Here is a 72,089-nt window from a genome sequence, read left to right as displayed (position 1 = left end):
TTCATGCAGAGACTGCAAAACACATTTGTGGTCCTGTTTCAATGTTAAATAAATTTGTGAATCATCCATATACAAGTGATAGAGAAAATAAAATTGGTCCCAGAATAGAACCCTGAGGAACCCCACAGACAAAAGTAGCAGTAGAAGAAGAGTAATCACCTAAACTAAATAAAATTGTCCTATCCTTCATATAAGAAGATAACCATTTTAGATAACCATTTTAGTTCATTTAAGCACTGAACGCCAACATGATTCTTGAGATGAGCAATATCGTGATCAACTATACAAAATGCTGCAGTAGGATCTAACAAAAGTAGAACAACACAACTCCCAGAGTCAACGCCTCTTTAGATAACATTGGAGACCCTCAAAGGAGCAGACTGTACTCTGGCCGGCTCTAAAACCAAACTGGAATCTTAGATATTATTCCTCTTTTAAGAAATATTTTAACTGCTCCTGTCATGACCCAGGCCTCTGTGGCTCTCTCCGACAGCCACCGGAGGACACCTTCACCTGAGTATTAACATCTTCATGGACTACATGCCCAGTACCTCGGACTAATCACCATCAGGTGTTCCTCATTCCATGCCCTATATAGCACATTTCAGATTGTGCTTTTCATCTGCATCTGTGGATTTACTAATATCATCGCAGTTTTCATCTTGTTGCTTTGCTTGGACCTTCTGTTGTTGGCGCGGAGCCCTGCTGACCCATTACCATTGATCTGCTGGCATGGTCTTGAAGTCTAGTCTGTTGTCCCCAGCCTGGTTGCTCTGGCCATAGCAGCTCTACTTACGTTGGCCTGCCTAGACCCTCTGCTGTCGCCACGGAGTGGCGTCGCGCCATCCCGGTTGGTCTGCGGGCATGGTCGTTGGAGCTTGTCTGTTGTGCTCAGACTGCTTGGCTCGGGTCTTTGCGGCTTTGCCTTGTTGGCTTGCCTGGACCTTTCTGTTGTCGGCACGGAGCTCTGCAAACCTGTGGTGACTGATTTGCCGGCGTGCGTAGTGTTAAAGCTGATGCCTGTCAGCTAGACGCCCTGCCTTGCAATCTTCTACTGCATTGCCCATCAAACTGTTGCTTTTTTGCTGCTTATTGGACGCTAATTTCTCAGCTTCACTATTGACGCTTGCAGGTCTGTTTGTTTATATGTTATTCTATTTTATTTTTTTATTATTGTTATTATATATATATATATATATATATATATATATATATATATATATATATATATATATATATATATTTTTTTTTTTATTTTTTTATTTGCTAGGCCCTGCAAGGCCCTACTTTGTTTATCTGTTTCAACATGTCTGGTATGCTATTGTTTAGGCTATCTATCACTGTTTTTATTCAATGTAGAGTCCACAGCCCCTCTCAACAAATCTTTAATTGTGCTTTTGTTATACCCCCTACATATGTGGAGACTTCATCAAGCTTAACTTGTGTTTCCAGAGATGTAATCTCTCTTTTTATTACCCAACATTTAGGTTTACCGTCATTGAACCCACAACTCACTGTACCATTGGCAACATATTATGCCTTCAGTTTATTTTCTCATGTTCAGAATTCTGTTTCTATTATTCTATGTACTCAAAGTACTAGAAGACCAGTTTTGACAGTTTTCAGTTGGATAGTTATTTTACTTCTTCTGAGTTCCTCGGGTGATGTAGAGTCAAACTCAGTATCACACCGGCTCCCCAGGTGCTTTCTTTTGTTGATTTTTGTAACCGTAAAAATCTTGTTTCCCTGCATGTCAACATCAGAAGCCTCATGTTAGATTTATTCACTGCTTTAGTACATTCAACTAACCCTGATGTTGTAGCTGTGTCTGAATCTTGGCTTAGGAAAGCCATAAAAAATTCTGAAATTTCTATTCCGAACTATACAATTTTTCGTCAGGATAGAACTACCAAGGGAGGTGCAGTTGTAATCTATGGCAGAGATAATTTGCAGATTTCTGTTTTACTGTCCAGGGCCGGGTTTCCCGATAACGATGTATCTTAGCTCTTAAGAGCGTTTTCTACGTGCAAACTTACGAACGCTCGCAGCAATTCCACGAGCGTTTCCCAAAAATGCACTTAACATGAACGCGCGAGAACGCGCTCTACGTGCTACTTACGAGTCGCTGTCCATTCGCTAAGTGCTGAAATTTAACCTTATATGGAATCGTATTCTGAACGTTTAACCTAATAATTGTCATCTGTTTTGGATTACCAATAAAGACAATCAAGTCTTTATAAAGCACCTACATACAGGCGGAGACACTGACAAAATGGCTGAACAAAAAACAAACAAGAAAAGATACCTTTCAAAAGGATGAAATTAATGTCCTCTTAGAGGAGATAGAGAAAAACAAAGATGTGATTTTAACCAGATTTAAAGGACACCATACTAATAAAGAAAAACAAAACATCTGGGAGGACATTGCTACCGAACTAACTGCAACCAGGGGTGTTCAAAGGTCAGGGAAGGAGGTCCGCAAGAAGTGGCAGGATTTTGCAAGCCTGGCAACAAGGAAGAGGGCACTGCAGAGGACTGCAATTAAAAAAACAGGTGGTGGGACCCTAACTCAACCTGAGCCTGAGCCTGAACCTGAGTCAGGTCCTTCATGCTCAGAGGAACCATCAGTTTCATCTGCCATCTCCGAGCACCTACCATCTCCTAGTCCTCCAAAAAACCCTCCCAGGCCACAGCCTCCATCTTCAGTTCATTCAGTTCTTTTGTTCATTCATTTAATTTAGATGTGTTTTTTATCTTGTTTTCCCCTTTTTTTATTTCATTTATAAATTCATGTAAACACAAAAACGAGTACAATAAAGTGTACAATAATACAATCAAAATATTATTATATTACTCGCGTTGCAGTGTGTTAAATCTAGATAAAAGTGTAATCTGCCGGTTGTCCTGCAGGTGTCCTCATAAATCTGTCTTCTTACGATGCACTTGGGGATGTACGATTACTCCAGAGCACTCGTAGATCTACGAAGATTTTCAAGTGCTACTTAAGCTACGATGCTTTTGGGAAACAGACCGTAATATTAAGATCAATCGTACGATCGTTTTTACGATCAACTTAGGCTTACGATGCTTTTGGGAAACGCAGCCCAGATCTGTGCCCAAACAGTTTGAGCTTCTACTCTTAAAAATCCATCTTTCTAGAAATAAGTCGCTCACTGTTGCTACCTCTTACAGACCTCCCTCAGCCCCCAGCTGTGCCCTGGATGCTATTTGTGAATTGATTGCCCCGCATCTATCTTCAGAGTTTGTGTTGCTGGGTGATTTGAACTTGGAAATGCTTAATGCACCGGCTGCTCTTCAATCTAGGATAGACGCTCTCAATCTTACACAAATCATCAATGAACCCACTAGATACAATCCTAAATCAGTAAATGCGGGTACTATCATAGATATCATTCTGACTAATATGCCCTCCAATTACACCTCCTCTGTTTTTAACCAGGATCTGAGCGATCACTGCATAATTGCCTGTGTTCGTAATGGGTTTGTGGTCAAACGATCACCCCTCATAACTGTCAAACGTTCTTTAAAACACTTCTGTGAACAGGCTTTTTAATTCGATCTGTCTCGGGTACCTTGGAATGGTATCGAACTCATTTCATCAGTAGATGATGCCTGGTTTCTTTTTAAAAATACTTTTTTTAACTATATTAAATAAGCATGCTCCTTTTAAAAAACTGAGAACCAAAAACAGGTATAGTGTTTGGTTTACCCCAGACTTGACTGCTCTAAATCAACAAAAAACATATTGTGGCGCATTGCATTAGCATCAAAAAGTCCCCGAGATATGCAACTTTTTCGGGAAATCAGGAACAAATACACACAGTCAGTTAGAAAAGCTAAGGCCTGTTTCTTTAAACAGAAATTTTCATCTTGTAGTATTAACTCCAAAAAGTTCTGGGACACTGTAAAGTCTATGGAGAATAAAAACATCTCCGCCCAGTTGCCCCCAGCATTGAAGTTTGGTAACACTGTTACCACTGACAAATTATTGATAATTAAAAATTTGAATGAACACTTTGCTGCTGCTGGTCATGCTCTTAATGTAGCTTCTGATCCGCCCAGCAGATATAAATCTGCTGGGCTGGACAATATGGATCCTTTCTTTTTAAAATTATCAGCTGAAATTATTGCGACTCCTATTAGCACCATATTTAATCTCTTGTTGGTATCATGTGAGATTCCCAAAGATTGGAAAGCTGCCGTGGTCATCCTCCTCTTCAAAGGGGGAGACACTTTAGACCCAAATTGTTACTGACCGATATATATTCTGCCATGTACTGCGAAAATATTCGAAAGCCTAATTAATAAACAGATTATAAAATATTTTGAGTTCCACCATTTATTCTCAGCCGCGCAATCTGGTTTCAGAGCTGGTCATGGATGCACTTCTGCCACGCTAAAGGTACTTAATGATATCATAACCTCTATCGATAGTATACATTATTGTGCAGCCGTCTTTATTGATCTTGCCAAGGCTTTTGACTCGGTCAATCATTGTGTTCTTATTGACAAACTAAATAACCTTGGTTTCTCAAGAGAATGCATTGCTTGGTTCTCAGATTATTTTTTAGACAGAGTTCAGTGTGTAAGATCAAAGGACATGTTGTCCAGTCCTGTGTCTCAATGGGGGTGCCTCAGAGTCCAATTCTGGGGCCAACCCTTTTTTCATCAATGAGGTTGCTAGTGCTGCTGGTGATTCGTTAATCCATTTATATGCAGATGATGCCATTTTATATACATCGGGACCCTCTTTAGACTCTGTGTTAATTAACCTTCAAACTAGTTTTAATGCCATACAACATGCCTTTCTTGACCTTCAACTGCTTTTAAATGCTAATAAGACTAAATGCATGCTTTTTAATCGTACACTGCCCACAGCTTTTCATCCGATTATCCTTACTACTCTTGATGGGACCGAATTAGAAAAAGTGGACTCCTATAAATATTTAGGTGTCTGATTAGACAGTAAACTTAATTTTCAGATTCATATAAATTATTCACAATCGAACATTAAATCTAGAATAGGTTTCTTATATTGCAACAAAGCCTCTTTTACTTATGCCGCCAAATATGCCCTTGTAAAGCTTACCATCTTACCAATCCTTGATTTTGGTGATGTTATATACAAAATAGCCTCTAAAACTCTACTAAGTAAACTGGATGTAATGTATCACAGTGCTATCCGTTTTGTCACCAAAGCACCATACACTACTCAACATTGCAATCTTTATTCCCTTATTGGCTGGCCCTCACTACATACTCGTCGCCGAATTCACTGGCTCCTGGTCATCTATAAGTCTTTATTAGGCTTATCCCCTCCATATCTCAACTCACTGGTTACGGTAGCAGCTTCAATTCGTAATACGCGTGCTAGTAGGTATATTTCTTTGGTCATTCCCAAAGTCAAGTCTTCTTTTGGCCGCCTTTCTTTCCAGTTCTCTGCTTCCAAAGACTGGAATGAATTGCAAAATTCTTTAAAAATCGAAGTACCTATCTCCCTTGGTAACTTTAAGCATCAGATTTCAATTACTGATCCCTGCTCTTGTTAGCAGCCCTGTTATGGTGCACTATATAATATTTATAATTTATTTTCCGCTTTAAGCTCTTAAGGTTTACTTAGTGTATATGTGTAGGCTACATCATTATATAGTTTTTTGTATTACGTTTGTATGTTGTACAGGGATTGGTTTGTTGATTGGATACTTTATTTATCTATGTGTAACTCTGTGTTGTCACACTGTTTCTGCCTTATCTTGGCCAGGTCGCAGTTGTAAATGAGAACTTGTTCTCAACTGATTTTACCTGGTTAAATAAAGGTTAAATAAATAAAAATAAACTGAAGCCAAACACTCACTCACTTGTTTAGCCCGTCTAGCATTTTTGAGCGTTTATCCTTGCCTGATTCTCTGTGTATTACCTTTGACCTTTCTGATTCTGACGAACCTCTGCCACCTGCCCCACTGACCCTCTGCTTTGTCTCTGACGTGTCTATTGGTAACCGATCTAGATTCTGATTGTCTTTGATATCCCTGACGCTGTTGTCTGACCTCTGCCTGATACTTCTACGTTTTCTAAATAAACACTGCACATGGATCCGAATGACTCCTGACTCCTCGTTACAGACTTCGTCCACTCATCCCAGGTTTTACCCCTCCTAAGGACAGGATTTTCCCTCTCTCCCAACCCAAATCGGCAGCCATGAGGAATTATATTGAGAAGGAAATGGCCAAAGGCTTCATCGTACCATCAAAATCACCAGCTTCAGCTGGGTTTTTCTTAATCAAGAAGAAGGATGGAAGCCTTCGGCCATGCATTGACTACCGGGCACTCAACGAGATCAGTGTTAAGCAGCTACCCATTGCCCCTGGTTCCTTCGGCCTTAGAGCAGCTCCGCAATGCCAAGTACTACACAAAATTAGATCTACGCAGTGCTTTCAACTTTACATTTGCAAAGGGGACAAATGGAAGATGGCCTTTTCGACTACATCCGGGCACTATGAATATCGGGTTATGCCGTTCGGACTCACCAACAGTCCGTCTGTGTTCCAGGCCCTCATTAATGACGTCTTCCGGGATATGCTCAGACAATGTGTCATCGTCTACATAGACGACATCCTAATCTACTCCGAATCCCTAGAAACCCGTCTCAAGCAGGTCAGAGCAGTCCTTCAGCGACTCATCCAGCATCAGCTCTACGCCAAGTTACAGAATTGTGAGTTCCATTAAACACAGATCTGCTTCTTAGAGTGTGTAATCAGTGCAGAGGGGTTGACTATGGACGATAAGAAGGTACAGTCAGTATTAAATTTGCCCAAACCATCCTCGATCAGAGAACTGCAGTGTTTCCTAGGATTTGCAAACTTCTATAGTCGTTTCATAAGAAAATTCAGTGTAATCGCTGCACTTCTCACTTCACTGTTACAGGGGAAGGGCCAACGTCTCAATTGGACACCCTCCAGTGAACAGGCTTTCCTGCAGCTCAAACAGCAGTTCACGACAGCCCCTGTCTTGCACCATCACAATCCGGAACTGGAGTTCACAGTGGAGGTGGACACATCCATTACGGGCATCGGCACTATCCTCTCATAACGTCACGGTAATCCATCCAAACTGTTTCCATGTGCTTTCTTTTCTCGCAAACTCAACCCAGCCGAGAGAAACTATGACGTGGGAGATAGGGAACTATTAGCCATGAAGGTGGCTTTTGAGGAGTGGCGTCATTGGCTGGAGGAAGCCAAACTCCCATTCCTCATACTTACAGACCATTGCAACCTGGAGTACATCCGTTCCGCCAAGCCTTTCCCGACAGTTTGATCACCTTCCCAAGTCTCACTCTGCCAAAACCATTCTCCCTTCCACAGTTATCCTAGCACCCATCCAGTGGGACATAATGACAGAAATCTCAGAAGCTCAGGTAAACGACCCTGCTCCTGCCGCATGTCCACCCCACTGTACCTATGTTCCTGCTGAGCTTCGTCCACAAGTAATACAGTGGGTTCATGAATCTCCCAGTTCAGGTCATCCAGGCATCAATGCCTCCATTGAACTATTGGCCAATCACTTCTGGTGGTCCTCTCTTCAGTCCAATGTTACTAAATTTGTCCAAGGCTGTGCCACTTGCAACATCTCAGGGTCCCCCAGTATCTCATTGACTAGGAGGGGTACGGTCCGAAGGAACAAGTTTGGGTTAACTCTCAGGGCATCCTAGATCCCAACCTCACCACCGAATATCTCAGGGACCACCCTGACCGACCAGCTCCTCGACCCTGTGGAAAACCTTGGCGTACAAATCATGCTCGCTTAGGGAGCCGCTCCCAGGGAGGGGGCTCTGTCACGACCAAAGCCTCTGTGACTCTTTCCGACGGCCACCAGAGGGCACCTTCACCTGAGTACTAACATCTTCATGGACTACATTACCCATATACCCAGTACCTCAGACTAATCACCACCAGGTGTTCCTCATTCCATGCCCTATATAAGCTGAAGCCAAACACACACACACAGTGTGAAGTCTTATTTAGCCAGTCTAGCATTTCTGAGCATTTATCCTTGCCTGATTCTCTGTGTATTACCTTGGACTGTTCTGATTCTGCCGATACTCCGCCGCCTGCCCTACTGACCCTCTGGTTTGTCTCTGACCTGCCTATTTTCTGCTGCTTTCCCTGATTCAAGTCTGGTAACCAATCTCAATTATGATTGTCTTTGATATCCCTGACGCTGTTGTCTGACTTTTACCTGGTACTTTTCTAAATAAACATTGCACATGGACCGAACGTCTCTGACTCCTTGTTACAGCTCCAACACATTTTTGTTCAAATACCTTAGGTATAAAAAACAGCTTTGAAATAAAGTGAAAATTTTAGATCCCTAATTGTTCATCAGGATCAGTCTGAATCTGTTTCAGTGTTTACTTTACTAAACTGGCACAATAATAATGACCTGACCCTAGATAGCAAAACCAGATTAAACCTTTTGAATGGCCGGTTACACTTTACTTTAAGGTGTCCTTGTTACAGTGTAATTTTACATTTAAGTACTGAGTAATATTAATTAACAACATGTACTTACTATATGGTTATGGTCAGGATCAGGGTTTGGATTACAGTACTTGCATGAAATTATGCATAATTAATTATTTTAATAGTAAGTACATGTAACATGAGTAACAAGGACACCTTAAAATAATGTTCCTAAACGGCCTTGCCCTGGGCTTCTCTTGACCGTTCAGAGCAGTGATCTCTTCTTCTCTGCAGGACTGCAAGTGTCCACAAAACAAATGAAATGCTAATTTATTTCAGCCTGTTTAAGCATTTCATCTTTTTCACTGACATGTTGACCAGAAGGAATTTACTTCACTTAATCTTTGCTTGTGATTGTGACAACATACAAGTTTTTTCCCCCATTCTTTAGAAACAACACTGTCCACATCTTGGCTGTTAAATCTCTGCAAATAGTGCATATTTAATGCTTGAGGCAGCATGGATAAACTGTGATTCTGAAAACAGAGGTGAATGTACTGTCTGAGGATACAGCTGTCCTGTTGGCAGATGGTTTGAATCCTCATGTTCCTGCTCCCCCTTGTAGGAGTATTCAGTTTTCTTCAGGCTGACGGCTGTCAGATGAGCAGGAAGCAGAGAGTATTGGTTCTGCTTGATCTGCTGGAGCATGTGTGTCCAATCAGAGCAATAAAAGCCTTTCCACACACACAAACTGTCATCTGCCTAAGCCAGTGTTTTCTGATGTGCTAATGCTTCTAATTTGTTTTTATTGTGTTTTGCAGCTGGCCCTATCACTTTCTCACTTTCAAAGTGTCCGGAGTCAACAGTGTTATTCCAAACACATCCCTGTTCTGCTGCTCAGAGACAGGGAGACCTTCTCAAATGCAACTGAAGGCCCTTTGAATTCATCTTCTGAAACAAAACAAACAAAATATTGTTATCTTTCATAATGTAGTGCTGTCTGATTGTTTGGGACTGATCTCAAAATGAGTTGGATCAGTGTGTAAGAGTTACAAGGTTAGGTTGCTGAAAAAAAAATACAGAAAAAAACTGTACTGAAACTGTAATGAATGTATTCAAACTTTTAAACTAGTCAAGTTTTACAATATTTTATATCGTAGTGTAAATATTTATTTTATATTTTGCACTTTTTTAACCATTACAATGATAAAATACACACAGGACACCTTTTAAACCTTTTAGCACAGCAACCTTCCAAACACCTTTTTTATCACTGTATTTTCATTATGACACAATCATCAGAGATGAGCCAGTCAGAAGTAGGTTCTAATAACCGTATCCAATATTATGCTTGTATATTTGTGTTTATTCATGAGTCAGATGTGGGCTATGACTGCTAAAGAAGCTGATTGTTTTGTGTACATCTCCTGCATCTGCTTCACTGAAAGCTCCTTGAGCTGTGTCTGTATCACTACCATTATCTGGGCTGTCATCTTTCTCAGGTCTATAGTCCTCATCCAAGACAGTGTCATCGATTTCACTATTTGACGATAAATCAGGATCTGATTCAGCTCTGGAGGCTTTACTGGCTGTTTCCTCTTCTATCTGTTGCCCCATGTCCACGTCATTACCTTCTTTCTCAGGTCTGCTCTCATCTAAATCCTCTAACTCCACTACATGGGTATAAACTTTATTTCCTGACATTAAAACAGAAAATGGAGTGCTGTTGAGTATTTAACTCAGTAAATCATGTTAAATTCATAGGTTCACTGAAAAAATAAAATAAAAAAAATAAATCTTACCAAATACTTCTTGTCTAGTCAAAATGTCTAATTTATATATATATATATATATATATATATATATATATATATAAACTTTTTCACTTTTTTATTTTACTATTTTTACTTTTATTTGCACTTAAAATAAATAGTAAATGCTTGAAAAATTACTTGACTTGCCTAAAATTGCCTAAATGTCTTTTTATGGTGATGTTTCCTAACTGTAAAGATATGTTCTGACCAGAAATTAGGTTATATTTTGCTAGTGTTGGCTATCTACTTCATCATAACTTGTAGCAAAAAAAGTCAAGTTTAAATACACAGTTTATAGTCCCTTTGATTGACTGAAATTTACATGTAGTGTCTAGAAAATTTAAGAAACGTATCAAACAGAAGAGCTAATACATCACTTCTGGACAACTGTTTTCCCATGTTTTCTGCCATTTTGTTTGTAGCAAAACTGCCTAAGTCAAAGAGATGACTTAGGCAGATAGTGTTTTTGGATTCTAATAAGTGTTGTGATTGGCTAAGGACATAGGCAGAAAGGCAGGATGATGCAGCAGTGGTAGGACAGTAAAGTTAGGCAGATATCTCAATGGGGCCAAAAAATGACTTAGGCAATTATGCTATGAGGCTAACGATTTAGAAGGCATTGTGTTAGAACAGTAGATTGTAAATTGTCAGTAAATTATAAAGACACATGGAATCAGTAAAAATGGTTGCTGAGAAGCCCTTTCACATGAACTATGAATTGACTGTACTGAACTGAGTGTTTTGGGTGGTTTCAAGGTTCATTCCCTCTTAACTCCTCCAAATGATCAAGCATCCTTTAAAACGGCAGAGGCTTGCCCTGCTGGACTTCATCAGAGAGGTGATGTGGGCTTGGAGGAGGTGGATGCTCAGAGGATGGGTGTAATGGGGCGTGCTGTGCTTGTGACTCTTGGGTATCATAAATCATAGTCATAAAGTTTCTTTTAGTCTAGTGTCATGTCGTGATTTTTCTCATGTCCTAACTAGTAAATGAATCAGTGCTTGTTTTTTGAACTATGTTTACCATTTGCTTCAAGACACCCAATTTCTAAAGTTTCTAAAGGGCCTTTGCCTTTACATTTTATCCTAAACTCTGAATGCACCAACACACCTAAAACACACAATTGGCAAAACAGTTAATTTCATGCTAAAAAATCACGCATTAACACACTAACACGTACTCTCTTCCAACAGGAACATTTAGTCCATCATAGCACAATGTCATAAAAACAATAACATCAGATGGAATACAATAGACAGTCTATCCCAGCAAACATGTAAATGTGGGTCCCGCATTGTTTTTATTTGGGCTACTTGGGTACCAAATGGGCATGGTCCCAGTATGGGCATCTTCTGTGGTTGAGCTAAGCAGGTCCCATAAGGGGGAAAATAAGTTAGCTCCCTATATAGTTCAGTCATTCTGTCCCCTGACGCATGTGGCAGGGCATCCAGATCATCAGTGACTAAAAGTCAAGCAACTCCACACCAACGGTCACGGACGTCTCCTTCCTTAACGAGCTAAATGACTTTTATGCTCGCTTCAACAGCGACAGCAAGGGGACGGCCACCAAAATTACACACTCAGCAGACCACCAACCTCTCAAACTCACCTCCACAGATGTCCACACTGCACTGAGCCGGATCAACTCACGCAAGGCTGCTGGCCCGGATGGCATTCCTGGATGTGTGCTTAAGGCATGTGCAGAGTAGCTTGCAGGGGTCTTCACAGTCATTTTCAACCTGTCCCTCACCCAAGCAACTGTGCCAACATGTTTTAAGTCCACATCCATTGTGCCAGTACCGAAACACTCCTCCCCAACGTGCCTCAATGACTATCGCCCCCTAGCACTCACACCCATCATTATGAAGTGCTTCGAGCGACTGGCCCTAGCACATCTCAAAGACTGCCTCCCACCCACACTGGACCCACACCAATTTGCCTACCGCAGAAATAGGAGCACAGAGGATGCAGTATGCACAGTGCTGCACTCTGCACTCACACACCTGGACCATAACAACACGTATGTTAGGATGTTGTTTGTTGACTTCAGTTCAGCATTTAACACCGTCATTCCCTCCAAGCTGACCACAAAACTTGGAGACCTGGACATTAACACCTCCCTCTGCAACTGGATTATGGACTTTCTGACCAACAGACCTCAGCATGTTCGGTCAGGCCACAACCGCTCCACCACCATCACACTTAACACTGGCGTACCACAGGGCTGTGTGCTGAGCCCATTCCTCTACTCCCTTTACACCCACGACTGCAAGCCTGTGCATGGATCCAACTCCATCATTAAGTTTGCAGATGACACCACGGTGATTGGCCTCATCAGTGACAACGATGAGACTGCCTACAGGGAGGAGGTACAGCACCTGGCCACATGGTGCGCTGACAATAACCTGCTCCTTAACACCAATAAGACCAAGGAGCTCATTGTGGACTTCAGGAAGAAGAAAGGAAGCACGCATGACCCCATCCACATTAACGGGATGGTTGTTGAACGTGTCTCCAGCTTCAAGTTCCTGGGAACCACCATCTTAGAGGAACTGTCCTGGGCCACAAACACCTCCAGCCTGGGCAAGAAGGCTCACCAGCGCCTTTTCTTCCTCAGGACACTGAAGAAGAACCAGCTGTCTTCATCCATCCTGGTGAACTTTTACCGGTGTGCGATCGAGAGCATCCTGACCAGTTGCATCACAGTCTGGTATGGGAACTGCTCAGTGGTTGACTGCAAGGCACTGCAGAGGGTGTTGAAAACTTCCCAACGCATCACAGGGACACCACTTCCTGCTCTTGAGGACATCCAGAGGAAACCCTGTCTACGTCGAGCTCGCAGCATTCTCAAAGACTAATCTCTCACCCTGACCGTGGACTGTTTAATCTCTTGCCCTCTGGGAGGTGCTTCAGGAGCCTCTGGACAAGGACCACAAGATTCAGGAACAGCTTTTTCCCTAAAGCTGTCTCCTTGCTGAACTCTGCCCTCTGACACCCCTCAACACCCCCCCACACCACACATAGACTCCTCCCCCTCTTCAACACTCTGATTTATTTATTTATTCACAACAAGAAAAAAAACAGTAACTTGTTATTACTTGCACTACTGTCTGTTCATCCAGGAACACTGTATAATCCATTTGCACACTGAAATATTTTCTATGCACTTTACAGTCCATTGCAATAGTGTAATTATGTTTATATGTTCATAGTTCTGCCTAAAGTGTACATACACTTTTACATAATTCATCTGTATAGTAGTTCATAGTACACCTATCTGTATATCATGCTAATAGTATTTAAAATCTGTAAATTATGTCCATAATACTTATCTGTGTAGTTATTGTACATATTGTAGACCTTGTATATTCTGTACTTACTGCTTATTGCACTTCTGGTTAGATGCTAACTACATTTCGTTGCCTTTTACCTTACATGTGCAGTGCCAATAAAGTTGAATCTAATCTAATCTAATCTAATCTAATGAGAAATAAGTGCTTGGTCATCAACCACACAGTGAATCTTTAAGTATCTAGTACATGTGTGTGATCTAAATGATTGTTTCTATGGTATTTCATGATGATAAATGAGTTCTGTGAACAAATGGGCCATCAAAGTCAAGGTTTCTATAGAATATGAAAGCACAATGTGAACACTGTTACACGTGTGACTGGTGTGAGTTTAGTGAAACATGATATCAATGATCTGATTCAGTGCCAAAGTGACTGTGAGGAAATTAATCTGATGTGATGGAGACAGATGACAGCTAACGGTCACATCAAACACCGCTATATTACAGTAAATTAAGCCATGTGATACTGTAAACACTGGTCTTATCATGGTAGAGACTGCTAGAGAAATGACTGGAATATGTTACATAATCTGATGTGAAATGCATGTTCAGCTGTAATGAAAGCATGAGCTCAGGATTTGAAAGAATGGCAAGTGGTTATCAGTTTGGATTTTTGAAAAATGTATACTAAAACTACAGTAGCAATAGGCAAATAGAAATAGAAAAATAACTATTACCACAAGAAGGATACTTGAGGCAAAACGTGCAGTATGAAATATACACATTAATCTTTTAGTAAAAATAAATGAAAAAGAAAACTATCAAAAAATAACTGAAAATAATATTTAAAAATACAAAAATGCAAACTATCATTGCCAACATTTCTTTAAGAAATTAACAAATTAAACAAATCATGAAAATGTATGGGTGTATTAAGGGACTTGAGTTAAGTAGCAGGGTTTCTGCAAGTTTTACGAAGGTAAATGTAAGAGTTTTTAAGACCTTTTTTGAAAGACTCAATTAAAGGAACATTTTAGAAAAAAATTAAGGGAGCATGTTCTCTAAATGTAAATATCGAAGGAGTTGGAAAATGACTTCCAACTGATCTTTAAATTCCTTTTTTATATATATATATATATATATATATATATATATATATATATATATATATATATATATATATGTGTGTGTGTGTGTGTGTGTGTGTATATATATAACTAAAATGGAAATAACTTTTACTGTACCTGACCACATATAAGTTTAACTGTATTCTGATCACAATGCACAAAAGTGATGTACTTCTGCAGTATTTTTGTCTTGTTTTCCAGTGCAAATGTATAAAAAAAAAAGTAAATTTATGATTTAATAAAAAGAGACAAATATCTGACATGGGCTCAGAAAAAAGAAAAAGAAAAAACACCTTCATTCAGAGCACAAACAAGATAATGAGCAAATTAAAGGATGTATAGATATTTGTATTGGAAAATAAGACATATTAACCTAGATATTCAATTATATTTTTCTATTTTAAATGATCTAGTTACTTTTATTATATTTTTTTGAAGAGCATGAAACATTTAACACCTTGACTTTATGAATGTAAAACTTTCTGCTCCAAATTAAAACCTTTCATAGCATTAATTTGTGAAAGGTAAAATTCAGATTCTTAAGACCTGCAGAAGCCCTGAATATATGTGCACGTATTAAATATGACTTGAACCGCAGACATAATCAAGAACATTTAAGCATAAACATAACAAAAACTGCATGCTTAAACATTACAACAACGATTTACTGTCAAATCTTGACAATTCAGATCAACTTTGCTCATCTATTATGCTTTGTTTTCAGTTTGAACAGTTCAATCAATAAGATGGACTCGTATGGACAAATAATTCGTCACATTCATCTCATCACATCATTTAATGGGTGCTAAGAAAAAAAGAACCAACAAGACAAACTCAATCATCAGAAAGTGCAGGAGTTCATCAGCTCTTCTCTAGATCACATCTGCATTTTCTTAGACAGGGCTTCTGCTTCCTGTGAAGAAACACAAAGAAACCCATCGATTTAGTTCAAATCTGCAGTGCGAAGAGCTAGACTAGAGCATGTGTGTTCAACATCAGACAGGACATTAGCACCACAGTCTCAGAGTAGACAGACACGGAACACGTGCGCTGCGAATAAAAGAGCCTTTATGACACCTACCTTTGAGCCTGGAGGCGCCGTCAAGCCCAGAAACGCATACACAGCATTGTCCTCGCGGGCACAGAAGAAAGCCTCGTAGTTCTGGAGTAAAAGAAAGCACTGCTCAGATCGTACAGTCTGTTTTGAGTCGGGTTGAATCAATCAATACACAAGGCACCAGTTAAAATGATATTGGTAAAAATACCTAATAATAAAAACAGAAGGAAATAGATTCCTTTTGATTGTTTTTAAAGTATTAGTGTCATGTCTATATCACTTGTTTTTAAACCTGAAAATATGCAGGTCCTTCTCAAAAAATTATTTTAGTATATTACATTAATATTACAGTAGCATATTTCATCCGACCAATAAAAGAAAATACTTGGTGGGGAATCCTTTTGCAGAAATGACTGCTTCAATGCGGTGTGGCATGGAGGCAATCCGCCTGTGGCACTGCTGAGGTGTTATGGAGGCCCAGGATGCTTCGATAGCGGCCTTAAGCTCATCCAGAGTGTTGGGTCTTGCGTCTCTCAACTTTCTCTTCACAATATCCCACAGATTCTCTATGGGGTTCAGGTCAGGAGAGTTGGCAGGCCAATTGAGCACAGTAATACCATGGTCAGTAAACCATTTACCAGTGGTTTTGGCACTGTGAGCAGGTGCCAGGTCGTGCTGAAAAACCAAGTCTTCATCTCCATAAAGCTTTTCAGCAGATGGAAGCATGAAGTGCTCCAAACTCTCCTGATAGCTAGCTGCATTGACCCTGCCCTTGATAAAACACAGTGGACCAACACCAGCAGCTGACATGGCACCCCAGACCATCACTGACTGTGGGTACTTGACACTGGACTTCAGGCATTTTGGGATTTCCTTTTCCCCAGTCTTCCTCCAGACTCTGGCACCTTGATTTCCGAATGACATGCAAAATTTGCTTTCATCCACAAAAAAGTACTTTGGACCACTGATCAACAGTCCAGTGTTGCTTCTCTGTAGCCCATTTCCTGCACACGCCTGTGCACGGTGGCTCTGGATGTTTCTACTCCAGACTCAGTCCACTGCTTCCGCAGGTCCCCCAAGGTCTGGAATCGGTCCTTCTCCACAATCTTCCTCAGGGTCCGCTCACCTCTTCTCGATGTGCAGTGTTTTTTGCCACACATTTTCCTTCCCACAGACTTCCCATGAGGTGCCTTGATACAGCACTCTGGGAACAGCCTATTCATTCAGAAATTTATTTCTGTGCCTTACCCTCTCGCTTGAGGGTGTCAATGATGGCCTTCTGGACAGCAGTCAGGTCGGCAGTCTTACCCATGATTGCGGTTTTGAGTAATGAACCAGGGAGTTTTTAAAAGCCTCAGGAATCTTTTGCAGGTGTTTAGAGTTAATTAGTTGATTCAGATGATTAGGTTAATAGCTCGTTTAGAGAACCTTTTCGTGATATGCTAATTTTTGAGATAGGAATTTTGGGTTTTCATGAGCTGTATGGCAAAATCATCAGTATTAAAACAATAAAAGACCTGAAATATTTCAGTTGGTGTGCAATGAATCTAAAATATATGAAAGTTAATTTTTATCATTAAATTATGGAAAATAATGAACTTTTATAACAATATGCTAATATTTTGAGAAGGACCTGTGATAAGGAATATTCTGTGTTAAAGTCTTTTTTAACAGTAGTATTTAATTTCAAAATACTACAGAAATTTAATCATCTAATGTAAAAACACTAAATCACTGTATTAATTAAAGTTACCCTTACGAAAGCTACTAATTCACTCAATTCAGTGTAACTTTCTCTCTTTTGAATATTATTAGATCAAAACTTGGGAACTAAAACAGACTGTTTCAGGCAGAGAGTACAAAGTGCTGCAGCAGAGATGTACAGTATGAGAGAAAGATGGTGATTTATAAACTCATGTAAATGTATTCAACCCCCCCCCCCTCCATTTTTTAAAAAAAATAGGAAATTGTAAAAGAGCTTAATAGAGCATATACTGCAGTAGTTATATATTAGTTATATATTAGGCTGCTGCCACTTTAGGACCTACTGCACAGATACAAAGTCATTGTGTTATTTCAGAAAAACAAAATATACCAGTCTAGTAATAAAGATTGATTTTACACTACCTTTATATCCTTTTAGAGAGCTTGAAAGTTAATATGGACAAAAACTGTTTAAATTCTTTAAAATATATGATTTTCTACTTTTTTATGTTTATTACTTAATATTCAATATTGTTTGCATCATGTAGTGTGAGCTACCACCCAGCACATAATATCTGTCATGAGTACAAACCCCACAGTATCTGTCCTCGTTGAAGATCTGAGGAGGTAAAGGGTTCCCTGTCGCCGGTCGGGAATCCTCAGGGACATGTTTTCGCATCCACTTCCTGTTGTCCTCATCAGCTGCAATGTCGCGTTCCTCAAACTCAATCTTATTGACCGCCAAGAAACTCATGACATCCTGCTGCTGTTTCTTGATCTGAGGGAAACAGAAGATTAAATCACACATTAAAATCAGTAGACAACGATGAAACCCGCCAAGCCTACGAAAGCTCGCCAGTATGGGGGGGTGGGCGCTCTGGCTATATAAGCAGGCATTTGCCACATGATTCTCAGATTACTTCGACTGCAATGAAGACTGAGTCGTGCTGCTACATAGCATGGCTAGCAACGCAGTACTCGTTCCCACATTTCAGGGAACTGAGGTTACATTAAGTAACTGAGTATGTTACCTTTCTATATTACACTCGTACTGCGTCTTGTTAGACGCATAAGGGAACACAGTACAATCACGGCGTGCTGATGTAGTGGAATGACTGAGATATCAAACTTCCATAAGCAATCCATTGCCATAGAGAAGTTAACAATAATCCAAGTCTAAGACGGGTTAAGATCCTTGAGGTCACACCCGGCCTGGTTAATCACTCCAAATTACTTCTGTCACTTTAACATCCACAGGCCGAGAGTTGATGGTGAGATGGGGAGCGTCTCTTATCCAACAGCTCTTGCAAAAATATCAACAGCAATAGTCTGAGGGTCTTTGCCATGGTTTAGACACCAAGCAGAGTAAAAAGACCACCTTAAAGCATAGAGGCATCACATAGACAGGGCTCTAGCCTCCAAAATTGTGTTCAAAACTTGCTCTGGGAGGCCGTCGTGCAGCCAGAGGTGCAAGGCCCATAGGTCAGGCCGAAATTGCCATACTGTCCAGTCTGCTTGAGAAAGGAGATTCCATCTCAGCAGGACAGTCCAAGGGGCTGCTAATCTACAGCTGAGTTAGCTCTGATAGCCTCAGCTGGTTCATCTAAAGAAAGGCCACAAGGAGAACCTTGTTTTTCTGTTCCCTTACTCACCTGATAACCTATGAGATCAGACTGATCGGGGGAAAAGCGGAAGGAGGTTGGGCCAATCGTGGGCCAACACATCCTTGGTTTTTTTAGAAATAAATTGGGCAGTGAGAGTTGGCTTATGATGCGAAGAGTTCTACCTTGTCCTTACATTTATTAATTTTTTACATTTATTCATTTAGCAGATGCTTTTATCCAAAGCGACTTACAGATGAAGACAGTGGAAGCAATAAAAAACAACAAAAAGAGCAATGATATATAAGTGCTATAACAAGTCTCAGTTAGGTTAATTAACACAGTACACGTAGCATGAGATTTTAAATAGTATAATAAATAAAAAGAAAACAGAATAAAAAAAAGAATAGAGCAAGCTAGTTAGAGGTATTTACACACACACACACACACATATATAATTGCATAGTAAATGAAAAGAAGATAGAATACAAAAAGATTAGAAAGGTAGTTCGAATTTTTAAGAATACAATTAGAATAGTGAGTGTTAGAGGGTCAAATAAAGATGGAAGAGATGTGTTTTAAGCCGATTCTTGAAGATGGCTAAGGACTCAGCTGCTTGGATTGAGTTGGGGAGGTCATTCCACAAGGAGGAACATTTAATTTAAAAGTCTGTAAAAGTGACTTTGTGCTTCTTTGGGCTGGCACAATCAAGCAACGTTCACTAGCAGAACGCAAGCTTCTAGTGGGCACATAAGTCTGAAGTAACAAATTTAGGTAAATGGGTACAGAGCCAGTGGTAGTTTTGTAGGCAAACATCAATGCCTTGAATTTTATGCGAGCAGCTATTGGAAGCCAGTGCAAATTGATAAACAGAGGTGTGACGTATTCTTTTTGGCTCATTAAAAATTAATCTTGCTGCCGCGTTCTGGATTAAATGTAAAGGTCTGGAAGACCTGCCAAGAGGGCATTGCAATAGTCCAGCCTGGACAGAACAAGAGCTTGAACAAGGAGTTGTGCAGCATGTTCCAAAAGAAAGGGCTTTATCTTTTTAACGTTGAATAAAGCAAATCTGCAGGATCAGACCGTTTTAGCAATGTGGTCTGAGAAAGTCAGCTGATCATTAATCATAACTCCAAGGCTTCTAGCTGTTTTTGAAGGAGTTATGGTTGAAGTACCTAAATTGATGGTGAAATTGTGATGGAATGATGGGTTTGCTGGAATCACAAGCAGTTCTGTCTTGGCAAGGTTGAGTTGAAGGTGATGGTCCATCATCCAAGAAGAAATGTCTGTTAGACAAGCTGAGATGCGAATAGCTACCGTCGGATCATCAGGATGGAATGAGAGGTAGAGTTGAGTGTCATTAGCATAGCAGTGGTATGAAAAGCCATGTTTCTGAATGACAGAACCTAATGATGCCATGTAGACAGAGAAGAAAAGTGGTCCAAGAACTGAGCCCTGAGGCACCCCAGTAGTTAGATGTTGAGACTTGGACACCTCACCTCTCCAAGATACTTTGAAGGACCTATCTGATAGGTAAGACTCAAACCATTGAAGTGTGGTTCCTGAGATGCCATATGCCAGTAGGGTTGATAGGAGGATCGGGTGATTAACCGTGTCAAAAGCAGCGGACAGATCAAGCAGGATAAGTACTGAAGATTTGGATTCCGCTCTTGTCAGTCTTAGAGCTTCAACAACTGAGAGCAGGGCCGTCTCAGTTGAATGTCCACTTCTGAAGCCAGATTGGTTGCTGTCAGGGAGATTTTTGTGTGTGAGAAATGTAGAGACTTGTTTGAACACAGCTCGTTCAAGTGTTTTGGCCTTGATGAAGATCTCCCAGATCTTCTAAAGCATTTGTGGATGGAGCGTCCACTCCCGAGGGCACATTGATAACATGATAACATTTCCGGTTCTTGGTTCAATTTGCCCGGTACATGTGCTGCCCTCAGCAAGCTCTGAAGAGACACTTTGAGAAGAAGCCTCCCTTGCGATTTATGTAGGACACCACGGACATGTTGTCCAATTCGTATTAGCAATAAAACTGTCCTTCTGCAAGCCATCCCCATGACCACGCCCTGTTCCATCCAACAGGAATTCGTCCCGGGGCCAGGGCTGTTATACAAGCCTGACTCACCCTGATGTACAGGCGTCCATGACGCCACATGTTGTATAGAACTTGTAGATATTAATTCTGCCTCTGACTGGGCCAGAAGAAGCCAACTGTCAAGGTAGTTGAGAATGCGGTTTCCCAGTTGTCTCTGAGGTAAGAGAGCCATGTCCATGTAATTTATAAAAGTGCAAGGGGCTTTTCATGAGGGTGTGATTCAGGTGTCTGAGATAAATTTTAGGGACAAGATAGTAGCGCCTGACTCGCTCTGAGCTGGGTGAACCATTTTTACGGCTCATAACACCAGCAAATTCATAATCTTTGTGAATCGCAAGTATTCAAGCAAATGCCAGTGGATAACATTGTTTTATGTCTCCAACACCCAGTTTGGTACTAGTGTGGACTCAGTGTGGGTGTGGCCTAGACGCATCCAATTTGAAGCTGTCAGTGATAATAATCATAGTTACAGCATTCTCTTTTAATCCGCCTATAAAGGAACAAGCCACATGTGTAACAGGAGTTTTGATGTTCTTTATGAGTAAATATTCTGGCAGATCAAAAATGCTGTGCACATTCACTGTATCAGATGAAGGGAGGGGCGGGGCCATCATTATTCAAGAAGGCAAGTCGCAAGCAAAGCAGAGCGAGACATATACTTTCGTAGTAAGAGCGCTCTGTCTCAGCAGCGCAGCATCACCGTGGACATGACCCAGGTGAGAGGTATGGTCAAATACAAAGCTGTCAGCAATGCAAATTTTTGACAACAGTCTGCTCCAAACCTCCCAGGAGGATTGAGCCGCTCGACAATAAGCGGTGGTGATCCTCACAGTGGCAGATCGAAGAGTTGCGTGGAGAGCGATGCAAAAGGGGGCCATGTCGACATTAAATCACTGCAGCCTGATTGATCATACCCTCTAGTTTTGTCATTTCTATCTCCGAGTAACTGGGAAGTGAGAAACACAAGAGTGGGGGAGGAAGGGCTCAGCAACCCACACACAAATGTGAAGCTGCCCGCACTTTGCTTTGATCTGTATGGGAGGATTAAGTTGTTCATATAACGAGGTGCACTGTTCCTCCTGTATTAAACACACTAGCAGATAAAGTATGCACTATATGCGTTGAGGATTTCTCAAGTCTGATTGTTCAATCTGCAAACTCGTTGTTGCTTCCTCAGATGGTAACTGGGAGGAAAGAATCCACAGGGCCACCTTCTGTAAACGAACAGGGGTAAACTGCTTTCATGATAAAAGCAGCCCACCTGTGAGCACAGCCATAGTGACACACACACAAACTTGAAGCTGCCAGTGGCAGCATCCGCTCCGATCTACTTAGGAGGATAGAGCCGCTCGAAGTAAGATGGGCATTGATCCTACATTTGAGACACGTATTGAAGTGCAGTGGGGAGCGCGAGTACATGGGCTTAGTTCCCAGGCTTTGCTGTTTTTCTCTCAAAGGCTCGCTGAGAGAGGAGAAATGTGAGAGCAGGGCTGTTAAGTGAAAAGCGGACCGTGAGTGGAGGGGAGCGAGACTCATGCTCGAGTAAGCATTCTGTCTCAGTAACCACATAGCTCACTTCCCACTTGCAATGGAGAGAGAGCACACAGGCACAATGCCCTCATGAGATCAGTCAGACCGATTGTTTATTCCCTGACTCTGCTCAGGTGGAGAAGAGCAAGAGTCTTGCTCGAGTGAGCATTTCATCTCAGTAAGCGCTTAGCTCCCTGCCCTTCTGGGGTGGATCCGAGTGCAACAGGGAAAGCGAGCACATGGGTACAATGCCGCCATCCGATTGCTCAGACTCGGTTGCTTAGCTCCCTGACTCCACTGTTTCTCTTTCCAAGGCTCACTGAGAGAGGAGAAACGGGAGAGCGGGGCTGCCTCCAGTGGAGAGATCAAAGAGTTTTAATGTTTTATGTGTTTAATGTTTAATGTGCATCTCAGAAAATGCTTTATTTAAAACCCCAACTGAATGGCACTTAAAAGCACTTAATTCATCTGTCAATTTTATTGTCATTGTTCAGAGTACGTGTACAGTCAGAGAAACAATGGGTAATAATTAAATTCTTATTTTTTGATGTATGCATTGAATTCTATGCATTTAAAAAGTACAAATATTTTTTTCTAAAAAAGGAAACTTAGTTGTTCATTTTAAGAGACCCAGGAGTCTTATTTTCTCTTACATAATTAATATTGCACTTTAATTAAGCAAAAACACATTTTATCCGATTACTCGATTAATCGATGGAATTTTTGGTATAATACTCGATTACTAAAATATTAAATAGATACAGCCCTATCTCAGAGATATCGTTGCTTGTCGTGACCCGTGTCTGAAGCATACATTGAAAAAACACCAACTTGTTGGCCGGCGGCAGCCTCCGACGTCACTACCGGTGCGACTATAAATAAGCACTGGGAGAGCATGTCATTATCTTCTTTGTCTGAAGCTTGCGTCCGAAGCATGGCAGGGAGCTAGAGGACGCAGTGTCTCATTCCCTACTCAGGGAACTATGGTTACATACGTAACCTGAGACAGTTCCCTTTCAAGGGAACTTCGAACTGCGTCCTCAAGGGGGCGCTTTGGGGAACAGTATACCCACGCCGCCACGCTGAGGGGAGTGCAGGCCGGAATCATGGCAAGCACTAAGTACCAACTGGGAATTGCGACGTTTAGACGGCTGTTTGTAACAGTACCCCTTACGGCCAAAAGGCCTAAGCTACATACCCAACTTAATTGTTAGGGCCTCGGCCCAGGGTAGAGCTAAGGGCTTGGAATCAGGAAAAATTCCTTTAAAGGGATACGGCTAAGAACCTAGCATTTCTACCAAGTCTTGCCTGTCACACAGGGGCAGAGCTGGGTAGATTACTTATGAATTGTAATAAGTTACTGATTACAGATTACATTAAAAAAATTGTAATCAGTAATATAATCTCTTAGATTACACATTTTTGGTAATGTAATCTGATTACATTTGTGCTAACCCTTATTTGATATCACATATATTCAGTTAGCCTAATCGTGTACTTATATATATATATATATATATATATATATATATATATTAAAATATATAAAAAATCAACAAAAAAAGCAACAATAGCTTATTTGTCAAGTGCAATATATGGACAGTTAATACTTAGAAAATACTAACACTAATTTACCTTGCTGTTAGAGTTTGCTAGTAGCACTGAAAAAAATAATTCACATCTTATGATTTTAAAGCATATTTACTTATAATTAAGTACATTTTGAAAACCAACATTGAAAAACATGAAATTCACAGCAATATCACTACTAGGTAAAATATTTAAATCTAAAAAAAGAAAAAAAAAAAAACTAAAAGTGAATAAGACTGTATCAATGAAAAAACATCAAACAATAGCTACACTGCGAACGTGAATTTTGAAAAAGACTAAACTCACTCAGCGATGACATTTCTATCAATCTAAAACCATTATAAGTGCAAAGTAAGAACTGGGAAAAGACAAATAATAACAACAATACAAAAATGAATATTAAAGAGGATGAAACTCACAGCAATAACATTGCTAATACAGGGCTCTACATTGAGCTTTTAAATCAATCAATCACTTGTCCGAGTAAAAAAGTATACTTGTACAGGAAAAAAAACATTTTTTTTTTTTTTTTTGGCACAAATGTAATTTATTCTGAAACGGTCTCATGAGTGCTCTATCAGGTATTACTTTAATAAGTATATTTTTGATATTTGCCTTAAATTGATTGCTGTTACACTTTAACTTTATAAAGGAAAATATTTTCCTAAACTGATTAAATGTAGATGTCTACATATACGATGAATTCTCACATGTGATCAATGCATTACGTTAGAATAAGATATTAGTTGTTATTATTATTAAAATGAAATCAGTATCAACAAACTCCATCTGTCCAAATGAATAAATTATGTTATTAGATTAATGTTTTACTTTTTTTTTGACATACAAAATATGAAATGTTGGAAAAATGCAATGATACTTTTAAATATGATATTAAACCACCAGTAGGGGTGAATGAGTCTTAATGAGGGAATCATTGATTCAACCGTTCATTCAAACAGCTGATTCATTCAATAAATGAAGGAGGTAACCGTTTTATAAATAATAATAAATAATATATAATTATTTATTGTTTTATAAATGGCTCACTGGATCATTGACCCATTTAAAAATGAATCATTTATTAACAAAAGACTGTTGCTCGGAGATGCGCGACTGTTCTGCTTTGGCTTTGCTTAGAATTATTTTTGTTTGAAATGAAGTTCTTATGTTCTTATAGTTTTGATTTCTCCGCGAGTCAGACAGACTGCACCAGCCTCAACCGAAGCGACCTTGATACTGTCAATAAATTATCTGTTATTAGTCACCATTTACACTGAAAGTAATAAAATCAGAATCATTCTCTTCAAAGTTTTGGTAATGCCCTGGTTATTTTTTTTTTGTTAAAATTTTGATCGGGTTACTTGTCCGGTCGGGAAAGTAAAATTCTCTTTCACTTGCCCCTTTACAAAATCCTCTTGTCCCGGACAAGCGTTAATGTCGAGCCCTGGTCAAATATTTCATCTCAAAACACTTGAAGTGCATAAGGTAGTAATAATGAAGAAATATCAACATTACAAAAATATATTAAAGGACATGAAATTCCCAGCAATAACTTTGGTAGGTCAAAGATTTCCATTGACAGCAAAGTAATCCATGGTAGGCAGAGTTTACACTGAATAGTGACATTTTGCCATGTCTTTTAAAAAAAAAATTAAATGATGTCTGAACATCCAGTGATTAAAGGCTGCGTTCCCCTCCATATTCCAATATTTTGCTAATTTCTTCTGAGCGTGATTCTGACACCCCTCCCCCTCTCCGCCGGAAAAACTCGAAAAATCATGAACGTATATAAGCGGCAGGTTTATTAGGAAAAATATAAACGTAAAAAAAAAAAAAAAAGAAACTTCAATGATTCATCAATGATTTGTGAACGACTTATTACCATAGTGTAAATAATATGTACTGTAATTATGTAATCCATAAAAAAGTAACTGTAGTCTGATTACGAGTATTTTAAAAAGTAGTTTACTCTAATTACAAGTACTTGAGTTTTGGAATCTGATTACGTAATCCAGATTACATGTAATCCATAACTACCCAGCTCTGCACAGGGGCTACCGCTAGCTTACACATAAGCTTGCTGAAAGAGCTGTCTCGACAGTTCTCTAGTAGCAACACCCTGTTCAGATAGGTATCCAAGGATACATAGGTGGAGTGGCGCCCAAGATGAACAGGGCTTTTACCAACTCAAGAAAGGGCATGAAGCAACCGCGCGAAGCCCTCACCATATAGGATTTTAGAAAGAACGCAGAATACTAGCGTGCGACTTACCACAGTGTTGTTTTCAGAAAGAGTGCAAAGACTTCACGTGCACACTTACCATAGCATGGATTTTCAAATACTGTTCTAAGGAGGGGCTCTCGTGGCACTCTGATAGAGCAGCTCATAGATGGAATGGTGCATCTCAAAACAGTATGATTGAGAGTCATCAACTTGATCAATGGAAACAATACTGGAGCGCTCTGGGGAAAAAACAGAGAACTCAGTCTCATATGAGAAGAGAACTCCGGGCTCAAAGTAGCGCGCTCATAGGTCCCCTTTTTTGGAAAAAGGGTAGCGCTGCTAAATTATCACGAGAATCACCCATATAGCCCCTCATGTTGAGGGAAGCGATGCCTGAGGTGTATAAACAAATACACACTGGCTGAATGGAGCCCAAGGAACCAAGGTCTAATCATCTCAAGAAAGGGAACGAAGCGGAGCGCGTAACCCTTATCGTAAAATATTTCAGAAAGTTTGCAGAATCTTGAATGCAAACTTACCACTTGTGGATTTTTAGAAAGTGCGCAAAGTGTTCACGTGCACACTGACCACCAAGTGGTTTTGAGAAAGTACACAAAGTTTAGCGCTGAATCTCACGGGAGAGACAAGCTCAGTTTTACAAACCTTGGGCGAGAGGAGCATCACCTGAGGCGCATATACAAGAAGACTTCTGTAACTGCCACCTCCACTTCCCGCTAAATGCGACAGCACCTCAAGCGGCCAGGAGACCTCTCGGGGTAACCTGGCTGGACATCCATTAAATTCCCTGCAGTGCTGTGCCAGGCCTGATGATCAAGGAGGCTCCCTCAGAAACCTGTGATCTCAGCCGCCTAATACCGGAACATGAAGCCAGATGACTGGTGCTGGCGAGTGTTTAGTAAACACTGTAACTGAGCACTGCAAAGGAAACTCACAGAGTTTATTAGTAGACATGTAACCACCAGCAATTAAATACACATATGTATATACAGAGAGGGTTACATTTACTGACCCACCCTCCTGTGCTGGAGCCCGGCTCAAGGGACGCCTCCTTTTAGTCCAGACCATCAGTCAGGTGGTGGCTATTAGGGATGAGCGTTTTCCGCAAATATCAAATTCGAATATTCGTTTATTTAAATTAAGTTTAATGAGACAGACGTTATTTTTCAGCAACATTTATTGTTTCCGTCATTTTTAACAAGCTTACACACAGTAAGCTTGAACATTACACATCGTGTTTTGTAGCTGAAAACCTTTAACAATGCGTGCAAACAAACAGAAGTACAGATTAAAAGCAAAAAAAAAGCGTAAAGCAGCCTGCAGCAATTAGGTTACTGTAGAACGTAGCATACACTTAACTTTTTTTAACTTTTAAACTGTCAGCAAATCTTTTTTGCTTTTTATTTTCTATTGTTTTACATGTTCATGTTAAGAAACACAGGCATGTAAACATGATCTGGGGAAAGTCGGCTCCTTAGTCTGTTAACAGTAAGGCCGGCCACGGAGAAAACGCGCTCTGACGGTACAGATGTGATCGGGACTCACAAATAACGGTGTGCTAAGCGAATTAGCTTTGTGAAGCGCTTCGTATTTTCATTTCACCACTGAATGGGATCCTCATCTGGTGGAATACATGACTCCTGTAAGAACTGTTCCCACTCGTCTCTGCTGGACTCTCTGTAATCATCACTGAAGAACTGTCTCAGCCTTTTCCGACGAGTGGGCATTGCATCCTCTTTATCGTTGGTGACGACGGCTGCATCCGCACTACTTGCATCAAGGAAAATGTTCTGATAATGTTCAAAAAAGGTTTTTTTTCTTACTTCTCTCATGTTTTCATCGAGAAACCTGAGATGTTTGTGCCAAGGGTCTAGGGCAGACGCAAGAAGAGGAGTTTTCACTGCATTCTCCAAGTTAGCTGTGTTTATTTGTTGCTTGAGAGATGGCGCAACAATGTTCTTAAATTCTGTCACTTTCTGTGATTCTCCACGGCATATTTGAAGTATTGTAGAAGGCCGCAGTTCTTAGGGGCTGTGCACATATAGCATGTTTTGCGCGCTCAAGTTCGCTATTTCCAATGTAGGCACGCGGTAGGCACACTCATAATGGAAGCGACGCGGTCGTGATGCGCACGCGGTGCAACGTGCCCATTTTTTTCCAGCCGCGACCGCACCGCATCGAGTTAAAAACATCTCAACTTTTCAGAATGCCGCAAGCGCACAGCAGGTTATGTGACAAGAACTAACCAATCAGCTTCCTCCTTTCCCGTAACAATGTTGAAAGCTCAGCTAAAATGAAGGAACAGCTGATCATAGCTGTATATGGATTGCCATTTTGAAATAAATTTAGTAGTAGAGCTACTGAAAGCGATTTTTTGTGCTGCAAATCCATTTATCCTTTGCTGAAATTTCTGCGTCTTCATGGAGAGAGTCATTGGCAGACGCCTCAGGAGAGCTTCTGCCCGAGCACTTTGGAGAAGGAGAAAGCGGCGTGCCTAGCGTCTTCCACACGTTTTTAGGCGCAATATGTGAACGGCCCCTTATTCATTGATTAATTATTTTTTGCTTGTATATCTCTTCAAGTATGCTGTGGAGAATCACAGAAAGTGACCAAATTAGGTTTTATTGTGAACTTTTTTTTTTTTTTTTTTTTTTTTTGCGAAATTCGAATATAATTTTTATTTATCGAATAATTAGAGCAGAATGAATATTTGAATGTTCGACTATCCGTGCACACCCCTAGTGGCTATGAACATTGAACCATAAAAACATTATAGGTCCAGCATAGGAGACTGTTATGTGAGAGGTTTCCACCTAATCTCTATCAGGTGGAGAGCTGGTGGTTACAGGGGAATTAGGAAGGGGAGAATAAAAGCAGAAGTTAACCGTCTGAAGTCGATTAACACATATACACGTTATGAGGCTATTTTCTCCTGATAACCTCTTAGACTCCAGAGGGTTAAAAATCTCCAAAGGGAATGAGTGGATACCTCGGTATCGCTCTGATTCGGATGAGAATGCTGCCTCGTCTAGATCATACCCCTTAGGTTCTGCTTACCTCCTCGTGACCCACGATTCCTCTAACCCCTGCCCGCAGGTGGGGGAGGAGTGCGATTTGCGTCACTAGCCTTCTGTGCCCATCTTTGATCCTCAGATCGAGACAGGCCAGGACACCTATGTTGGACACCTGGCCCTTCGTGGAACGAAGGATCTGAAAGTAGCAGAGTGCGCCTTCATCTCCCTGAACTTCTCAAATTGCCGTCACAACGGAAATACCGAAAAGTTCAGAAGGCGAAACCTGAGCATCGAGCAGAAAGCATTTTCTTTCCTCCCGATGTCTGCCAGGTTCATCCACAGATGTCTCTCCGCTGCCACCATGGCCGGAGACGGCCTGCTTGGTAGCATGGAGAGAGAGCCGTGGTGCGGCGCAGCTCAGCTACCTGATCAGAAAAAGGCCACTGCCTCTAACCAGGTCTCTTAGCAGATCAGTCTGATATGCTTGAAGCTCCAGCATTGTGTGTAATATAGCCACAGCCTGACCTGCTATTGCGTATGCCTTGCCATTTAAGCGAGATGATTTTCTGGCTTAGATGGCAAGGAGGGAGATTAAGAGAGGATGTTTCCCCTGCAGAAAGAAAAAAAAATTCCACAGATAAAAATTATTTATTAATTATTTATAAAACATTTTGCTCTTTTTACAGGGGGCATTCCCTCATAGCCGCTTTCGTGCATCACCTCGATGTTGGCAGATTACTTTCATGCCGAAACCGATGGATGCGAAAAGAAAACAGCATCTTTCATTTCTTTTTAATCTCTGTATGGAGATCATGCACAAATGAAAGGCTCACCTGAGCTGGAGGGTTCTGGTCAAAAGGTAATTTTCACTCAATAACCTCCAACAGCTATACATACGCAGGGCAGGAGAATTGAGAAGGCTCAGCTTCAGTTTCTCCATAATCCTCAAATGTCTCCTGCTTTTCCTGGGTAAAAACCCCACAGAGCACTAACCTCAGTATCCGAAAGTTCTAAAGATATCATCCTTCCGAGGCTCTCTCGTCCGCCGCCCTTTTTTTTTTTGTTTGTTACGACCGCAAAAGGTAAAGTCCCTCTTTAAACCATTCAGACAGATCCACCTGTATTCTCATGAGCTCATTCTCTTCCATGCCTCAGTACTGACAGATCTTGAACCATGGGAAGCAGATGGCTGCCCTTTTTTTCTCCCTTTTCTTTCAGAAGAGAGATGAACGAGAGCGGAGCTTTTTCTATTGAAAAAACGCTCACAATGCAAGCAGACTGACTCCTTAAAGACATCGCGTGCGTGCTCTTCACCCAAACAATGATGCAAAGATCGCATGTGTCATCGGGTGTCAAATAACGCAGTCTAAACGCTTGATAGTTGTCGCCATGATAAGCCGAGAAAGATCGCCCTTAACGGTTCATTCAGATGCATGCTTCAAACAAAACAGTCAGTGAAGATGAAGAAGATAATGACATGCTCTCCTGGTGCTTATTTATAGTCACGCCGGTAGTGACGTCGGAGGCTGTCGCCGGCCAACAAGTTGGTGTTTTTTCAATATATCCTTCAGACACAGGTCACGACGAGGTGTTCCCCAAAGTGCCCCCTAGAGGACGCAGTTCGAAGTTCCCTCGAAAGGGAACTGTGTCAACATAGACAGAAATCAGAAGATTTATTTGCAATGCCATCCATCCATCCATCATCTTCCACTTATCCGGGGCCGGGTCGCGGGGGCAACAGTCTAAGCAGAGACGCCCAGACTTCCCTCTCCCTTGCCACTTCTTCCAACTCTTCCGGGGGGACCCTGAGGTGTTCCCAGGCCAGCCGGGAGACATAGTCCCTCCAGTGTGTCCTAGGTCTTCCCCGGGGCCTCCTCCCGGTGAGACGTGCCTGGAACACCTCCCTGGGAAGGCGTCCAGGAGGCATCCGAAATAGATGCCCGAGCCACCTCTCGATGTGGAGGAGCAACGGATCTACTCTGATCTCCTCCCGAGTGACCGAGCTTCTCACCCTATCTCTAAGGGAGCGTCCAGCCACCCGACGGAGAAAGCTCATTTCGGCCGCCTGTATCTGGGATCTTGTACTTTCGGTCATGACCCACAGCACATGACCATAGGTGAGAGTAGGAACATAGATTGACTTCTTCACCACGACAGACCGGTACAGTGACCGCATTACTGCAGAAGCTGCACCGATCCGTCTGTCAATCTCACGTTCCATCCATCCCTCACTCGTGAACAAGACGCCAAGATGCCTGAACTCCTCCACTTGAGGCAGGAACTCTCCACAAACCTGAAGTGGGCAATCCACCCTTTTCCGACTGAGAACCATGGCCTTGGACTTGGAGGTGCTGATTCTCATCCGAATTCACACTCGGCTGCAAACCATCCCGGTGCACGCTGAAGGTCCTGGTCTGAGGAGGCCAACACGACAACATCATCCGCAAAAAGCAGCAACGAAATCGTATGGTCCCCAAACCGGACACTCTCCGGCCCTTGGCTGCGCCTAGAAATTCTGTCCATAAAAATTATGAACAGAACCGGTGACAAAGGGCAGCCCTGCCGGAGTCCAACATGCACCGGGAACAGGTCTGACTTACTGCCGGCAATGTGAACCAAGCTCTTGCTCCGGTCGTACAGGGAACGAACAGCCCTAAGTAGGGGGCCGCCGACCCCATACTCCCAGAGCACCCTCCACAGGATGTCACGAGGAACACGGTCGAATGCATTCTCTAAATCCACAAAACACATGTGGACTGGTTGGGCAAACTCCCATGAACCCTCCAGCACCCTGGAAAGGGTATAGAGCTGGTCCAGTGTTCTGGGACGAAGACCACACTGTTCCTCCTGAATCCGAGGTTCCACTATCGGCCGAATTCTCCTCTCCAGTACCCTGGCATAGACTTTCCCGGGGAGGCTGAGAACCACTTTATTTGCAATGGATTAAAAAAAGAGAGCAAGGACAATGTCTTCTCATTTCAGAAGAAAGCGACTTGAGCCCTGGTGGCTGAAGTATGGACAAATCAGGAGCGTCATTCAAATGTTACATAACTAACAGTATGTGGAGCACAACAGTATTCTCAAAGTCAATCCCTGGAGGGTCTGCGTAGTTTAGATCAGGGGTGGCATAAGGGGTGGGCTAAGGGGGCTGGAGCCCCGAATGTTTTCAGTATGTTTTTATTACCACCATGCCATCAATGAATTTTCATGCCCAATAAAGTAATTTATATTAGAACTTAAATAAATAAATAAATATCTCTCGACTCTCAGGTCAACAGTGTTTGTCAATTTACGCGTTGTCATTCACACCCGACGAAAACCGCCCACTGAGTCTAGTGCTTCTGACTGACATGGAAACTGAACAACCATCGATGAGCGTCTGTACGATCCAGCCAATGAAATGAGATCTTTTGGAGACAAGCGGTTTGTTGGTGTGTAGTATTTTACTAGATTAATTAATTTTGAAAATTAAAATGGACATTTCAAAATTCTTCAAAAAGAGGAAGTAAAACACCCCCAGGCAACACTTGAACGTAGTATCATAGTATTATATTTCTTTTTCGGTTTTAAATTGTGTCTGATTTAACGTTACATTTTGAACATCTAACAGTTAACGGTTGCGCAGCACAGTCTCTAGGACACACACACACACAGAGAGAGAGAGAGCGGTTATAATGTTTGGTTAGCACGGTATATGGCAGACTTTTCGTGTCAGGGCAACAATGCAATAAACAAGATAATAAAAAAAGACATATTTCGCTAAGGAAATGGTTCCAAACAAAGCATGTTGTTGTGCTCTGCAGCAACACACAGCGGTATTTACTGAATAAATTTGCTTGAGTAAATTATTCACTGACCCATTCATAAAAACAGTTGCTTTCTTTTTGTCTGAATGAATCATCCATTTCTAATGAATCCATTTATTAAATGACTGACCGACTCACTCATTAAGGCAGTGGCATACCGCCACCTAGTGGCAAAGTACCATTCAATTTTTTTTTTTCATAATTTCATATTTCTGTATTCCAAATTTTATATTTGATGGATTTTTCTGGGCTAAGCCCCGGATCTCCACTCACCCTAGAACCGGCCCTGATTAAGATTCAACCCTTCTTACACACACCTGATCCAACTAATCAAGTCTTTCGGGCTTATTTGAAAGCTACGTGGTATGTGTGTTGAAGCAGGGTTCGAACAGAACTCTGCTCCAGGAACTGAGTTTGACACCCCTGATCTAACTCACCAAATTAGGAAGAGTTTGAGCCAAATGAGCTGTTGGAGGAAGAGCTGTCTCTGCCGTTGCCATCAAAACCCTGCAAATACTGCGATTTAACTTTTCAACAGTTATGATGCAAATAAAAGGTATTCAGCTAAACTGAGTCTGTTCTTAAGCATTTCCCTGTCCAGGTGAATGCACCTGTTTGTTGTTTTTGGAGAAGTTTTGAGCAGAAGTGGTTATTTCCAGCAAACTGATGTCAGAGGAAGCGGTTACATTAACTGTCAACTTCAACACCATATTTAGAGTTCGCAGGGACTCACTGTTTATGTGAACAAAAGACTACTGTCGTCTCTAGCAGTAGTGCTGACACTGCATTTGTTAAAAAATGTTTGCAAACTACCTATAATAAAAACACAGCTAGCCTCTCCGCGATTATCATATTTTCTGCCAAAATCTCACAGTATTTAGTGTCACAGTTATTGTTGTTGCTACACTAAAGCTCTGGTAATTTGATATGCGTCAGCAAAGACGTCATAAAAATAATTAAAACAATTAAAACAAAGTCAATAATCTTGGACTCTTCTTGCACTGTCTGATTCTATAATGAGTTTGCTGCTGTAACAGTTTGTTGTTGTATTAAGTCGTTTTCCTAAGGATGTCTGGTCAAATCAGATCTGAATCTCTTACCGATGTCGATCCGGAGGAGGTCGCGATGTAAACTTTAATCACCATGATGCAGATTATCCTGGGGTCTCACGTTGACTCGGTGAGGATCTGAGCTGTGCCCCGTGTCTCAGTGTCTCAGTCTGTGAGTCTGTCCTCATTCTCCGCCTCTGAACTCTTCAACTCCTCCTGCTTCATCTCAAACACCGCGGAGAATCAAAGGCGTGCTTTTAATGACACGCAGCTCTCTCAAACAACTTCTAGCAATAAGTTACAGAGTGTGACTGTATGCACTCTAGAAATCGAGTTTCATTTATCGACATTACATGCAAGCGTTATCATAATGGACACTTTTCCTTCAGTTCACACTGGAGTATTGGTTAAAGCAGTTTCGAGAAACAACTGTGGCACTTGTGTATCTGTGTATTAATGGTTTCCAGAGATAATGCAGCTAGTTGAAATTGTTTTTACTTCGCCCCAGGTTGTGTGTGTGTGTGTGTGTGTTAATAATGTCATCTGCAGGCTTGCGAAAACAAACCCTAAAACCCGACTCGACTGCAGGGCGCCACCTTGAGTACAGAACTCGCAGAAACAAATCATCCCGTGACTAAACAACACAAAAAAAAACTGTCGACATTTCTAATAAATACCGGCTCTTCGTTCTCAGCGCTGATTGGTCTAACTAGCCATCAGTCAGGCTTAAGCCACTCCCATCGCTGTGATGCTCCTCCGTGTTTAATAATACTGAGTTAAGTGTGAGCCAAGCAACTATATTCCGAGATCTCTTCTAAAGCAGCTATTTTTCTCATCGTGTTTCGCAGAATCTTTTAGGAGCCCAACATGCCTAAAAGCAAGGTACCCGCGCGCACACGCACTCCTGCATCAGGGAGGCGTTGTTCTGAACTGAGTCATATTCGTGTGGTTTATTTATTCACTGCATATGCAATGTCTAGATCTGCACACATTGAAAATATTTAACACTGCAATCCACGCCGCATGTTTATCATCTCGTACAGTTAAGCGCAGTGTGTGTGATTGCGCGCTTAAGTTTGTTTTGTGCTTTCATCGCTAGATTAGTCAGCCATGCTGTGCACGAAGAAACGCTCACAAAACCAACCACGAAACACCCACTCCTACGAAATATGACCTGTGCAGTGTTAAAGACTTAACTGATTGAGAACACGGTCACATGGACAATAAGAGTGTTAATATGTTTTAGTCTTTGTTCTCGTGAGCAGATATGTGTAGTGGTGCTCATGTGCCGACAGATGGCGCTGTTAGATCCTCCTCTCACATATCACACAGGGGTTGGTTGTGCTATTAATAAAGGATGGTTGAGTTGAACTGAACTCAACTGAGTTTACTTGAACATACCACTGGGCTCCTATATATATGTATAAACACACACAAATGAAATCAGTTTTTGTTTTCTTCTTTATTCACAGAAAACAGACAGGGATGCAAAGGATGAGGTAAAATATTTTCATATGTAAACTGCTAAAATGACACTTGATAACTTTGTGTTTTTTATTGAAATAGTTCCCCTTTGGTTACAGTTGTGGTCATTTTTTATACTTTTATGTGTCACTTTTTCAGCCTCAGAGGAGATCTGCTCGTTTATCGACAGTACGTATAATGACATTTTTAGATTGTGTGCGCGTGTGTGTGTGTGTGAGAGAGAGAGAGAATGAGTGAGTAAGTGTTTGTGTGTTTATAAAAAGGTTGCTAAATAGACTGGTTACAGAAATTATCTGAAATTCACCATCTAAAAGTCTATATATATATATATATATATATATATATATATATACACACCTCACAATGTATAATGTTCATGATTATTATATATTTTTTTTATGATTCCCATTTTGTCTCTTCTGGCTTTGTTTCAAATCAGTGGAACAATGTCTTAATATATACATAGATCAAGTATATTTTTATCTCAGTTGTTTTTCATTCATAGAGACCAGCTCCTGTGAAGGCCGGACCCAAACCAAAAAAGACAGCTAAGGTAAAATCTGATATCTAACAAACCATAAATAAAACTTTTACATCAGAACAGTGTTAGTTAGTTAATTTTTCTAGGTGAGTCCATTTTTTTTCTTTGTTACAGCATTCAAAGTACTGTTATCAAGAGTTTACACATGCAAATATTCTTACACACTGCTGCCAATGATTCACTTCCTCTGCAGAAAGACAAAGCAGCCACTGTCAAAAAGGAGGATAAAAAGAGCAAGGTGAAGGCCAAGGAGAGCTCCGAGTCTACAGCCAATGAGGAGAACCACTCTGAGAACTGAGGCCAAGAACAATGCAGTGTGTTATTATCAGACTTTATACAGAAACACTAGAGTCACGCAAATTCTTTAATAAGCTCATTTTACTTTTCACTTTTTGTTGACCATAAGGAATAAAATAATTGAATCACTGTTACATTGGGATATTCTTCATATCTTTTGACATGGGAAAAATCATAAAAATTCTTAATGATTTCTTTCTCTCAACCCATCCTCAGGTAACAGACTCAAAAAGAAACGAAGGAAGCCGAGTCGGAGTCAACACTGCCGTCGCAGCTCATCACTCCTAGTGTTGTGTCATTGTCAACCTCCAATGCAGAGAACAGAAATATTTTTATCAGTGGTTTTAAAAGTATCAGCATTGATTTTTAGCACAAACTGAAGCTAAATGCTGAGCACCTTGTAGATTTGCAGTGATTGTTTCTGTGAGAATGCCACACTTAAGGTATTTTTAAATGCCATTTATTGTTACTGATAACTTATTTGGTCTAGCTAGAAAAATCATGCATCATCAAGTTTTCATAAAACATGGCTGAGGGAAATTGACTTTTTGTTTAGTAATGTGTCCTAGATTTTAGTGTATTATTCATAAGAGTTTGGGGGGGGGGGGGGTCACAACCTGTAAGCAGAAATTTGAGAGAACTAATATATTTCAGAGTACCTTGCAAAAATTTCAATCTAAAAGTTAAAAATGGCAGCTTATTAAATATGTTTTCATGCAAATTGTAATTTTTTTACCATGTGATTCTGACATGTTGATGTCTGCAGGTTATGATGTACACTCTCTGATGTTGCGGTGTCTGCTAATAAAGAAAATAGTGGAATTTTCCACACTTTTGCCTCTTCCTATTTTAGATTCTTTTTAAAAAGGAACACTTTAGCTTATTCACAGTATCCTCCAGAGTTAGATAAGTCCATACATACCTTTTACATTTCTGTGCGTTCTATAAGTGTTATTTGACCCACCCACCGCTAGCCTAGCTTAGCGCAAAGACTGAATGTAAATGGATACTGGTAGCATAGTAATCCCAATAAGTGACAAAATAATGCAAACATTTTCCTATTAACATGTTGTGATCTGTATAGTCACAGTGTGTACAAATAACAAGGCTATATGAGACAGAGACCATTTTTAATCATATAAATACTGGGAACTATATTCTCACTAGGTGTAGGAGCACAGCTAACATTACTTGGGCGGAGTGGCTACTTGGGCGGAGTGATTAGTGCAGCACACGAGACGCGCTGTTGATGGTTCCATAAACAAAACAAGTGACTAGCTAGACGTGACTCGTGATCATGGCTGACTTTGAGGAATTGTCAGACTGTGTACTGTGTATCAAACCAAGACCCAGAAGCATAGCTGAGCTTGAGGAACATTCACCAAACTTCACAAAGAAGATTCTGTCTTTAAAATAAGATTAAAAGTGTTTCATCTCATACCAACACTTCTGTAACTTGAGCAATATGAATGTTATGGTTCACTGTGTCAAAAGCAGAACTAAGAGCTAAAAGAACAAGAACTATGGGGTAACCAGTGTCAGTAGTCACAAACACATCATTAAAAAAGATTACCAACTCAGTCTTTGTAGAATGAATTATATTTTCAAAATCTAGAATGTAATACTTCAAATATGTTATCCAGTAAACTTTAACAAAGCCTGGAGCTGGAGACTGACACAGACCAAACTAGACACACCTGAACAGAATGACACAGACACAAACAGGCCGTTTCTCAATACCAAGAACACAATGTTCGGACTTGGGTCCTTGGTAGTTCGAACTTTGCAAGTCCAACTCGGCAGTGTGAACTACTGAGGTCACAAGTCCGGAAATCCTGCAAATGGAACAGCAGTGTACTTGGTAACTTCAGTCAGCTCGCCTTGGCCACTCTGGTTATCTTCACTGTATGCATTTATAATACAACGAAATATGATATCAAAAACACTGCCTCTTTTCGTTTTCATTTAAACATATTAATAGCCACAAAAAAATGTAGTTCAGGCAAGGAAATAATAATAATAATAATAATAATATGTGTGTGTGTATATATATATACATATATATATATACATATATATATATATATATATATATATATATATATATATATATATATATATATATATATATACACACACACACACACACACACACATATATATATATATATAATTTTTTTATTATTATTATTTCTTTTTTTTTTCGTTCAGGAGACTGTAAAAACCCAACCCTTTGAAATTAATATTATCTTGTTTGAATGAATATTATCTAGTTGTGCAAGTGTTTTTGTTTGTTCCCTGCATTTCGAAGATGCTTGTTCACAAGGCCCAGTTTGACGACGGATTTGCGTATCGTTTATTTCTTAAGGATGATACAATCCCAAGGAAAAAGGGTCACGATTGTGTGTTGGAACCGCAGGCGGTGAGTAAAACTGCTTCAAATATCTCTGCCTCCTTGTTAGTGCGTCCCCTCCCATGCCGGAGACCCGGGTTCGAGCCCCGCTCGGAGCGAGTCGTTGCTGCTGCTGCTCTCGTTCAGTTTCAGCCTCTGGATCTGATTCTGGATCATAAATATACGGCTGAATCTGACTGTTAGCCATGGTTTGTTTTGGATGATGGTTTTCCCTCACGGTAATGTCCCAGTTTCCACATGCACTCAACGCAAAAGCCTACTGGCGCTCGTGATTCTTTAGCTCCGCCCACACGTCACGCCTCCAGCCACTCGTGTTTTTCTGGGAAAAATCGGTACAGACTATCTTTCTCTTATGAATATAATAAAACTAAAGACTTTTTGGATTTATGAAGGATGCAGTACTACTCTATATGTACTCAAGATTAACAGGATATTGTGTGAAAACGAGCATTTCACCCCCACTGAGGCAGTTCATCATTGAATTCAGTGATGTCATCTCTGTTTAGTTTAAATAGTGTCTGTGCATTTATTTGTCAACGATACCGCTGTAGATGAAGTGACCCCAACTAAGTAAGCCAGAGGTGACAGCGGCAAGGAACCGAAACTCCATCGGTGACAGAATGGAGAAAAAAACCTTGGGAGAAACCAGGCTCAGTTGGGGTCAGTTCTCCTCTGACCAGACGAAACCAGGCTGCAGCAAAGTCAGATTGTGCAGAAGAATCATCTGTTTCCTGTGGTCTTGTCCTGGTGCTCCTCTGAGACAAGGTCTTTACAGGGGGTCTGTATCTGGGGCTCTAGTTGTCCTGGTCTCCGCTGTCTTTCAGGGCTGTGAGGTCCTTTCTAGGTGCTGATCCACCATCTGGTCTGGATACGTACTGGATCCGGGTGACTGCAGTGACCCTCTGATCTGGACACAGACTGGATCTGGTGGCTACGGTGACCTCGGAACAAGAGAGAAACAGACTAATATTAGCGTAGATGCCATTCTTCTAATGATGTAGCAAGTACATTGGGTGTTATGGGAAGTGTTCCCAGTTTACCTAATTAATGCAGCCTAAAAATTCTCCAACGGATTTGAATATTAGAAATGATTTAGTGTGTTATGTATAAGCCAAGTTATAGAAATGGGTCTTTAATCTAGATTTAAACTGCAAAAGTGTGTCCACCTCCCGAACAATGTTAGGTAAGTTATTCCAAAGTTTGGGAGCTAAGTAGGAAAAGGATCTGCCACCTGCAGTTGATTTTGATATTCACGGTATTATCAAATTGCCAGAGTTTTGAGAACGTAGCGGACGTAGAGGACTATTGTGCAATAATAGCTTGTTCAAATACTGAGGGGCAAAATACTGAGGGCTTTATAAGTAATAAGAAAGATTTTAAAATCTATACGATTTCAACACCGTGCACAGTTGACAGTACCGGGCTAATATGGCCATACTTCCTGGTTCTAGTAAGAATTCTAGCTGCTGCATTTTGGACTAGCTGTAGTTTGTTTACTAAGTGTGCAGAACAACCACCAAATAAAGCATTACAATAGTCTAACCTTGAGGTCATGAACGCATGAGTTAACTTTTCTGCATTTGACATTGAGAGCATAGGTCATAATTTAGATATATTTTTGAGATGGAAAAATGCAGTTCTACAAATGCTAGAAATGTGTCTTTCAAATGTAAGATTGTTATCAAATAGCACACCTAGGTTCCTAACTGATGACGAAGAATTGACAGAGCAGCCATCAAGTCTTAGACAGAGTGTGCTCATTACACCACAGTGTCAGACTGTTTTCCTTAATCCTCCTTAAGTGTAAAAGAGCAATCACATATAAAATGCTAGAAAAGAGAGAGTCCATAGTTTCTGTTACATCATTAAGTTGTTCTGAGTTTTTGGATGTGCTAAGGATTTGAGATAAATCAGGACGATTAGTTACAAAGCAGTCTTTTGTGGTAGAAGTGATGGTTCTTCCATACTTGTAACAAGAAGTAGAATTTGCAGTTTTAGCAATATGAAGTTTACACAAGACTAGATAATGATCTGAGATATCATCGCTTGGCTGCATAATTTCAACACCATCAACATCAATTCCATGTGACAGTATTAAATCTAGAGTATGATTTCGACAATGAGTAGGTCCTGAAACATGTTGTCTAACACCAATAGAGTTCAGAATGTCTATAAATGCTGATCCCAATGCATCTTTTTTATTAGCAACATGGATATTAAAATCACTAACAATTTAATCTTGATCTGCAGCCAGAAATAACTGCAAACAGCAAACTCTTTAATAAAGTCTGTATGGTGTCCTGCTGGCCTGTATACAGTAGCCAGTACAAACATCACAGGGATTTATCATTAACATTTATTTCTATGGATAATGCTATATGTTATGTTATATGCTCATGTTTATAACAGTACTCGTGGGGGGTGGACTCATTTAAAATTATGTAATCATCAGGTTTTGCCAGGTTTCTGTCAAACAGAGCACATCTAGATTTTTATCAGTGATCATATTAGACAGTCTCTATGATATGATATCTAGGTGAAAGAGTCTCTATGTGCTGAGCTAGCAAACGGTTGGTTTAGCCAGTCTGTCTGCTTCCTGACCTGGCCCCCAGTTAGTCAAGTATAAACATTAAGACTATGTGACATATTTCTAGAAAGAAGAGCAGCGCCACCCCAGGAGGGATGAAGACCATCTCTTTTCAACAGGTCAGGTCTGCCCCAAAAACTCATCCAGTTGTCTATGAAACTTATGTTATTCTGCGGGCACCACTTAGACATCCAGCCATTGAGTGATGACAGTTTGCTATATCTGCTATGGATTCAGCTTCTGGGCTGCTAGTGCTTCCAAATTCAGATCCTTTGGCGTGCTCGAGGAACACTTCTTCCCCGAAAACACCAGCCATGGATTGCCCTGATAAAAAAGGGAACTGTACATACTCACAGAAGATACAAGCTGGTCAGCAAGAAGAAGCCTCGGACGTGGTTATTTACAACACAGATAAGACGAGCAATCTCACTAACATAATGGCCTATTCATGTACGAGAGTTTCTCTAGCTGGTAATCCAAGACAAGTCGATTTGTTTCAAGGTAGCTTTACAGAAAATTGTGCTGGAGTGTCTTACAGCATGATTAAACAGCTATGTAAGATGTTTAGATGGTGGAGGAAAAAAAAACAAAAAACAAAACTTTTGATGAAACCAATAACAGTACTAAACATACTGAATTGCCCCCCCCCCATGCTTATCATATAACTGACATCGTCCTTGAGTACATTCTATTTTCTAAAGTATCAAATACATCCTTAGGCTTTTTGTAAAATCATGCCATTTTCACAACAACTTTCAAAACTGTTTTATGAAAGTTTTTTTTTTTCTTTTCTTTTTTCTTTTGATGTTTTTTAAAAGAACAGTCGCTATGTTGTTAACTACGGTACATTCCATGGAATGTTCTGTACTTCTGTCCCTCACAGCCTCATTTTCATTTCTGTCAAAAATTAAACAATGCCTTACCCTGACTAAAGCCTATTGCTTGCCTTGTGTGTCTCTTATCTTTATAACTGGCTAATAAATATATGGCTAAAATAAGATTTATATCTTTTTACTTTCATAAACATGTTTAAACACTAACTTAAACCTAACCATTTCTCAACAGCATAAAACAAACAGATAAAAGTGCAGTCACAGTAATGCATTAATGTTTCATGATCCCTGCCTGTGTTTTCTGTGTCACTGTCATGGTCTCTTATTTTGTAGTTCTGTGTTTCCTTTGTTGCTCGTTCACCTCCTGTTTTTTCCATGGTTACTCATTAGTTCATTGGTTTGCTCTGATTATGCAGCCCTTGTGATTCTCTTGTGTTTCGTCGGTTCTTTGACATTATGGTTCACGTTAAGCTCCTTTATTAAATTAACTTTATGTGACTCTCATGTCTCTCGGTTTTCTCATTTCATTCAAGTGATGGTTGACAGGTGCCCGAACTGGTTTAATGTTCCCCTTCTCAATCCCTAGATTGTTAAGAGCTAAAGAAGGGTTGTAACATAATGGGGGCTCATCCGGGATCCAACTGAATTAATAAGGAACCAGTTCATGACATCGTCTCTTGTATCACTGGGTGTATTGAGAATTTGTATGTGTGGCTGTACAGCGTCATAAAGATGGTTATGTTTAGTTTGGAAAGGTTTCTTGAAAGTCCCTCGCTAGAAGAATTAGTTGTAGGAAGGATGACTTGGTGATGATAGCAAGTAATTTTCAGATTTCAGTAAATAAAAATGCACTTAAGAAAGAGATTAAGTCTGTGGTATATAATCGATTAGTGGAGTTGAATGTGCTTGTGTTGCCGGAGAATGCTACAGTTGGGGACAGTGGGGAGGTGGATACTTTTGGTAGGAGTGAGAATGTGAGTGAAGAGGAGCTAACGCCTATGGCAGAGGCTGAGGCTAGAGAGGGGATGCCTCCATTTGAACCATTCTCCCCTATGTCTGTTTGCTCAAAAGAGGAAATGAAACTTAAGGTCCGTGTGGCCCGTTTGCAACTTGACTCAAAGGAGAAGGTGCAGCTCGTCAGGTGGAGATGAATTTGCGGTTACAAATTCGTAAATTTAAAATCGAGGCGGAGACGCAGGTAAAAATTTGACAGCTGGAGCTTGATGTAATGCGAATTGTGGGAGGGTCCGTTGTGCTACCAGATCTCCCTCGAGTTAGTCCTGCTGCCACTGTTGACCGTTCTCGCATTGTAGTGCCTACTTCTACTGTTGCCCCGATATCTGCTTCATCCGTAACAACAGAGTCATTCGATGTTGGTAAAAATATTACCCTAGTGCCACATTTTCATGAGACTGAGGTAGATTCATACTTTAGTGCCTTTAAGCGCATTGCTATGTCTTTTCAGTGGCCAAAAGAATGTTGGGCTTTGTTATTGCAATGTCGCTTATGTGGTAAAGCATTGGAAGTTTTCTGTACCCTTTCCTTAGAAGAAAGTTTGAACTATGATGCTGTTAAAATACCAATTATACGTGCCTACGAGTTCCAGAAGTATATCGGCAGAAGTTTAGAGGCCATAAGAAGAATTATTCTCAAACCTTTGTTGAATTCTCCAGAGAGAAGGCACTTCTGTTTGATAAATGGTGTAGTGCAACTAAAACTGATCTTAATTCCTTAAGAGAATTAGTTCTGCTTGAGAAATTTAAAGGATTTTTATCCGAACTTGTGGTTGTATATTTGAATGAACAGAAGGTTAGTCCATTGTCGCAAGCTGCTGTTTTAGCAGATGAGTTCATGCTCACTCATAAGGGTGTCTTTTTTTTGTGAAGTGCACTGAAAAGAGCGTGACTGGTAGCCTGTCTCAAACTCAGGGTGTTCGGGAGAAGTCTGGTATGCTGAAATCAAAAGAGCTAAGGGATTGCTTTTATTGCCATAAACCCGGACATTTGATTGCTGATTGCCCGGTGCTTATACGTAAGCATCAGTCTAAGAACCCGAAGAGTGTTGCATTAGTGAAGACTTTACTACTGTCTGAATACTGATGTTTGTGACACAAATTACAAACCTCTTGTTATGCCAGGATTTGTTTCGTTATCTGGAAAGGAAGAGGATTGGAGAGAAATCTGCATTCTCTGAGATACAGGGATTATGCAGTCAATTATGCTGTCTGATGTTTTACAATTCTCGGATTAATCATATTGTGGCTCAAACAATTTGATTTGTGGGATAGAAATGCAGGTAGTATCTGTACCTTTGCATAGTGTTCATTTACAGTGTACACTAGTTTCAGGTGTCGTGCGAGTTGGAATTCGTTCTTCACTCCCTGTAAAAGGAATTACACTCATCTTAGGAAACAATTTGAACGGAGGCAAAGTTTTGCCAGCTCCAGAGGTGACTGATGTTCGGCAGGTTTGTCCAATTGTTGATGTGGTTAATTTGCACCCTGAAGTGTTTTCTGCTTGTACAGTAACTTTTGCTCAGTCAGGTAAAACAGTGGACGATGTTGATTTGGCTGACTCACTGATGGGATGTGCATTAGCGGATGATGGGAAACCCTGTGGAACTAAGATAAGTGGTGAAAAATTCAGATAATTTACTTAAAAGTTTTAGTTTGTTAGATCTGCCTATTACTCGTTCTCAGATCGTTATTGCACAGAACGATGATCCCTCTTTGAGTAAATGTTGATCAGCTGTGATTAGCTCCGAGGCTGCGAAGAAAAAAAAATACTGCATACTTCATAGACAATGGTTTACTTATGCAGAAGTGGTGTTCTAAGGTTGAGGAGGATTTGGACTGGAACGTGGTAGTTCCAAATAAATATTGTTCTCATGTATTGTGTGTGGTGCATGAACATTTGCTCTCTGGACATTTGGGGGTAACGAAAACTTACCAGCATATTCTTCAGCATTTTTTTTGGCCTGGGTTGAAGTGGGATGTTGCAAAATTTTGTCGTATGTGTCGTACTTTTCAAATTGCAGGAAAGCCGAATCAGGTTATCCCACCCGCTCCACTGTCTCCTATCCTGGTTATAGGAGAAGCATTTGAAGAGGTACTTGTTGACTGTGTCAGACCATGATCGAAAATGAAAGCAGGTAATCAATATCTATGTACGATAATGTGTAGAGCGACCAGATTTCCTGAAGCTATTGCATTGCGGAAGATTACGGCTTCTGTTATTCTGAAAGTTTTGACTAAGTCCTTTTGCTTCCTTTGGACTTCCCAAAGTTGTCCAAACAGAACAAGGTACAATTTTTTGTTGCGAGTTTTTACCCAAACACTAAAGTCTTTGTCTATTGAACATCGGGTTTCTAGTACGTACCACCCAGAGAGCCAAAGTGCAATCGAAAGGTTTCTTCAGACCTTAAAATCCATGCTTCAAAAATTCTGTATGGACAAAAGTAGAGATTGGGATGAAGGAATTCCCTTAGTATTGTTTGCTGTATGGGAGAGCATGCAGGAATCGCTCGGTTTTAGTCGAGATGGTTTTTGGACATACTCTTCAGGGACCATTAAAGGTTTTAAAAGAACAGATGATTGAGAGTAAAACAGAGAAACGAACGAACGTCCTCGATTACGTTAGTCAATTTCGAGAGAAACTGCATAGTGCATGTGATCTTGCATGTAAGTTCCTGAAAAATGCACTGTCAGAGATGAAGGATTGCTTTGACAGACACACTGTTGCACGGTCTTTTCAGCCTGATGACAAGGTGGTGGTATTATTACTAATACCAGGGTCTGCATTGTCTGCTAGATTTACCGGTCCGTATAACATAGTTAGGAAACTAAGTGATACGGATTATGTTATATGCACTCCCGCAAGGCGTGTTTGTCACATTAATATGCTTAAAGCACACCATTATCCTGATGTATGTGAATCTGTTAAGCAGGTCACTGACAATGCGGGTGTATTGATAACGTCAAAAGCTTTGTCTGTTGTAGAAGATGACATGAATGCTGATGAGGATGGATTGGTGGTGAGAAATACTCCTCAACAGTGTAGTAAGCTGGATAACTCCGTTATTCTATCCAATCTGACTTCTCAGTTATCCTCTCTACCTGATGAGCAAAGACATGATGTGGTAGCTCTCATCACATCATTTCCCATTCTATTTTCTGATGTCCCCTCCCAGACTAGGGTGTTACAGCATGATATTGATGTTCGAGGTGAGAAACTGATAAAACAACATCCTTATAGAGTTAACGGAATTAAGAGCACTGCTATGAAGACAGAAACTGACTATTTGTTAGAGAATGATTTAGCTCGCCATAGTTATAGTCCATGGAACTCCCCATGTCTTCTCTTTAAGAAACCTGATGGTTATTTTCGTTTTTGTATGGATTACCGAAAGGTCAATGCGGTCACCATGCCTGATTGTTATCCGGTCCCTAGAATGGAGGATTGTGTCGACAGTATTGGTTCTGTCAGGTTTGTTAGCAAACTTGACTTACTTAAAGGCTATTGGCAGGTTCCATTAACCCCACAGGCATCCGACATATCTGCATTTGTAACTCCGGATTGCTTTTTACAATATCAGATTATGGCATTCGGGTTATGAAATGCCCCTGCTACATTCCAGCGATTTATTCAAATCGTCGTCACTGGGGTACCAAACTGTAAAGCATATTTGGATGACCTGGGCCCGGTTTTTCAAAAGTAATCCAGTAGGATTTTGGATAATGGATTGGATCAAATCTTGAAAATGTGTTTTTCAAAAGAAAAAATTGATTACATAATCGGATTAGATCACGTAATCCAATCTCGGTTTTGATCCGGATCAAACCTTTAGTTTGGGTTTTTTTAGAACTTTTTTGTAGGATTTGGATCACTTTGATCCAAAAAATCTGGATTAAACTGATCCCATCAGAAGGGTGGATTCAGCGTGGATTTCATGGCAGAAATGTAATGAACTTTAAAAATGTATCAAATAATACTATATTTGGATCATGCAGTATCTTACAAGATATCCTATTTATTCATAAGGTTTAAATTTTATTTGTTCATCCGTCAGGCTACAGTGATTAGGTATGCTTTAACGTATTCAGCCTTTCACTATAGGCCTACATCAAAGTAGAAAGAGATTGGCCTCATAAAATAATCCCCCAAACAGCTGTCAAAATTGACCAAAAACAATACATTTTATTCTGTCACTAATTGATATATATATTCATCACAATCGAAAATATTTTTTTACATGAAGTCTTTTTTTTTATTTTTTTTTTAAACATTTGTACTTGATACTTGTTATAAATATCCTCAATGTACAGTGTTTGTGTTGTAGGTCTCAGATGAGCGCACTGCTGAAAGAGGATGGGGTGGGGTTTTGCTTGTTTTTAGTTTTTTTTTTAATTTGAGGGATTTCATTTCAAATAAAAAATAATTTATATTGACCCCACACTGGCTTGTTGCTCTTTACATATCTATAGTTCGACATTGTGATTTCCTATCCTGTTTGAGCACTGGTTATCCAGATTTGGTGATCCTGAAAAGTTCCTATCTGGATCAGATTGATCCAATCCGATGTTGCTTTAAAAAACTGGCTCCAAAAGTAAGATGGATTACGTGATCAAGGATCGCAAAAAAAGGATTACTAAATCCGGATCAATTTTATCCGGATTAAACCTTTTGAAAAACCGGGCCCTGGTGATCTTTTCTAATGACTGGGAAGAGCATTTGTCATTGTGTCGTATGGTGTTTGAACGTTTAAAACATGCATCTTTAACACTTAACCTCGCTAAGTGTGTATTTGGTCAAGCCACTGTGACCTATTTAGGAAAGCAGGTAGGAAATGGGCAAGTAAAGCCGGTAGAAGAAAAAGTGGTGGCTATTACTATGTTTCCTGTACCTGTTACACGGCGAGAGTTAAGACGATGTTTGGGTATGATTGGTTACTACCGATGTTTTTGTAAGAATTTTGCCATGGTAGTGACTCCTCTTAGTAATCTCCTCAGCCCCAAGCAGACTTTTGTGTGTTCTGAAGAGTGTCAGGTGGCCTTTGAAAATGCTAAGGCTTTGTGTACCAGTCCACTTCTGGTTATTTTACATTTATTAAATTAACTTTATGTGACTCTCATGTCTCTCGGTTTTTTTCATTTTCATTTCATTCAAGTGATACAGGTGCCCGAACTGGTTTAATATCCCCCTTCTCAATCCCTAGATTGTTAAGAGCTAAAGTAGGGTCGTAACAGTAAGTTTTAGACAGACAGAGTTCAGACTCAGTTTATGATATGTATGTTCTGAATTGGATCATTCCAGCACTACTTGCCATAAGTAAATGAATTGAGTTGTATATGTATATATATTTCAAATTATTGCAATAGTTATTATAGAAACATTTAAGCATTGTTACAGCTGTTGTTCAGATTGTGCTGTATGCTCTGTGCATTAAGTGCTGGAATGTTCCTGTGACTGACGTTGGTTGTTCATTTGTTCAGTACAAGATATGGCACTGTAAACTTTCATGTTAGCTGAATTTTACTCGAGATGGCCAGAATATATTTTTGTGACCCACTCAGATCATTTTCTCAAGGAGTTCATGAATTCCAGTTCCCTGAAATTCCCTTTGGTGTAGGAAATATCAGTTTACATTTCCAAACTTCCCTTTAGCCATTAACTATCAAAATCCCAGGGATTAAAGCAAAAGAGCAGTACCAGGACTATTTACTGTAAGTGAAGATGTTTTAGAATATATTTTCTATTGCCAGTTTGTGTAGTTTCAAAGATGTTACACGTACTTGCTACAGTAGTATCAAAAAATGATGCATGGGCATATGAACTGTCCTTCACCTTCATTGGTATAAAAACCATCACTAGGTTTGTCTTTGATTTCCTGTTCATCAAATGAATGTGCCGAAACCAACAACTCTGTATGCAAGAGGTACAATGTTCAGCCACTCAGAGGTCAGTCAAGATCATAGTCAAATATAATTCAGAGATCTCTCTTGCTTGTTCTGTTGTGCCATTAATTTCTGTCCAGAGGGAGATGGAGAGCAACAGAAATGTAAGAAGTGCAGACAGGCGACCTGGTACTGTGCCTGATTCCTGAATCAGATATAAATGACATTGTTCAGTAATTGTGTATTTGTGTTTATGTCTGTGTGTTTGTAGACACGTGTGTGTATATATATATATATATATATATATATATATATATATAGACACACACACACACACCCAGAGCATGGGGGTTCAGTGCCTTGCTCAAGGGCACCTCAGCCATGGGTATTGAGGGTGGAAGAGTGCTATTCATTCATTCCTGATGTATGACCTATGTATGACTGTGTGTCCTGATGTCAAGTGAATATTCGGAATCAGCTCAGAGTAATGTGAGTGTTCATTTGTGGGAAGGAAAAAATATGACTCTACCCACAATAGCACTGTTGTGCAACTTGTAATTTATTATTAGCACTGAAAATATATCCCAATGTCATTGAGTGATGGTGTGAAATTCAGAATCAGAATCAGAAGGAGCTTTATTATAAAGTACTTTTCCACACACAAGGAATTTGTTTTGGTTACTTTTCCAAATTATGTACAATGTAAGAAAAAACACAGTAACAAAGAAACAAGAAACTAGAAAAAAGTAAAGATGGAAAACAAATATACACACTATAACCACACAGGGTATCCTCAATCTGCACACTATTGAAGGGTTTGCTCATGGCACTGCAGTTGCAAGCTTGAAGCGACTTGGTACGTACCAAATGTTATTATTATTTTATTATCTTAATATATTCTAAAGATGCACCATTCAGTCAATCACTTTTACACTCTTAAAACATATACACAAATCTCCACAGCAATATACAAACATATAAAGATTAAATACTGTATACACAACAACGCAACTAATGGTGACAATATATTTAGCCACTTAATGAATCAGTTTCTGCACTGACACCTGTGAGTCGACACCCAACTATACTACAACACAGTCTAACTTTATTATGTATTTTGTATGTCTATAAAAGTTCTTACTGAGAACCAACAGCAGTTTAGCTCTAGTCAATGTTGATGTTTTATTAAAAATGTAAAAATAGAAAATTAAGAGTTACCATGATAGGGATCAGTGTTTTGGTACATACTCGATCATTGATATTATTCTCTTTTTTTTTTCTTCTTCAAAACAGTACCGAGGTACATTCTGTGAGCCTTGGATGAGCTCTGATGGATGTTTCTGATATGCATAAGAACACCTTTTCCAGCCAAGACTTTCTGGGAAATCTTTTGGCATTCCACCAATCTAGTGGACTAGTCAAACAAAAGAGGCTGTTCACTAAGCAGGTTGTGCACCTCAACGTCCAAGTTGTTGATGCACTGTTTAATCTAATTATAGCTGATAAGCATTCAAAGGGCACTTTTCCTATCATCAGCTTCAGCCAGCTGCACGTTTTCCATAACCGCACTATTTGCATTTTATATTGTAGTTTTGCATTGGAAGCCAGCCTCACTGATGACATTAGAAAGCCCAGGTGTTTGTGTCTTTTGTTCTTTTGTTTGTGTGTGTTTGTGCACCTATTATTATCTCTATCATTGATGGTTTTGATGGTAGTGCACCACATTGAATCTACAGCAATCATACTAAATAGTAAGGAGATGTGTACAATGTTTAGGAATTTCCCGATCAGTTTTTTTTTTTTTTTGCCCCCTATCTGACAAGTCTTTGAATATTGAGTATCTGTCGATAAAGAGTCCCGATCTGATAAATGTATTTTCCTAGTGCTTGGTGCACAGTTCAAGTACATTAAAGTTATTAAAATCAAGCCGGGGTATGCAGGGATATTCAGAGACTTTCTCAAGGGCAGGGGATAAAATAAAAAAAGGAGCATCTATCATCGCTAACATCCAAAATAACAATTACAATTAAAATAAACTATTAAATATATACAGGCTTGATGAGCAGAAGAAATTTATTTTCTGTTCAAAAACGTTTGACTGGTTGTGTTTACAAAAGGTATGCTCCATATATTATAAAGACTGAGCAGCTAAATTATCAGATAAACAATTCTTGACATGCAGTACACACACATACATACATACATAGACTACACAGAGAGATTCCTTGCTTTATTATATCCTCCCTCCAGGTTGTCTTTGATGGCATTCTGTTGATTTTTACTGTCCATCTGGAGAAAGACAGGCCCAGTCACCTCCCCACACAATAACCCACAATGACTCTGTACCACACTGGACCAATGTCCCTTACAAACGTTCCTGGTTAAAAATAGAGAATACATAATTATTGGGGTTATGTGTCCACAAAAAATTATTTACTTCATCATTCTACATAAACATATTTATGATTTTAAACCACAAAAATCAATCAGTATCTAGAAATGCTCTCCCCATACCTCCATGCACCACTGCATGGCTTATGTGGTCCTTCACATGAATTGTAAAAAGTAATTTTCTTTACTGGTGAAACTGCAGCAAGGACCTCTTAACCTGGGAGAACTGCCCTGCATCAGGCTTTGACTGAAAATGTGGAGAATGCTGTAAAGCATGACAAACAAACATTATGTGATCTTTCCGTAAATATAGAAGAATACAAAGGTAATTTGTGATATACACACGGTTATCCAGCAAGACATGATGAAAAAAGTGAAATGATGCAGTTGCCCAACCAAGTTACTGTGCATGGGTACTGTGATCAGGGTATATTATTAAAGATGTCATATGTATGAGAGTGTTTTGTGTGTGTGTGTGTGCATGCGTGCGTGGTGGTGGTGGGGGGGGGTGGGCAGGTAAGTACATATGTGTAAGAGGGATGAAGTGTGTGTGTCTGAGTGTGTGAGATGAGTGTTATGTGTGGGAGGGCAAGGTATAAAAAATATTGCACATTGATTCATAATTGATTTTATGTTGTAAGACTTGTGCCCTCTATCTGTCTGTCTGTCTCTCTATTTATCTATCTATCCACAAATGTATGTATATATGTATGTATTTGTGTGTGTGTGTGTGTGTGTACGCGAATGTATGCATGCATGCCACAGATACATACATACATACATACATATATACATACATAAATGTTGTTAAACAAAATGTTGTCATGTTGTTCAGTGCTTTGGCGCAATGTATTTTGTTTAAAGCACTATATAAATAAAGGTGATTGATTGATAAATGTGTGGATCGATAGACCCCCCCCCCCCTTGACAACCCCCCCCTCCACACACACACATATAAGTATATTTGATGCTAGCTAAGCAATAATGTGCCTGTATAAAGTTTACATAAAAATACTTACTGTTGTTTATGCACACATTCTTAAAGTTGTCAACATTTTAAGTCTTAGTAAAGACCAAAGATTTTTCCTTTTCAGAAACTCGAGCTGCGACGAACGCTATGGGGAACGTCCCTAACGAGACCGACTCTGAATATCGTCTGCAATCTGTCCAATGGAAGGGCGTGACGTCATGGGAGGGGTTACGTAGCAACCAGGAAGCTATAAAAGAATGTGCCTGTCTGTCAGCAAGCGCTCTGTGTGTGCATGTCAAAAGTCTATATGTCTAAAGTTAAGGCTAAGATCAAGCATGTGAGGGGCGATTCCAAGCCATTTTATAGATTGTGTGTTCCTCCCTGCCCTCGTTACATCACGGGTGGGGATACACACAGTCTGTGCGTTGCTTGCCTGGGATCGAAGCACGCTGAGTCAGCTCTCGAGGGGGCCGACTGTCCGCATTGTGAAAGACTGCCAATGCAGACGCTTCAATCCCGGAGGGTTCTCTTCGAGGAGGGAGTCTTCACCAGCGTTCCCCGCAGTGCTGGCCCCGCTTTTGCCAAGGCAGAATGGCTGCTGCACTCATGGGGTTCGCAGGTGGATTCCCTGGGTTCGGAAGCACGTTCGTCGGTTCATTCCCCACAGGGTGAAGGAGACTGTTAGTGGGGATTTGCCACCCCTATCGCCCCTATATGAGAAGCTTTTGGAGGTGGTTACTCACGTAGTTGGGACATTCTGAGCTGCAGAAAAGCAAGCTAGATGAACGCTTTCTGCAGCCGAGGCAACCACCTCCACATCGGAGCCTTCCGTTTTTTCCTGATCTCCATGATGAAATCGCGAAATCCTGGAACCATCCATACTCGACCCGCCTCTTCAGCCCCTATTCACTATACTATTTCAACGTGATGGGGCTGGGAAATCGGGTTTATAGAGCGCCCCTGCAGGCTATCTGTCGCCCGGTTCTGCATTATCTCTAAAGGCTCTGACGTTGCCCACCAAGTCAAGTCAAGTTACCTTTATTTATATAGCGCTTTAAACAAAATGCATTGCGTCAAAGCAACTGAACAACATTCATTAGGAAAACAGTGTGTCAATAATGCAAAATGATAGTTAAAGGCAGTACATCATTGAATTCAGTGATGTAATCTCTGCTCAGTTAAATAGTGTCTGTGCATTTATTTGCAATCAAGTCAACGATATCGCTGTAGATGAAGTGACCCCAACTAAGCGAGCCAGAGGCGACAGTGGCAAGGAAACGAAACTCCATTGCTGACAGAATGGAGAAAAAAAGCTTGGGAGAAAACAGGCTCAGTTTTGGGGCCAGTTCTCCTCTGACCAGACGAAACCAGTAGTTTAATTTCGGGCTGCAGCTAAGTCAGATTGTGCAGAAGAATCATCTGTTTCCTGTGGTCTTGTCCTGGTGGTCCTCTGAGACAAGGTCTTTACAGGGGATCTGTATCTGGGGCTCTAGTTGTCCTGGTCTCCGCTGTCTTTCGGGGCAGTAGAGGTCCTTTCTAGGTGCTGATCCACCATCATGTCTGGATACGTACTGGATCCGGGCGACTGCAGTGACCCTCTGATCTGGTTACAGACTGGATCTGGTGGCTATGGTGACCTCAGAATAAGAGAGAAATGGACAAATATAAGCGTAGATGCCATTCTTCTTATGATGTAGCAAGTACATAGGGTGTTATGGGAAGTGTTTCCGGTTCCAGTTTACCTAATTATCATCTCTTTAAGCCAGGTTAAAGAGATGGGTCTTTAATCTAGATTTAAACTGCAAGAGTGTCTGCCTCCCGAACAATGTTAGGTAGGTTATTCCAGAGTTTAGGCGCCAAATAGGAAAAGTATCTGCCACCCGCAGTTTATTTCGATATTCTAGGTATTATCAAATTGCCTGAGTTTTGAGAACGTAGCGGACGTAGACGATTATAATGTTAAAGGAGCTCATTCAAATACTGAAAATCTATTGTTATGTGGAGGGTAGGGATGAACTCAGTCGCAGACAGGAAGTACAACACAATGGTTTATTAAATACAAAAAGGGGAAAACAAAACCCACGAGGGGGAAAACAACGACTAGGGCAGAGGCTATATAACTTAACAAGACTGGGTAGACATGATAAACAAAGACTCTAAACCCTAGAACACTAAATACAAATAAACACTCACGGGTAATACAATGACTTCTTCAAGGGGTGACAATGATACAATATCTCACAAGCTAACATGAAGGAACACATATGTAGAAACAATGAACTGACAAAAGACAGAGCACACTAGGGGATATAAATAGGAAAACTAATCAAGACACAACAGGTGGCACAGGTAAGGCAATCACGACAACTAGGATAACAAGGGGGGCGGGGCAAGGGAACGAGACAACACAAGCACATGGCCCAAAGACAAGGCCATGTGCTTGTACACAAAACACGGGTCTGTCATGATCCTGCCTCAAGACTAGGGAAAAATCAAGGACACGAGGGCAGAATCATGACAGAACCCCAGACGCTCCTCAAGGGAACATCAAACACGGGACATGACTGACATGACAGACTGGGACACAGACACCAACCAACAAAACATGACAAATTACAATAAAGGTAAACATGAAAACACTATGACAGGGTTAGGGTGACAAATAAAAAAAAAAAAACAAGGAAGGGGAGGAGGCGGGACAAGAAAGTTCAAGCCGCTCACTGCGGCTGGCTCGGGATCAGCACTCACTGCAGCTGGCTCGGGATCTCTGGGGACAGGGTCTGGGGACAAGACAGGACTGGCAGGGACTTCTAAGATCTGAACAAGACGTGACAAATAATCAGACAGTGTCTTGGCAGCAAGGACAACAGGCATCTCTTTACGAGCCGAGACAGATTGCAACAGCGCTTCTGCTGCAGAGTCGGCCACGGCTCTCTCCTCAGCCCTCACGACTGCGGACTTGGATACAGTTCTCACAGTCGCCGGTTCGGGGTCAAGGTTCACTGCTGCTGGCTCGGGGACGCCAGCGCTCACTGCTGCTGGCTCGGGGACGTCAGCGCCCACTGCTGCTGGCTCGGGCACATCAGCGCTCACTGCTGCTGGCTCAGGATCAGCGATCACCGCGGCTGGTTCGGGAGGCATCGCCGACTCAGGAGGAGACAGAGACGCAGGACCAGAAGACCCCTTCTTCCTCCTCTTTCTCCTTGGCCGCGGTGCAGAGGTCACAGCTGGGTCTGAGACTGGTTGAGGAAGTTCGGTCTCAGGCAGGGCTGACTCCATCGCTGAGGACTCCAAAGCAGACTCCCACGAGAACCGTCTCCCTCGCTTCTTGGGGAGACTGATGGGTGTGGGAGGCGTCTCAGGAATCGGGGAGGGATTTGCCTGATCCCCCAGTGTTGTAACGGCCAGGAGACAACCTTCTGGGATCACTGGCAGCTGGGCAGATGGTGGGGACCTTGAGGGGGAAACCTGCGGCCCTCCTGGGAGAAACTCTGCTATAGCCGGGCATAGTTCTTCAGAATCCACTCACCCTGGGAAGACACTGGGAGGGTGACACTCCTCTTTACAGTGGGGGACGACAACCAGCATTGCTGGCGGAACTCCAATTGACGTTGAAGCTCGGAGGCCCTCCTGTCTGCTGAGTTCCTTGTTGGTCGGTTCATTCTGTTATGTGGAGGGTAGGGATGAGCTCAATCGCAGACAGGAAGTACTTAGGTTTATTAAATACAAAAAGGGGAAAACAAAACCCACGAGGGGGAAAACAACGACTAGGGCAGAGACTATATAACTTAACAAGACTGGGTAGACATGATAAACAAAGACTCTAAACACTAGAACACTAACAACAAATAAACACTCACGGGTAATACAACGACTTCTTCAAGGGGTAACAATGATACAATATCTCACAAGCTAACAAGGAACACATATGTAGAAACAATGAACCGACAAAAGACAGAGAACACTAGGGGATATAAATAGAAAAACTAATCAAGACACAACAGGTGGCACAGGTAAGGCAATCACGACAACTAGGATAACAAGGGGGGGCAAGGGAACGAGACAACACAAGCACATGGCCCAAAGACAAGGCCATGTGCTTGTACACAAAACATGGGTCTATCATGATCCTGCCTCAAGACTAGGGAAAAATCAAGGACACGAGGGCAGAATCATGACATCTATACGATGTTTAGCAAGCAACTTAGAGTTACATCTACGCTGGTGGGTAAAGGTTATGTGGCAGCAGGTCAGGCTGCAGCATGCCTTCATACTATGGCAGTCCTCCAAGCATATCAAGCTGACCTGCTGGGAGATATCAACGAGGGGGGGGGGATCAAGTCCAATGATATCGAAGAGCTTAGAAGGACCGCTGATCTCTTCCTCTGTGCCACTAAAGAGAATACTCGCGCTATTGGGCATTCCAGAATTTCCTCCTTCTGGACGGGAGATGCCCACGCCACATGCCAACTCCTCATATCGTGAGGCTCAAATACAAAGTGTCACCGCTAATGCTCCCCCACGTCAAGACCGAGGGCCTCAGAGACGCTCTGAGTGGCGGGCTTCCAGGCCCAAGTCAGACCTGCAAACAGTCATCGAGGCCAGGAAGTCCTCGACAATGAAATCCTGACGCCAGTGGCTTAGGGATTCAGAGGGCAGCCCCTACTTGGGTAGAGCAAGGTCCACCTCAATATATGGTACCCGTTTCACCTCAGTGCCCTCAGGAGGTTGGTCTGCCAACCCTGCCAGAATTTTAGGGCGATGCGGCCTCCAGCGAGCGCTGCTCCAACTTATTTCTGCCCGCGAGCGAGAGACTGATTCCCTTAGTAGATTATTTAGCAGCGTTGAAAGTAGGGCTGTGCACACGTGCTGGAGATATACTTCTAATTACAGGAGCCTCTTTACTGATGAGATGTGCATGAAAATTGCTTTCGATATTTTGCATAGCCCTAGTAGAAACTACTGCCAAATGTATCTCATTGGGTCCTACGTACAATATTCAACGGGGTTACACCGACAATAGTTGGCCCCTGGCAGGCTCTGGTTATGGAACAAGAAGTGAATACCCTATTAAGGAAGGAGGCCATAGAGGTGGTCCCTCCTCTAGACATGGAGTCTGGGTTTTACAGCTGCCATTTCATAGTTCTAAAGAAGGATGGAGGGCTGCGTCCGATCTTAGACTTACGTCATCTGAACTGCTCAGTTATGTCACTGAAGTTCAAAATGCTCACTGTCAAACAGGTTGTAGGTGAATTATATCGACGATTGGTTGATTTTAGCTAAATCAGAGCAGATGGCGGTTCGACATCGGGATGTCGTTCTCGCACATATGGAGGAGCTGGGTTTGAGACTAAACGCCAAGAAGAGTGTGCTTTCTCCAGTTCAGAGAACCACCTATCTAGGCATAGTGTGGGATTCGACCACGATGCAGGCACGTCTGTCTCCTGCTCGGATCGAATCGATCCTCACATCAGTCGAGAGAGTCAAAGAAGGCCTGGGAGCTCTTTGTCGCCATGTAACGCTAGTGACAGACGCGTCCCTCACCGGTTGGGGTGCGGTCATGAGTGGCCACCCTGCCCGCGGTCTGTGGAGTGGTCACCATCTGACATGCCACATCAATTGCCTAGAGATGTTAGCAGTCTATCGAGCATTGAAACATTTCCTCTCAGACCTGAGGGATCACCATGTGTTGGTGCGCACCGACAACATATCGGTGGTCTCTTATATCAATCACCAGAGGGGTCTGCGTTCACGCCCCTTGTACAAGCTGGCACACCAGATCCTCCTGTGGTCCCAGGGCAAACTCCTCTTGCTCAGAGCAGTGTATATTCCTGGGAGATTGAATGTGGGAGCAGACATATTGTCGGACGGGCCGAGGCCCGGGAAATGGAAACTTCACCCCGAGGTGGTATATGGAGAGTGTGTGGCACAGCCCAAGTGGACCTCTTTACAACTCAGGAGACATCGCAATGTCCCCTCTGGTTTTCTCTAGTTCATCCAGCTCCCCTGGGACTGGACGCAATGGTACAGACCTGGCTAAGCTCTACTCCCGGGAGTTCTGGCGAGAGTACACCTGGATGGGGTCCGTCTGTCATTAGTAGCCCCGTTCTGATGGTTTGCAGATTTAGTCTTGCTCCTCAACGGCTCTCCGTGGGAGATACCGATCAGGACAGACCTACTCTAACAGGCGCAGGGCACGATAATTCACCCTCGCCTGGAGTTGTTGAAACGGTGGGTGTGGCCCCTGAGGGGGCACAGCTCATAGAATCCAGTCTCTCAACCAAGGTTGTTGAGACCCTCCTCCAATCCAGAGCTCCCTCTACAAGGAAACTGTATGCCCTGAGGTGGAAACTCTTCACCTCATGGTGCAGAGACCGCCAGCTTGACCCTGTTAACTGCCCAGTTGGTACAGTTCTGGAGTTTCTACAAGCTAGGCTCTCTGCGGGGTTAACACACTCCGCCTAAAAGGTGTACGTGGCGGCCATAGCTGCTTACCATGTCCTTTTCAATGATCAGTCAGTGGGCAGACACCCCCTAGTTACACGTTTCCTCCGCGGTCCGCTGAGGCCGAGGCCTCCAGTACAGTCCCCTGTTCCCCCCTGGGATTTGGTTGTGGTTTTAGAGGCTCTTTGTAAAGCTCCATTCGAGGTGATACATGCTATCTCAGATAGACATCTGACACTTAAGGCTGCCCTGTTACTGGCTATCACCTCGCTGAAGAGAGTTGGAGATCTTCAGGCTCTTTCGGTGGCCCCTACTTACCTAGACTTTGCCCCTGGTATGGCCAAAGCATTTTTATACCCTTGAGCGGGTTATGTTCCTAAGGTTCCCTCTGTTACACCACAACACATAGTACTGCAGGCCTTCTGCCCTCCTCCCTTTTGGGAGCTAACTAGGAAAAGCTAATTAGTATGTGTCCAGTGTGAGCAATGGACACATACGTCCACAGAGCTGCCCTGTGGAGAAAATCAGACCAATTGCTTGTTTGCTATGGTCCTCCTAAAAAGGGTTCTCCTGCCTCTAAGCAGACCCTAAGTTGTTGGATAGTCGAGGCTATCAACGTATCATATGAGTCCTCTGGTCTTCCCCTTCCTTTGGGAGCCAAGGCTTACTCCATTCAGGGTATGACGGCCTCTAGCATAGCCATACTCCTGGCACCCCTGCCGGCGCTTGCTTCCCTACTTGAAGCTGAAGCTAGCTGCACGGCATGTCCTTTTATAGCTTCCTGGTCCCTACGTCACCCCGCCCGTGACGTCACGCCCTTCCATTGGACAGATTGCACATGATATTCAGAGTTGGTCTTGTCAGGGACATTCCCCAAAGCATTCGACGCAGCATCTCGTTCCCTCAAGGAACCAGGGTTACATTCATAACCTTGAGACGTTCTTTTACCCCTTACGAAAATTAACCATGGTTTTACTACAAATAAAACCAAAAAACCATGGTTACTGTAGTTAAACCATGGTAACCACAAATTAACCATGGTTTTGCTATATTAACCATAGTTTAACCATGGTATTTGTAGTAAATCTGTGGTTTTACAAATGGCATTCAATACGCCAAAAAACCATGGGTTACTACAGTTTTACTATAATAAAACCATGGTTATTTTTCATAAGGGACTAACTGACAAACAACAGCTTCTTTTTTAGCGGTTGGCAAACAATAAAAATTATCTTATGGATGCTTCTTCCTGCTTCAAAATGAATGAGAATGTGACATATTTGACATGGGCATAGTCTGTGACGTCACACTTGGATTTGGGCCGGGTTTGATGTCCACTGCAGGCTGCATCAAGACACTTCTCATATTGTTAGGTTATATGATAATCTGATTAGTAAACCATTTAAAAATGATTTGATGTAAAATATACTTTCTCCATTATAGTTACACTGCAAAATCAAACAAACAGTTGACCTAACATAAATAAATAAGGCAACCTATCGCACTCACTCAACTTAAGTTAATTTGCAAAGAAAACTGAAAAACCTACAAACTGAATAAAAGTCAGTCCACTGAGCTTTTAAAAATGTGTTAGATAACCACAAACACTCTATAATAATCATATTTCTTTCAGATTTAAATATATGTTCAAAGCCTTCTAATAACTGAAAACAAACAGCTATACTTAAAGACAAACGCATTGATTAAATTGCAGCGGGATGCACATACCTCAGCACACGGTTCTCAACCATGGTGAGGATCAATACAGTTTAAATCAGTACAAATATGAACTCTGATACACATAACAGCTAACTGACAGTGACAACAGCAGAAACAGCATAAATTAAGATAAAAAAAATTAGTAAAATTTAAAACAATACAATATTTTCATAATGAACACAAAATGTTTTCAGGCTGCAATGCATGCTGGGAACTTGTGCAATATTGTTCCATGTACAATAGTTTGTTCAGATGTCTCAGTTTGAAAACCCAGAGATTGTTGTGAACAAATACTTGAAAGTAAGGATCAAAGTAAGGTAAACAAAATAGCTTATGTAGTGACATGTTTGAGTATGTTTTTTTCTTTTTATTTCACACAAAACATTAAACTGACCTCAAGGTTGTGTGTGTGTTGTGGCTTCACAAATGCTTTGCTGCATTGGTTGTAACAAGTGGTTATTTCAGTCAAGTTCATTAAACTGCACTTAATTATAATTGTATTAAATTGTATTTTAGTATTCTTGGTACAAATAATCTTAGAATCCTTACATGAAAAGAAAGAGAGATAGAGTATTTAACCGTTATCATGTAATATTTATTTTGTTTACTATAGGACACACACTGATCTATAATAGAGAGTGGGGGCACATCATTTTTTATTAGTATGCTGTCATGCATAAGCATTTAATAAAATGATCATGAAAGTATTTTATTTTTATTTAAATCCTCTGTATCCATGTGATGCTTGGTGTGAGGAACAGATCCAAATTCAAATCGCATTCATCAGCAATATGTATCTCCTTCCTCTGAAGCTATAGTAACTATTTAAAAATGTGTGGTTAAGAAGTTTTACAATAAGTTTTATGCAGCGATATCAAACTGTTACGGCTTGTGCCTTGTGAGTTTCTTATCTACAATGTCCTGATTTTTCTTTTTCTGCATCTTGAGTTTGATTGCTAGGTCTGCCCCGTGCACCTGCGCGTCGTTGTACACCTGCGACTCATCGTACTCGTTGGTGAACGACGCTATTAAGGACGCTGAAGCAGAGCATGACGGTGTGAGGGAGGAGACTCACCTGCCAACAGCTTGCTTTTCTTTTCTTGTCTTTCTTAATTGGAATTTATGGTTGTTTTTTGTTGTTTTCATATCTTGAAGTGTCTTGTTGTTAGTTTCTGTTTATCATAGTTTGGTAATCTTTTGTAGAAGTATTTTGGTGTTTATTCCGTTATGATACGTGTTTTCTTAGTTTTGTTTATTTAAATAAATGTTCTGGCCTTTCATTTAGGTCTCACGTATCCTTCTTTTATGTTATGCAACCCTTTTCTCTGAGTTCTAAAGAGGGGTTCGTAACATAAATTGGGGGCTCGTCCGAGATTAATTTGTTTAATTGATTTGTGTAAGCAGAAGATTATGTTGGTGGTGGGGCTGAGCGATCTCCGGGTAGGTAGAGTAAACCAGGGGGACCATGTTTAGCGCCGGTTCTCGCTACGGTTTACTGATTTATTATTTTCTTTATGTTAGTTTGTTATTTTTGGAGGTATTCCGGGGAGAGGCTCGCCTCTCAACTGGTACCCTCTGAAGATTAGAGAGGCCTTAGTTAGGTCTTGGTTAGGTAGGTGTAGGTCCGGAGACGTTTAAAGCCTTTAGCTACCATTTTTTCTCATGTAAATTTTCTGCTCATCAATTTACCATGGCGACGTTTGATGTAAACGAGTTTATAAATCAACCTAATATTGTGGTGTTAGAAACGTGTAGAAAGGACGATTTGATCATTATTGCTCAACATTTTGAAATACCTGTTTCTAGAACATTGCTTAAGAAAGACTTAAAAGCTTGTTTGGTAGCTGGTTTAATTAGTAAAAGGGTGTTGCCTTTGGTGGAGGATGTTCCTACATCAGCAGAATTTGTTGCAGCTGTAATGGATAAAGAGGAACAAGCTCCACCATGTCCTACCTCGCGGTGTTCTCTTGTTGGCGATCCAGTTACTCCGGGTACCAGTGGTGGTGCAAAGGTAGGACCACCTCTTTCTTTGCCTAAATTCGAACCTTTTTCTCTCTCTACTGAAGCATCCCCCGCAGATCGTGGAGATTTGCGTTTAAAATTACGGTTGGCTCGATTACAGTTTGAGACGCAAGACAAAGCTCAAGCATGGAAGGATGAATTACCGCATCAGCTCGAGTTGAACCGTATTGAAGCGGAGATGAAAGTTAAAATACGACAGTTAGAGTTGCAGGCTGTTCGAATAGCTTTAGCTTTGAAGTGGCCAACTGAGGTCTGGTCATTAATGTTACAATGCAAGTTTACAGGGAAAGCTCAAGAAGTTTGTGCTTCTCTTTCTTTAGAAGAAAGCGTTCAATATGAGACGGTGAAAAATGCGATTCTCCGTGCCTATGAGCTAGTGCCTGAACATTATAGACAACAGTTTCGTACCACGAAAAATCTGCTTCCCAGACATATGTTGAGTTTGCCCGCGAGAAGGGTATACTTTTTGATCAATGGATAAAAGCGTGTAAAGTCAAGGACTATCAATCTTTGTGTGAACTTTTGCTCATTGAGGAGTTCAAGAATTGTGTTCCTGAGCGTACTGTTTTGTACCTAAATGAACAGAAGGTTAGTACTGTGCAACAAGTGGCTGTTCTGGCAGACGAGTGTGCATTAATTCATAAACCTGTGTTTGTAAAGCGTCCGAGGGATTTCATGGGACATTTCACAAAGGGAGAATGAAGTTAATTCTTTTGACTTTAAAGTCAGCCATAATTCATTGAGCCCTAAAACTCGGAAGGAATGTGGCTATTGTCACAAAATGGGACATATTCTCGCTGAGTGTCGAATTTTAAAACGAAACCAAGAGCATCAAGATGGTTCAATTCAACCTCGCGGGTCAGTTTTAGTAAAAGTTGTGTCTCAGCAGCCCACGTCTTTTGTAGCGCCTGATGAGTGTTTTCAACCTTTTGTGTTTGAGGGTTATGTATCGTTGACTGGTCGTGCGGAGGATTAGAAGGCTGTGAGGATCTTGCGGGATACGGGGGGATCCCAGTCCTTTATACTGTCCGACATTTTGCCTTTTTCCGCGGAGTCCGCATGTGATACTAGTACTATTGTACAGGGTATAGAAATGGGTTTTGTAACTGTACCTCTTTATCGTGTCTGGTCGTCGTCTGATTTAGTCTCTGGATGTTTTAATGTAGCGGCTTGTTCTTCCCTACCTGTGAGAGGTATTGATTTTATTATGGGAAATGATCTCGCTGGAGGCAAAGTAATGCCAGTTGTGCATGTTGTTAATACTCCCATGTATTGATCAACAACCTGATGCGCTTGCACAACATTTTCCAAATGTTTTTGCTTCTAGTGTAGTTACGACGCGCTCAGGGAAAAAGTTTTGCGAAGGAGAATGAAGTGAATTTGGGTGAGTCTGTTTTTTCAGAGATGTTTAAGAGAAATAAACTTTCTGAAGATTTGGATGTTAACCCAATCAAAAAGTCTGTTTGTCCAGATCCTGACGTATTTTTGCCTATTTCGTGTGATGTTCTTATTGAGGCTCAGAAAAGTGATCCTACATTAGAGAAGTGTCGTCTCAGTGCGGACAGTGAAAAATCACCGTCGCATAACCATCAGTTTTATTGGAACAACACTGTGTTAATGCGTAAATGGAATGCTCGATTATCTAGTGATGAAAATTTAGACGATTGGAATGTGGTCCATCAGATTGTGGTACCCTCGAAATTTCGACAGCATATTGAGTCTGGCACATGATCATCCTTGGTCTGGGCACCTCGGTATAACGAAGACGTATAATCGGGTGCTCCAACACTTCTTCTGGCCTGGGTTGAAGACTGATGTGTCTCAATATTGTAAAACTTGCCATACATGTCAAGTAGTAGGAAAGCCCAATCAGATTGTGCCACCTGCTCCACTCCGTCCTATTCCGGCTGTGGGTGAACCTTTTGAACGCGTCCTTGTAGATTGTGTTGGTCCACTTCCGCGAACTAAATCTGGTTCTCAGTATATTTTAACAATTATGTGCACTGTCACACGATTTCCGGAAGCAATACCGTTACGGAATATAACTGCCAAATCCGTCACCAAAGCTCTTACCAAATTTTTCACAACTTTCAGATTGCCGAAAATTGTTCAAACCAATCAAGGTACTAATTTTTTGTCTAAAATATTCCGAAATGTGTTGAAAGCCTTGAACGTGTCACATGTCACCTCCAGTGCCTATCATCCAGAATCGCAGGGGGCTCTGGAGCGGTGGCATCAGACACTGAAATCCAATCTGCGAAAATATTGCCTGGAGGCGGGGAATGAGTGGGATGATGGAGTCCCTTAGGTTTTATTTGCTTTGCGTGAAGCGCGACAAGAGTCACTTGGTTTTAGTCCGTCTGAATTGGTCTTTGGGCATAATGTACGGGGTCCTTTAAAAGTACTGAAAGACGAATTTTTTGTTACTGGTTCAACTGAGAAACGTAATGTGCTCGATTTTGTTTCTCGTACTCGTGAACGGTTACAAAAGGCAAAGCAAAGCTTACAAAGCTCTTTCTCGCTCTCAAAAGAAAATGAAACGTTGTTTCAACAAGCAGGCGGTGATGCTGAAGTTTGAGCCTGGAGAAAGAGTATTGGTGTTGCTCCCTTCACCTGGTTCTGCACTAGCTGCACGTTTTGCAGGTCCTTATTTGATTAGGAGTAAGCTGAGTGACACTGATTATATAGTTCATACCCCAGAACGACGACGGAAGACACGTTTGTGTCATGTGAATATGTTGAAATCATATAAGGCCCGAACTGAGAAAATTGAGGGGAGTAACGTGTCTGAATGTGAGAAACCGGTGTCAAACGTGGAGCGAGTGTCATTGCTGTCCCATACAATGGATTCTGAGGATGTAGATGATGGGTTGAAAATGTCCACGGAAATTTTAAATGGTGGCCACTTAAAGAATTCTGAGGTTTTAAGAGTTTTACCATCTCATTTATCTTATTTATCTAGCGACCAGCGTCAGGATGTGATTGACTTAGTAGAGAGTAATCCTAACCTGTTTAATGATGTTCCGTCTGGAACTTCTGTCATCCAGCATGATATTGAAGTGGGTAACGCAGTTCCAATAAAACAGCATGCGTATCGCTGTCCCGTAGGTAAGAGGGAAATCATGAAACGTGAAGTGAACTATCTGGTCCAGAATGGTTTTGCCAAAAAGAGTAGTAGCCCTTGGAGTTCACCATGCATTTTGGTACCTAAAGCTGACGGTTCATTCCGTTTTTGTACTGATTTTCGCAAGGTGAATTCTGTTACTGTACCTGATGCATTTCCGTTGCCTCGTATAGAGGACTGTATTGATAATCTTGGCACAGCTCGGTACATTACGAAACTAGACCTTTTAAAAGGCTATTGGCAGGTACCATTGCCTCAATGTGCTTCTGACATTTCTGCCTTTGTGACTCCCGATTTCTTCTTTCAGTATACGCGGATGGCATTCGGGCTACGAAACGCACCAGCAACCTGTCAAAGATTAATGTCTATGGTTTTGGGTGATGTGCCAAACTGTAACATTTATCTTGATGACGTAGTTATTTATTCTTCTACGTGGATTGAGCACATTTCTACCTTGCACAATGTTTTTAGTCGATTGACAGCCGCCTCCCTAACGTTAAATCTGATGAAATGCGATTTTGCAAAAGCCTCTGTTATCTAGGAAAACAGGTTGGAAATGGTCAGGTACGTCCAGTAGGAGAGTCTCTCCTTTGCAGTGCCCCAGTGTTGTCTGCTCCTGACCTAGCTCGTCCGTTCAAGCTTGAGGTAGACGCCAGCGCGACCGAAGTTGGAGCTGTCCTGCTTCAGAGTTGTGCTGATGGCATATCCCATCCAGTGTCTTATTTTTCTTCTAAATTCAATCATCATCAGTTGAATTATTCTACTATCGAGAAGGAGACTCTGGCTATGTTGCTTGCTTTGCAGCACTTCGACGTGTATGTTGGATATAGCTCTACTCCCGTCATCGTCTACACTGATCATAATCCAAAAGCTCATTGGCTCTTGACGGTTTTTTCAGAGATTTCGACATGCCGTGTTTCCGGTGATGCGTGTTTTGAATGAGAATTAAAAAAACATTTTGCACAGTTACATAATGTGTGGGTTTTAAGTCTGATTTTCTATTCCGTTCAATGTACTTTATTGGCATAGATTGTGTGTACATTAAAGCATGTCACAATTAATAATTGTGATCATAGGAATATACAAGGTAATAATATAAAATATTTGGTTCTGGGCTATATAAGGCTCAGGTGTGGCTCAGATTTGGGGATTCTGATTTACTTAAGGCTGAGGATTGGCACCAATAATAAAACCTGGTTTGGCCCAGATCAGGGTCAGCTAAGGCTGATTAACTGGCTGAGATTCGGGCCAGTTATGGCCCATGTGTAGCCCGAGTCTGGGATCTGGGCCAGAAAACATTTGCTATGTGGGTATATGTTTGGCCCAGAGAGGGTATCTGTTCCAGACCAGAGTCCAGTTTAGGCACCAGCCCACAAGCTCGGTCTAGTGCCTGCTCTGCCAGAATCCTGCTTTAGTCAATATCACCTTTATTTATATAGCGCTTTAAACAAAATACATTGCGTCAAAGCAACTGAACAACATTCATTAGGAAAACAGTGTGTCAATAATGCAAAATGATAGTTACAGTAGGATGTTCTTCATTGAATTCAGTGATGTCATCTCTGTTCAGTTAAATAGTGTCTGTGCATTTATTTGCAATCAAGTCAACGATATTGCTGTAGATGAAGTGACCACAACTAAGCAAGCCAGAGGTGACAGCGGCAAGGAACCGAAACTCCATCGGTGACCGAATGGAGAAAAAAACCTTGGGAGAAACCAGACTCAGTTGGGGTCAGTTCTCCTCTGACCAGACGAAACCAGTAGTTCAATTCCATGCTGCAGCAAAGTCAGATTGTGCAGAAGAATCATCCGTTTCCTGTGATCTTGTCCTGGTGCTCCTCTGAGACAAGGTCTTTACAGGGGATCTGTATCTGGGGCTCTAGTTGTCCTGGTCTCCGCTGTCTTTCAGGGCTGTGAGGTCCTTTCTAGGTGCTGATCCACCATCTGGTCTGGATACGTACTGGATCCGGGTGACTGCAGTGACCCTCTGATCTGGATACAGACTGGATCTGGTGGCTACGGTGACCTCGGAACAAGAGAGAAACAGACAAATATTAGAGTATATGCCATTCTTCTAATGATGTAGCAAGTACATAGGGTGTTATGGGAAGTGTTCCCGGTTCCGGTTTATCTAATTAATGCAGCCTAAAAATCCTTTAACGGATTTGGATATTAAAGCTGCAGTAGGTAACTTTTGTAAAAATATATAAGAAAACAACCAATCAGAGCTGCGGTCCGTAATATTGTTTGTGTTCAAAATGTAGAAAAATGTATATAATAAGCGAGTACACCATGAATCCATTTTCCAAACTGTGTTTTCGGCTTGTCCTGAATCACTAGGGTGCACCTGTAATAAGTGTTTATATTCTGACTATTTTAGATTGCTTCGGGGGTACCGCGGCAGAGTAACCCAGTACCTTTGTGATTCTTCATAGACATAAACAGAGAGAAGTAGTTCCGGCTACGATGTTCTTCCGCAAGACGCAAGCAGTTCTGTTTATTAACCACTAGAGCGTCAAAAGTTACCTACCGCAGCTTTTAAAGCATATTAGTATGTTATGCGTATGCCAGGTTAAAGAGATGGGTCTTTAATCTAGATTTAAACTGCAAGAGTGTGTCTGCCTCCCAAACAGTGTTAGGTAGGTTATTCCAGAGTTTAGGAGCCAAATAGGACAAGGATCTGCCGCCCGCAGTTGATTTTGATATTCTAGGTATTATCAAATTGCCTGAGTTTTGAGAACGTAGCGGATGTAGAGGAGTATAATGTATAATGATAATAATTATAATGTAGTCCATGGATTCGCTTCACAGTTTGCTCCTATTACAGAGTCACGCTCACTTCACAGAGCTCAATCCAGAGCCTTGCACTCCTTTGTGTCCGTTGGCCCCATCCAGCTCTCCTGTGTATCTTTATTCCCTGAAAGGTCTGGGCAGTCCTCCTTCATCAGTTCCAGTGCCTGCTCCTCCAGATTGCCCCTCAGTGTCCACGCTTCCTGTTACTTACCTGCTCTTGATGTCTTGATCTGCTGCCGTTCTGCAAATTAAACCCATTGTTGTTGCCACTTACCTAAGTGTTTCTCTTGTGTGTGTGTTGCTGACACATGTTATTGTATGTTTTAAGGAGCTTTTCATCCATTTGTTTACAATAATTTTTCTTTCTTTTTTTAAGCTTAACCACAGGCTTTGTAAAATGTTGCCCATCAAAAGAAGCGTGACAGCACCTTATAATCCTCAAACTAACGGCCTGGATGAAAAGACCAATTACAACATTAAATGGTGTGCCCATGCCCATGTGACTTTAAAACACTGTTAACCACCTTTTTATAAAAGGTCATACATGTTTTTTTTTAGAAAGTTTGTAAATCTGGTGTGTGTTTCATTTTAGAGCCCTCAAGAAATTGGTTAACGACCAACAGAATGATGGATGCCACCTTTGTTTTCTTTTTCTTTTTTTTTAATCGTACTAGCCTATTTCAGAAGGATTTTGCTTAAAGTAAATTTTTAGACAATGGTTAATAACGGTCACTAATATTCCAAAAAATCTGTTGAAATGTAAATGGTAACCAACTGTGTTTTTAAACTGGCAAAGGACCTCTTTTCATGCTACCATGGGCTTTCCATTACATGCATGAACATGTACAATTTTAAATATTTAAAAATTTATTTAATAACTTTTTTTTTAGCTTTCCACCATCAGTCTTCCTGTGGAATCTAGTTTTATCCCTTATGAAACAAAAATATATTGCAGTTTATTGGAAAATATCATGTAATATATTAGCATATATTCTTATATATATATATTTTTTCCAATATATTGTAATATATTGAAAGCGGCAATCATTGGTATATTTTGCAATATATTATATAATAGATGTATTATCAATATATTATTAAATGTATTCAAAAATATAAAATATTAGAAAATAAAAAGGGAAAATAATATATTACAATATATCACAATATATTTTAAGAAATACATTGGTAAATATATTTTCCTTTCGTAAGGGTAGTGATTATATAGTTTCTGATAAAAAAAAAAAAACAGAAATGAGGGCAAAAAAAAAGGCAGAAGAAAACATCAGAAAATCACAGGTGAAACAGAAGGAATCATACGATAAAAGGGTCCAGAAGAAGTACAGAGATTTGATTTACAATGTTGGTGATGAGGTTCTTCTGATGAATATGAGGAAGCATGGAAGAAAAGTAGGAAGGATTGAACCTGACTTCTCAGGACCCTACATCATTGAGAGACTCAGTGGCAAACTTGTGACATTAAACAAGCCTGGAGGGATTACTTTAAAAATAAAACATAGCATTGGTCACATTAAACCATACAGAAGAAGCCAAACCGGAAAAGAGCTTAAAGACTGTTCTGGTATCTCAGTCTCCAATGGGCCAGAGAGCAACAGTTCCTTCAAGATGCCTCCTTGCACTGTTGCACCTGCAGTCAGCCCTCAGCATTCTGTGACCAAGGTAAATGATCCTACAAAGCTTTAAGAAGATTCACCATTACAAAGACCTTCGGTTATTCACATTGCCCATAAAAAGCTTTACCAAACATGTGACCACGGCAAGGAGGTGAAATTAACCCCAAGATGAAGAGCCAGCAGTAGAGTTCCCACCAGATATAAAGCGCATCTCAGAAGAAGGTTTTACATGTATCTCTACAGAGATCTCTGTTCGTCGTTAGTTGCCAGTTTGACCTACCTGACCAGTTTGGCGTTATGGTTGCTTGCCTGCAATGTTTAAATCATGGTGACCATTTTGACCTGTTGGTCACAGGTCACATTTATTTATAGGAAGTTGACATAATAACAAATAAATCACAGCCTCACAGACTAACAGTATCAGTTTGTCAAAGCTCAATAGTAATCAAAGCTCACTAAAAAGCCCACACAACCTTCGCAACCGTATTATACAATTTTTCATCTTTAATATGGATACCATAAATAGTTTTTGAGTTATATCCACTTCCTCCTGCAGTCCTGAATATGTTCAATATGATGACAGTTTGCAAGGGCATAGGTTTGCATGTGGATGGTAAGGACATTACCAAACCTATGGCCTTGACTGTTTGGCACATTAATTTTGCACAGTTTATTTTATGTTGGCTCATTGGCTCTGGTTGGTCAGGTTGATTAATTAGAAAAAGTACTGACAACACTAACTTTTTCTTTCTTTTTCAGTAATAGAGGTCTGGGCTGCCAATATCAGTGGTGAGGTAAAAGCAGTCGTAGGGCCATATGAGCTCTATGACTCCTCTTTTTACTCACTGCAAGGGACTGAGTGGCTTTCTGATGAAGTAATTTCTTATTTTTATTTTTTATTTTTTTATGCTATGGGTTGTTAAAATCACTTGTAAACCCAGAACCCAATTCTAAGAGTCAAACAACTAAATTTGTTGTTTTGTTTTGTTTAGTTTTTTTGCCAAATCAAAAAAAAAAAAAAACACAGTTTTTCTGTTCATATATGTCTTTCTTAATATACGTAGGTCACTGATGCACACCTGCACCTGGTCATTGAAAAACAACAGGTATGTATAGAATGTATACTTGATTAGGAATACTAATTTCTTTATACATGCTTCTATATATTTAGTTGTTGTTTCTTTCAGAACCATGTACACCAGCTTTGTGCAGTTGTTGCATCCTCGTTGTTTGCTGGACAGTTCAGATGCCAAAAGAAGGTAATTTAGCTTTCCAAAAAGTAATTAAAGTAGATATTATTTGTTTAGGAACCATCAAAGACCTGTTATTAAACACTTTTCACAGATGAAATTCCCCTTTGAGGATATTTGGCTGTTCCCTGTGAATGATGGAGCACACTGGATTCTTGTGGTGCATGTGTATATTTTAAGCACATTGCAGGTGAAGTTATATTATAAAATAATTTGGTAAAACTTTCTATGAAGCCCTTATTTATAATACATTGTAAAGTTATTATTAAGGTATTATAATGAATGCA

General features: G+C 40.9%; 2 protein-coding genes and 1 long non-coding RNA gene across 3 annotated transcripts; 2 read left to right on the top strand and 1 right to left on the bottom strand.

Annotated features, from left to right (window-relative positions):
• Positions 1 to 15,488: 15,488 nt before the first annotated feature.
• Positions 15,489 to 34,620, bottom strand: LOC128026899 (adapter SH3BGRL). Its single transcript, XM_052614171.1, has 4 exons — positions 34,459 to 34,620; positions 18,065 to 18,250; positions 15,793 to 15,873; positions 15,489 to 15,624 (listed from the first exon to the last, which is right to left on the bottom strand). The coding sequence occupies exons 1-4, from the start codon at positions 34,501 to 34,503 to the stop codon at positions 15,589 to 15,591; spliced, it is 348 nt and encodes a 115-aa protein (XP_052470131.1). The 5' UTR covers positions 34,504 to 34,620; the 3' UTR covers positions 15,489 to 15,588.
• Positions 34,621 to 35,114: 494 nt separating this feature from the next.
• LOC128026901 (non-histone chromosomal protein HMG-14A) lies at positions 35,115 to 37,561 on the top strand. Its single transcript, XM_052614173.1, has 6 exons — positions 35,115 to 35,289; positions 35,880 to 35,906; positions 36,031 to 36,060; positions 36,398 to 36,445; positions 36,627 to 36,747; positions 36,947 to 37,561. The coding sequence occupies exons 1-5, from the start codon at positions 35,275 to 35,277 to the stop codon at positions 36,729 to 36,731; spliced, it is 225 nt and encodes a 74-aa protein (XP_052470133.1). The 5' UTR covers positions 35,115 to 35,274; the 3' UTR covers positions 36,732 to 36,747; positions 36,947 to 37,561.
• A 2,110-nt stretch (positions 37,562 to 39,671) lies between these two features.
• Positions 39,672 to 68,212, top strand: LOC128026908 (uncharacterized). Its single transcript, XR_008186560.1, has 3 exons — positions 39,672 to 39,908; positions 54,277 to 54,356; positions 68,055 to 68,212. It is a non-coding gene; the product is annotated as an uncharacterized LOC128026908 (long non-coding RNA).
• The last annotated feature ends 3,877 nt before the right edge of the window (positions 68,213 to 72,089 follow it).

The sequence above is a fragment of the Carassius gibelio genome, chromosome A14 (genome assembly GCF_023724105.1).
Source record: "Carassius gibelio isolate Cgi1373 ecotype wild population from Czech Republic chromosome A14, carGib1.2-hapl.c, whole genome shotgun sequence".
NCBI lineage: Eukaryota > Metazoa > Chordata > Actinopteri > Cypriniformes > Cyprinidae > Carassius > Carassius gibelio.
The sequence above is the reverse complement of the archived record's forward strand: the minus strand, read 5'-3'. Positions and strand labels throughout refer to the sequence as shown.

Coding starts and splice junctions, on each gene's coding strand:
- LOC128026899 (XM_052614171.1), bottom strand. CDS start 34,503: ATGGTGATTAAAGTTTACATCGCGACCTCCTCCGGATCGACATCG. Junction 15,874..18,064: donor ACGAGGACAGATACTGTGGG/GTTTGTACTCAT, acceptor CTTTTACTCCAG/AACTACGAGGCTTTCTTCTG. Junction 15,625..15,792: donor CGGCGCCTCCAGGCTCAAAG/GTAGGTGTCATA, acceptor GTTTCTTCACAG/GAAGCAGAAGCCCTGTCTAA.
- LOC128026901 (XM_052614173.1), top strand. Junction 35,907..36,030: donor ACAGGGATGCAAAGGATGAG/GTAAAATATTTT, acceptor TCACTTTTTCAG/CCTCAGAGGAGATCTGCTCG. Junction 36,061..36,397: donor GATCTGCTCGTTTATCGACA/GTACGTATAATG, acceptor TTTCATTCATAG/AGACCAGCTCCTGTGAAGGC.